The 66057-nt window shown below is 37.9% G+C and overlaps 1 protein-coding gene across 2 annotated transcripts; it reads right to left on the reverse strand.

Moving 5' to 3' along the window:
- Window positions 1-23917: 23917 nt before the first annotated feature.
- On the reverse strand, window positions 23918-60499 carry PURG (purine rich element binding protein G). 2 transcript variants are annotated; one of them, XM_040643284.1, is made up of 3 exons: window positions 59636-60499; window positions 47809-47810; window positions 23918-24825 (listed from the first exon to the last, which is right to left on the reverse strand). In XM_040643284.1, exons 1-3 carry the CDS (start codon window positions 60497-60499, stop codon window positions 24723-24725), a joined length of 969 nt encoding a protein of 322 aa, XP_040499218.1. In that variant the 3' UTR covers window positions 23918-24722. The 2 variants fall into 2 exon arrangements, with proteins under 2 accessions (XP_040499218.1, XP_008684802.2); XM_008686580.2 differs by lacking the exon at window positions 47809-47810.
- Between the last annotated feature and the right edge of the window lie 5558 nt (window positions 60500-66057).

The raw sequence follows: 66057 nt of genomic DNA on the forward strand, positions 1-66057 counted from the left end.
TAAATTATGGAAAGAGCCCAAATGCCCATCAACTGATGAAGATGTGTGGTGTGTGTATATGTGTGTGTGTTTGTGTATATATAGATATACAATATATATAATGGACTATTACTTGGTCATGAAAAAAGAAAAAAATCTTACCATTTGCAATGGCATGGATGGAGCTAGAGTGTATAATGCTAAATGAAATAAGTCAGAGAAAAGACAAATGCTGTATGATTTCACTTATATGTGGAATTTAAGAAAAAGACAGATGAACATGGGAAAAAAGAGAGAGGCAAACCATAGAATAGACTCCTAACTGTAGAGAACAGGTTGCTGAATGGGACGTGGGTGGGAGAATAGGTTAAATGAGTGATGGGTTAAGGAGCGCACTTGGAGTGATGAGCCTCTGAATTCTACACCGGAAACTAATAAGTTAGCTAACTGGAATTTCAATAAAACTTGGAAGGAAAAAAAAGTGAAAAAAAACAAAACAAAACAAAGTCGAGCATTTTTAAAAAATAAAAGTTAAAAACAAGAAATCATTCAGCATTATTATTTTCATGTAATGGTTACTTACGTGCTAGGTGCCAGGAATACAGTGGTGAGAAGTCAACCTTTAACCTGAAAACAAGTTGAAAATACTGTGAACGAGCAGTTTCCAAGTGAGAAGTTTGTTGACCTAAGATTTTGCCTTTGGGGAAAAGATACAGAGAAGTGAGGAATAAAGACCTAAGGTGATACTTCTTGAAGTATGTGAATGTTTTCTGGTCCAGAAGCTCATGTTTGGGATGAAATAATCATCATTCAGAATGGTCCTTTTTTCCTCTCCCCACCATGGAACATTATTTATAAGATGAGTGGCTTTCTTAAAACTTGAAATTAAGGGAGATGGAAGATATCACTTGGATTTTGTGTAAGAAATCCATGAACCTACAAGGCAAAGGGCAAAATGAATTTGCTTTATCTTGGTAGAGAAAGTGAATTTTGTCTGAATCATACTTTTAAGGTAAAAATGGGCAGAAATTCAAGCTTGAAGTTTTTTTTTTTGCAATGAATTTGCTTTTTTCCAACAACTTTCTACAGGTTAGTGATGAGAGCAAGAAAGAGAAAGCCTCAAATACAAACGCTAAGCACTTGCACTGACCTTTCAGCTGCTACCTAATCAGTGGGCTGATCAAGTCCAGAACAAGAAGGGATTGCCCTGAAAGGGAAGAGCCATCCCTTGTTGTTTAAGTGACTATTCCTATTGGCAGCAATTTTCCCAAAGGGAAAAAACACTGGCGAGATGGAAAGCAAAGTTTCTTTCCATTGTCTGTTCCTCTACAATGCCAAAAACAATCAGCTGAAAGGCAGTGGGGAAAAAATCTAAGGGACAACTGGTGTTTTGTCTGTACTAGGTTGCATGATCTGTTTAATGACTTGACTGCAACGAATGGTTGTTTTCGCACTGAGTGGAAACAAGTTAAGAGATTAAGACTTACCAACTAATAGACTCCGGTAGCCTGATGATCATGATGATGGCGGCGGTGGTGGTTGAAGATATTATTTTTTGAGTGCTTACAATGCGCCATACATTATTCTGCACTTCGTTTAATTCCCAATAACCTAATGAAGTAGACACTATTATTGTCTTCATTGTACAATGAGGAAATGCTCGAGATCGTACCGCTAATGTACATGAACCGGGTTGGTGAACTTTAAAGATGTGTAAAACACGCCAGAAGAGAGCTCAACCTTGTGAAAACTTAACTTGCAAGTGCCTACAAAATTATGTGACTTGATATTAAAAGCCTAATAATAATGGGCCAAAAATGCGTTAGATTTAAATAATCTTTTTCCAGAATAATTATCTTACGAAAACTTTAACACCACAGTCACCTCATTTTGAAGGGACTTCAGAAGACACTTCTTATGTCTGAAAGTTCTTGAAAATTGAAAGTGATAATCCATCCGTTCATGGGAGCTTTCATAGCACGCGTAACAGAATTTTGGAGGATAATGTTGATGTGGTTGGGCATGGTATGAAAAGAAAAAAAATGTTTAGAATGAGAGTAAGAAATAATGTGTCACGTAAATTTGAAGAAGCCAGCCCTTTGCTTCGGTGTTATACGTATGGACAGGCTGAGGTATTTTATGTATGTGTATGTATATGTATGTATTCATAATATAGTAACTGAGATTCTTGGGTTACCTGACGAAGATACATGAAGAAAGGGGAGATAAGTATGAGACACCTTTAGAACGTCAAATACAGAGTTACCATATTGCTGTAGTTCACACACATGACATGTAAAACTGCACTATCTTTTTAAAGATACATTATCTCTTTTTTGGACGGGATTCACCTTTTAGACAATTGGGTCCCCCTTTTCTCTCATATCTCACATACATTATCCATTGTTGGCTCTGTCGTCAAGACATACTTGTAGTCCTTCCACTTCTCACCGTCTCCACTGCTACTCTGGTTCAAGTCACTGTCATCTCTTGCCTGGGTCACTCCAAAAGCCTCTTACCAGTTTTCTCTGCTCCCACCTTGCCCCCTGTGGCTTATTTGGTTCTATTAAAATGTACGTCAGATGGCGACACTCACATGCTTAAAATGCTTTGGTAGCTTCTCATCTCAGAGTAAAAGTCCTTATGATGGCCTGCACACCACTGCCAGATCTGTCTCTTCTACCTCCTCCACACTCCGATCTTACCTGTTCTCTTGCCTGAACTCTCTTCCTGCTACACTGACTTCCCTCCTGTTCCTTCAACTTGCCAGGAACAGTCTTGCCTGGAGGTCTTTGCCTTGCCCCCCTGTCAGTTAATGCTCTTCCCTCTGATAGCCATATGACTCATTGCCTTCCTTCCTTCTGGTTTTTGCATAAATTCAACATATCAGAGAGGCCTTCCCTAAGCATGAGGACTTAGTCCTACCCCCTGCCCTCCCTATTCTTCACATTCTGCTTTATTTTTCCTCCATGCTTAGCACCTGTTATAACCCGACATATTCTTTTCTGTTTATTGTTTGTCTCTCTGCCCTAGAGTGTAAGCTCCTGAGGCAAGATTTCTGTTCAGTTCACTGCTATATCCCCAGAACATCATAAACACTCAGTAAATAATGATCTTTCGAAAATGAGTGAGTTAGTCCTCATGGTAGTTCAGGATTGCGAATAGGACAGGAAAGGAGCTACACTTTCAAAAATTGGCTTGAAACCAGATTTTCATAACACAAATTTTGTTTGCATATCACTTATGAAATTTAACATGATTTAAGAAGAGTGATTCTAAGTTTCCAACAGTTTTTTTTTTTTATGAATTGGTGATAAGCAAAGTGATACAAGAACAGGAGAGAGAGGCATTAACAGTTTGTTATAAATCTATGTAAACTCCATGAAAGCGAGAATTTCCCGTTTTATTTATCGCCACTTCCTAGCACTTTGAACATGTAGTAGGTACTCAGTAAATGTTTATTGAACAATTGAAGACATTTTGTATATGTCCCCACTAAAACTCATCTTACGGAAGCACATTCCATGCTCATGGATTGGAAGAACAAATATTGTTAAAATTGCTTTACTACCCAAAGCAAGCTACACATTTAATGCAGTCCCTATCAAAATACCAACAGCATTTTTCACAGAACTAGAAAAAATAATCCCAAAATTTGTATGGAATCACATAATACCCCAAATAGTGGGGCACCTGGCTGGCTCAGTCAGTAGAGCATATGACTCTTGATTTCAAGGTCATGAGTCCAAGCCCCACATTGGGCCTGCAGCTTACTTAACGACAAAAAAGATCCTGAATTGCCAAAGCAATCTTGAAAAAGCAAAGCAAAGCTGGAGGCATCACAATTCCAGACTTCAAATTATCTGATAAAGCTGTAGTGATCAAAACAGTATGGTACTGGCACAAAAATAGACACATAGATCAGTAGAATAGAAAACCCAGAAATGAACTCACAATTATACTGTCAACTAATCTTCAACAAAGAATATCCAATGTGAAAAATACTGTCTCTTCACCAAACGATGTTGGGAAAAACGGACAGTAACATACAAAAGAATGAAAACCGATGCAGCCACTGTGGAAAACAGGATGGAGTTTCCTCAAAGAGTTAAAAATAGAACTCGCCTATGATCAAGCCATTGCAGTACTAGGTATTTACCCAAAGGACACAAAAATACTAATTCGACGGGATACATGCATTCTGATGCTTGTGGCGGCATTACCTACAATAGCCGTATTATGGAAACAGCTCAAGTGTCCGTCGGCTGATGAATGGATAAAGAAGTGGTATCTACCTACAATGGAATAATACTCAGCCATAAAAAGAATGCAATCTTGCCATTTGCAACACCATGGATGGAGCTAGAGAGTATCATGCTCAGCGAAATAAGTTAGAGAAAGACAGGCATGCGGTGCTGCACGCGGGTGTGCATCCTTCGTGTTGAACAACAAATCGTGGCGTTTTGGCTTGTCTACACATGGGGGACCCCGGAGTTCGAGATATCCAAAAGGAAGAATCCAGCTGCCTGGGAAAATGACAAAAACAGCCTCTCATGTGGATAATGTTTCCCTGTGTCTGAAAGACCCTTCTCTGGGAGAGGAGTCTACACTGCAGTGTCTTGAAGACATGATAAACTTCTTTTGGACTACAAAAAAAAGAAAAAAGACAAACATGCAAAGGGAATAGAGAGAGATTGAGAGAGACAGAGAGAGAGAGACAAACCAAGAAACAGACTCTTAACTATAGGTAACAAACTGATGGTTACCAGCGGGGCAAGCGGTGGGGGATGGGTGAACTAGGTGATGGGGATTAAGGAGTGCACTTGTGATGAGCACTGGGTGATGTATGAAAGTGCTGAATCACTACCTTGTACACCTGAAACTAATATTATACTGTATGTTAACTAACCTGAATTTAAATAAAACTAAAAAAAAAATTAGTCTTATGGAAGCAAATAGCAACCTAAGTCTCTCCTTTTCCTAATGTCATTAGAGAGCTTTCCAAACAGTGTATTTTAATACATACACCTACATGGGTACACGTTTAATTTATCGTTTGAAATCTTTATTGCTTGTCTTAAATATATTGAAGGACGCAATGGTAACCAGTTATTCTAACTTTGTTATATATTTTCTGATTTTGATTCTGTTTTTTAACTCACTTGATTTATTCCCTGAAGTATGTGTTGAGTACCCGCTGTGGGCAAGTGTGGTTAAATACAGTTATTGAGCTTTGGCAGAGCCCCCGAGGGGCAATGGGCCTAAACTCGTTCACTGGCCGTGAGAGCGTAGGGAAGGAGCAGACATGAGCTTATCATGGCCAGGATTTGACAACTGATTGAATGCTGTAAGAAACAAGGGAGGTGTAAGAAAGCTCGCAAACAAGACTCAGATGGGGCTTGAAACAACAGGGACAGAAAAGCTTATGGTGCAATTCTCATGTTTGGATGTCTGGAATTCATTTTAAAACAATTCAGCATAGGGGCGCCTGGATGGCTCAGTTGGTGAAGCGTCTGCCTTCAGCTCAGGTCATGATCTCAGGATCTCGGGAGGGAGCCCGGCATTGGGCTCCCTGCTCAGTGAGGAGCCTGCTTCTCCCTCTCCCTGTGCCCCTCCCCACCCTGGGCTCTCTCGCTTGCTCTCAAATAAATAAAATCTTTAAAAAAATAAAACAATTCAGCGCAGATGGACTGTTACTATGTGTTTGTGGCCTAGATTTTTTTCTTTTAAGATTTTATTTATTTGACAGAGATAGAGACAGCCAGCGAGAGAGGGGACACAAGCAGGGGGAGTGGGAGAGGAAGAAGCAGGCTCCTAGCGGAGGAGGCAGATGTGGGGCTCGATCCCATAACGCCGGGATCACGCCCTGAGCCGAAGGCAGACGCCCAACCGCTGTGCCACCCAGGCGCCCCTGTTTGTGGCCTAGATTAAGCTACAACTAAGTGCAGCTAGCCTTCTAATCAGACGTTGCCAGAGACGGCTATCCTACACAACGGTATTTCTGGGATTACCGGTGCTGCGACCCACTCATAGGTACGCTACTTCTTACTAGACGAAATGTCAACAATGGCCATTTTACTGGTAAAATGAGTGACTTGTCAAACAGCATGAAGACAGAAACGGGAAATTCCGATGTCCTGATTTGTGGGATGTTTCAGAGCCCCTCCCCGCGCTGGCACACGCAGGATACAGATTGCTGTAGTGTGTATTTCTTCCGTGTGTAACCTTGGCCTCAGAGGAGTCTTGTGTGATGTCCTGGTGTGTCTGCCTAGAGGGGTTCAAGCATCTGGACAAAAGAAACAAGAGACAGAGAGGAAGGCAAGAAGGAAGGCAGGAAGGAAGGCAGGAAGGAAGGAAGGAAGGCAGGAAGGAAGGAAGGAAGGCAGGAAGGAAGGAAGGCAGGAAGGCAGGAAGGAAGGAAGGAAGGCAGGCAGGCAGGAAGGCAGGAAGGAAGGCAGGAAGGAAGGCAGGAAGGAAGGAAGGAAGGCAGGAAGGAAGGCAGGAAGGAAAGCAAAGCAAGCAAGCAGAGCTTTCTCTTGAGCTCGGAATAGGCGGGAAGAATGGCTTTTGTGCTTGCCTGGTTAGTCACTGGTTAGATGGCGAATGCGTGTGCGCTGGCGGAACGTCGTCTGCGGGCTCCTTTCTTCACAGCCAGGCGCCGAGGTTGTGGGGGAGTGCTGATCTTTACTCCAGGCAAACTTCTTAGGTGGCTACTGTCATCTTTCCAAAAGAACGTGCGTGTTGTGCATACGGAAGTGGCTGAGGTCAGTTGGCAACACCGCACCATTGTGTGGTACAAAATAGAAGCCACACTAACTTATACGATAAGTGTCAGTCAGTCCAATTATTTTAAACTTTATACCACGAGAGCGATCAGAGGAGTTTTGAAAGTATTCGACATAAGCTTATTTAATTTTTCCTTCCTGATTGGCTTCCCCGATTTGTTGAAGCCTCAGTCAAGGCTCGGTGTGCCTTGTAGAGCCGATGAGGCTGTCCCTTCAGGCTTCTGGAGAAGAAAAGGTCACTTGGGCGTTTTTGTGCCTGGTGACCTGTGTTATCTTTCTCCATGCAAGATGCATCTGATGATAGGAAAGCAGATCAAGAACAGGGAAAGAAGGGAACTGAAAGTCAAAGGAAGGTTAGAGCAAAGAACCGTGAAGGGATCCATGAAAAATTGAGAAGAATTATTGGTGAATTGCTGAAAGATATTATTGCTGCCTGGTGCCCTAAGGGCAGCTGACAATAGGCATGATATTTTTCATGTTCCCTTTACACAATGGAAAACCCATGACTTCGCTTTGCTTATGAGGCAACTGAATATTCTTACTCTAAAATGAGTTTTCAGACCTCTGTTTGGTATTTGATTAAAGAAAAGCAATCTCTTCGTCAGTTTTCAGGCACCTATGTTCTTCAGCCCTTCAGATTTTTTTTCTTTGTGAATGCATTAAATCATCATCTTTCCACAATGTCTATGATTTTTCAGAAATGGAGAAATCTATCACCAAATTTAACGTATAAAACATGTCTTATTTTCGTCTTTCTCTTTAATTATCATTTTCTGAACCTACACAGCTGTCTATCAAAATGTGCAAATTAAAAATCCTGACCTTGACACGATCAAAATAAGATATTTGCTACATAACTGAATTATGTGTTTATCTTCCATACACCTTATTCATTACCTCACAAAGAATTTTATTTGATTTTTGGATATTAAAAAAGCCTTCTTTATAAATGAAGTCCTGATTCATGCTACAACATGGATGAGCCTTGATTCCATTTATATGAAATGTCCAGAATAGGAAAATCAATAGAGACAGAAAGTAAGTTAGTGGTTGCCTACAGCTGGGAAATGATGAGGGTGGGGGATGGGGGGAGGATGGGGGTTGACGGCAAGTGGGTATGGGGTTTCTTTTATAAGGGACGAAAATATCCTAAAATTAGAGTGTAGGGATGTTGGTGAGCTGCCCTCTTTTATTTCCCTTTAAGGCTCAGTAAATTTCCATGTCGAAGTATACATCACTTCAAGCACTGACATAGCAGAATCACAGAGTTGCCTTCGGAGTTACTTGGGTGGTGAGACATACTTCTGTTTATACTGCATCTTTCACAAAGTTGGAACATGGCCAGTGATTTCAAATCCATACACAGGGTGCAATGTTTTCTCATATAATTAACAAGTGAGAGTTTAAATGACTGATGCTGCGTATCTAGTTTTAGCTCTACCACGAAACCGTCTTTTAAAACCAGGAACTACAACATAAAGAAAGAAATTATATTTAAATAACAATGCTCCCTCTGTAGAAAATCAAAGCTGATTACAGTAACGCTTCATTTTCTTTGTCCTCATTGCTGAGGACCCCAGCAAGTCAAGAGGGATAAATCCCTGTTAGAATTTTTTTCTCCTGCTACCAGTTGTGTAATGAATGAATAAATGCACACACACACACAAAGAGATACATTACAGGAAGTCACTTATGTGAAAGAAAATAACATAGTGTCTAGCATATGGCGGGTATGTGATAAATAAATGATATAGTAGTTTCTGAATAAGTAGGAGGGGGTGTTTTCTGCTAAACAGAAAGCAGGCTTCAGCTTGAAGCTCTTCGCTAATACATAATTGCTGCTGCTATACGAGGGATTCAGAATATAATTAGTGATTTTCAGTATTTAGACCTTTGCTTACTGGGCAGGAGCGAAAGGACACAATAGAGAAAGCAGATGATGCAATTTTTGGTAGTAAGTCTGCTTTGGTAGCATGGAGGAAAGAATATCCAATCTGTGTGATAGGTGTTGGTGTTTTCAATCTTTCACTCTCTGGCCTCCTTTGAGAACTGTGAGGAAATTTAAAAATTTTCACTCTTCTGCTTTGAGACCTACAAATCAAGCAGTTATAGAAGTAGTGTCCCGACAGACAAGGACATTTTCCAGTTTAGCAGCCCTAGCCTTCAAGCTGATTTGAGAGAGGCGTGGAGTGCACGGACACCAAGCCAAAACGCTTTTAACTGCAACAGGGACAGAAGACGAAGAGATTAGAGAACTTAGAGAAATCACGACGCACAGCAAGCCACCTGGGCAGTATCATTAAATATCACCACGGTGTTGGTCTTTGTCTGTCTCATTCCTGGCTCCTAAGAGCTCCTAAAACCCTTGAAATTTCCTAAGTGGAAAGAGCGTGATAATATGAGTGATAAAGGTGTCTTTGGTTATTCCTAACAAGTTCCTTTTAACTACACCTGAGTTTATGTTAATGACCTGACTTACCGAAAGCCCCTGTGGCTGGGGGCTGGTTGCCAGGGGAACCAGCCCTGCCAAGAGAGGCTAGAGACTGGGTTCAACCACTAACGGCCAATGCTTTAATCAATTGCGCCCTGTGATGAAGTTTCCATAAAAACCCAAAAGGACAGGGGTCGGAGAGCTTCTGGGTTGGTGGACATGTGGAGGTGCTGCGAGAATGGGGCGCCCAGAGAGGGCGTGAAAGTTCTCCATCGCCCTGCCTCCTGGCCCTGGCCCCCTCCCCGTACCTTGCCCTGTGTATCTGTCTCCTCCATCTAGCTGTTCCTAAGTTATGTACTTTTAGCATAAACTGATAATCTGGTAAAACAAAAATAGAACAAACGAAAATATCCCCACAGTGGGAAGCATCTAACAACATGTGTCTCCACCAGGGGTGGGGTATCTCCAGATCACCTTTAGGGGACTTCCAAGGACAGACACTGGGGCTACCGACTCCTAAAATCTGGAAGTGGCAACATTTATTTTAAGGTTGCATAGAAAAAATGAGCTGACCTCTGAACAGAGCGTAGTGTTTATTTACTAATTTCGTTCTTTCATTTAACTCAATAAATTATAAGCTTCGATCATGTGGCAGGCCCTGTCTTAGGTCCTGGAGATACTCTATTCAATCAAGACATTAAAATTAACAGTGATGCTAAGAAGGAGAGGTCATAATGAGAAAATAAAATATATTAGATTTTAGTTGTTTCTAATCTCTCCCCTCACCTCTTGGGAGGAAGACGCTTAGGTTATTACTAAGTTCATGAGGATAATGGCCAAAGTGGAAAAACAAATAACCTGGAGAGCATGGGGGAAATCAGTGAGACTGCATCAGAGAAAAGAAGGCTTTACTAGAAGGTGACAAAGAATAGATATGAAAAGGGGAAGTAGTCAGGGAGAGTGAAGACTTGCGTAAGTGGAGTTTGCCTGAAACTAATTTTGAAGATCCTGAAGATGGATAGATAAGGGCTTTTGTGGCAACTTCTGTGAGTATGGAGTTATAGATGAGGAAAGAGGACAAAGAAATTTTGTCTGAGAAAGTGACTCACTCTTTTAGAATTTTCTTTTTTGGTCAAATTTACTTTATCCAGTTTATGTTGAAGTTCATAGTGCATTGTTTCAGAAAAAATAAGGGCGTGTCCAGTATACGAAGGTCTCCTTAATCTATCACACGGTTCTTCTTCCCTAACTCACCAATTGTTCATTGTTTCTGGTATGTCCTTCCCAGAATATTTTCTGTATATGAAAGCAACTATGAGTATATAATATTTTCCCTGTCTTTGTACAAATGGTACCATACTATATACGGATGAAAAATACGGACATTCTTCCGATATCAAAATTATGATTTGGGGAGAGAATGCACTGTTTGGTACTGAATACAATCAGATAAAGAACCAAAGACTATGTATTTGCCATAGGTAAGTTCCTTTGGGGAAAAAGGCTCTGAGACTCTGAGATTTGTGTGTGGATTGTCTAGCGACTTGGTTTCTCAGGGCCTCTCCCTTGATTAACATTCTCTGGTGGAAATGAATAAGCAATGCAAAGACCCCCACACTTCTTGCCTATTCCCTTGGGTCCATCCACAAGGCTCTTCCCCAGACCTCCCCATCCTCAGCGTTCCAATCCTTCCCATTTTAAGCTCTTGACCAAACAGTCAAACCACATGTCCACGTCCACGAGTCTCTGCAGTCTTTCCTTGGGCCACTTTCCCTTCACACGAAGTGAATGAAGTGCTCAGCTGAAGCTCTGCCCATGGGGAGACTTCCCTCCACCCCTGATCTTCAGAGCCACCCCTGAATGGGTATGTGGTAGAGCTGCAGTCTGTTTCTGACTTGGACTCCCACACTGAGCTCAATCATTCAAGAACCCAGCCCTGTCTTTTTCCTTCTCCGTGAGCTCTTCACAGAGGTCCCCCTATGTAGCCCTAGGTATGAGCTGCGGGACAGACGATGGTGCGATGGTGGGGAATGACATGGAGCCTGGAGCAGCTGCTTGGGCAGCTTATTTTTGCCCTTTGCCCTTGTTTGTGCTCAATCCCGAATGTATCACTCCCATTTTAATGCTGCTGGACACACTTGACCTTATAACTTTGTGGGTCTGACAGAACACAGTTCATGATAGGCATTTCTGGATACATAGGCACTTGATGTCCAGTGGTCAAGCTTTCTGTCTTTTCCGTGGAAGCTAACAGCATATCGGGATCTGTTTTTCAAATGATTTGTTTATTTTGATTTTTTTAAAAGATTTTATTTATTTATTCGACAGAGATAGAGACAGCTAGCGAGAGAGAGAACACAAGCAGGGGGAGTGGGAGAGGAAGAAGCAGGCTCATAGCGGAGGAGCCTGATGTGGGGCTCGATCCCATAACGCCGGGATCACACCCTGAGCCGAAGGCAGACGCTTAACCACTGTGCCACCCAGGCGCCCCTATTTTGATTTTTTTAAAAGTAAACTCTATTCCCAACATGCGCTTGAACTCATGACCCCCAGATAAAGAGTTGCATGCTCTACCAGCTGACCCAGCCAGGCACCCCTCAGGTGGTTTATAATCCCTGCTGCAAATGGCATGATCATATTCCAGAATCCCAGGAATCTGCATTGTGGTTCTTTTAAAAAAGTTTTTTTTATAGATTTTATTTATTTCTTTGAGAGAGATAGTACGAGTGAGTGGGGTGTGGAAGAACAGAGGGAGAGGGAGAAGCAGACTCCCCGCTGAGCAGGGAGCCCAGTGTGGCCAATCCCAGGACCCTGGTCATGACCTGAGTTGAAGGCAGGTGCTTAGCTGACTGAGCCACCCAGGTGCCCCTGCATTGTGATTCTTATGTTGGGACTTGCCATAAAATCCATATGGCATCTTTTCCTACCACAGATGCCTCTAATACCATAGAGTCTGCTGGGTCAGACGGCAAAGTGACAGTGCTGCCTCCAGCCTGGACTTGCTGTAGAGCCCTTTGCTACTCTGGGCTTTACTCAAATGGGGAGACTTCCTTGTGATTTGGTAAAATGGGCCAAAGCATATTTCTAAGTGTAGAAAATGGTACTTCCAAGACCTGGAGATCCCTTCTAGGAGTTCCCTTCTAGGTTCCATGTTACTGGTGGGAAGTGTAAGACACATTAATTTGCTTTTCACTTTGGAGGGTATATCCTCTCATGCCTGAGGCCATTGACCCTGAATTCTTGCTGATGTGGTGGGGCCTTGAATCTCTGCTGGGTTTATTTCCCACTGTTTGGAATGTGTGTCTTAACAAGGCCTCCAACATACTTGCTACTTCCTGCTCATTTGATCCTATGAACATGATGTCATCCATATAAGGGACCAAGGTAGTATTTTGCAGAATGGTTGGAGATTCAATTCCCTCTGGGCCGTATTTTGACAGAGAGTGAAATAGTTAACATAGTCCTCTCATAAGACAGTTAAATGCATACTGTTTTCTGGCTTAAGTTAATGTGAACTTTCTAATAGAGAGGACAAAGAATGCATTTGACAGCTGAATGGTCACATGCTATGTACCAGAGGCAGTGTTCGTGTGCTCCAACAAAGATACCATATCTGACACTGCTGGTGCAATTTGGACCAGTATTTTGTTGGGTTTGAGGTAGTTCCCTGCCATCTTCCATGATGTAGTTTCAGTAGCAGCCAGATTGGAGAATTAAAGACATGTATGATGTGGACCACTAATCTCTGCATCATTTAGGTCTTTAAGAGTAGAATTCATTTCTGCCATTCCTCCCTTAAATATGATATTATTTTTGATTTACTATCTTTGCTTGGGGGGGGGTAGTTTCAGAGACTTCACTTGCCTTTTTCCATTAAAAATTTTTTTTTCTTAAGTAGGGTCCATGCCCAGTGTGAAGCCCCAACACAGGACTCAAACTCACGACCCTGAGATCAAGACCTGAACCTAGATCAAGAGTCAGAGGCCCAACCCACTGAGCCATCTGGGCGTCCCTTTAATAAATGTTATCCCACAAACCAAGGAATCAAAGTAGGGTATCCTGCTAACTATAAAATATATGTAGTCCAATAATATATATGCATATATAGATAGAGATGTTGGCAGTATATAGAATATAAAAAATCAATTATATACAAAATACACGAATATCAGTTGTATTTTTATAGACTAGGAATGAACAATAAGAAGCTTAAATTACAAAAACAGCATGATTTATAATAATATAAAAATTATGAAATACTTAATGAATTTTAAAAAAGATGTGCAAGCCTTGTACATTTAAAACTACAATTCATGAGAGATACTAAAGAAGAATTTAATAAATGGTAGGAAGACTTAATATTGTTAAAATGTCATTTCTCCCAAAACTGGTATATCGATTGAATGTAATCCCACAAAAATCCCAGTAGGCTTTATTGCAGAAATTGAGAAACTGATTCTCAAATTCATTTGGAAATGCAGAGAAACTAGAAGAGCAAAATTGCTTTATAAAGAATACGAAAGTTGAGAAACTAACACTTCCTGATATCAAGACTTATTAATCAAGAGAGTGTGGTATTGGCACCAAGATAGACACATGTAATAATGGGACAGAACAGAGTTCAGAAATAGACCCACACATAAGTGGACAACTGATTTTTCAACAAAGATGTGAGGGTAAATCAGTGGAAAAGAATAGTCTTAGCAAAAAATGATGACAGAGCAACTAAATATTCTATTTTAACACAATGAAATTAGACCCATATCTTAGAGCATGTACAAAAATGGACTCAAAATGGATCATAGACCTAAATATGATACATAAAATACACAACTTACGACAGAAAACATTGAAGAAAATCTTTGTGACCTTGAGTTAGGCACAGAGTTCTTTGAAATGGTACCAAAAGCACAATTTACAAGAAAAAAACCTGATACATTGAACTTTATCAAAATTAAAAGCTTCTGTTCTTTGAAAGACACTGCTAGGAGAATGAAAAGACTAGCACAGAATGGGAGAAAATGTTGGCAAGTGATACAGCTGATAAAGGACTTGTATAAAGAACCCTGAAAATTCAAACAAGGCAATACAAACATTGGAAAGATAAAAAATAGGCAAAGATTTGGGGCACCTGGGTGGCACAGCGGTTAAGCGTCTGCCTTCGGCTCAGGGCGTGATCCCGGCGATCTGGGATCGAGCCCCACATCAGGCTCCTCTGCTATGAGCCTGCTTCTTCCTCTCCCACTCCCCCCTGCTTGTGTTCCCTCTCTCGCTGGCTGTCTCTATCTCTGTCAAATAAATAAATAAAATCTTTAAAAAAAAAAAAAGGCAAAGATTTGCAACTTCCCTGAAGAAGAGATATAGATAGTAAATAAGCGCTTGAAAAGACATACAACATCACTAGGCATTGGGGAAATGCAGATTAAAACCACATGAATTACCCTTACGTAGCTATTCAAATGGCAAAAGTTAGAAAAACTGACCATACCAAGGATTGACAAGGATGGGAAGGAGGATAAAATGGAACGAGCACTTCAGAGAACAGTTTGGCAGTTTCTTAAAAAGTTAAATGTCTACTCACCATGATCTGGTCATTCCATTCCATTGTTAAAGAGAAATGAAAGCAAATGTGTATAACAATACCTGAACACAGCTTTTCATAGCAGCTTTATTTTAACAGCCAGACTGGAAACAACTCAAATGTCCATCAGGAGATTAATACAGCTAAAATTACACTATGTCCATACGATGGAATACTATTTTTAAAAAAAAGGAATTAACTATTGATACACACCATTTGGATTACTTAAAAAAAATAATTATGCTGAGTAAAAGAAGTCAGACAAAAAGGAGTATATACTGTATGACTCAATTATATAAAATTCTAGAAAATGCAAACTTAACTTTATAATGGAAAGTAGGTCAGTGTTTGCCTGGGAATAGGGGTAAAGATGAGGATGGATGTGGGAGAGGAAAGGAAAGTTTGCAGGTGATGCATATGTTTATTATTTTGAAGGTACGAGGGTTTCATGGTTGTATACATCATCAGAACGTATCAGGTTGTAAATTTGAAATGGATACAGTGCACTCTATGTCACTTACGCCTCAATAAAAGAATGAGAACAAGTATCTCTTTCGACCAAGTAACTTTCCTTGTTAAGATATGTGTAAAATGTCATATAGCATTAGTTGAAACTGTAAAAAACTGAGAACAATGCAATGTCCATTATTAGGAGATTAGTTAAATAAATGTTGATGCCCTCTTATAATGGACTACAAATAGCTATTAAAATAATTTTATTAATCTCTATGCACAGAAAGATGCCTAAGATATTTGAAGTATAAAAAGTAATTTGCTTGGGGCCCCTGGGTGTGCGGTTGGTTAAGCATCTGACTCTTGGTTTCAGCTCAGGTCGCGGTCTCAGGGTCATGAGATTGAGCCCCACGTGGGGCTCTGTGCTTAGTGTAGAGTCTGCCTGAGAGTCTCTCTCTTTCTCCCTCTGCCCTTCCTGCTCATGCTCACTCTCTCTCTCTCTCAAAATAACTAAATAATTTTTTTAAAAAGTTAATTGCTTGATGGTGAAAAGGTATAGCCAGTGTGGGCAGTAAATTACCCTATGACCCAAATATTCTACTCCTAAGTGTATATATTCAAGAGAATTGAAAACATATGTCCGCTTAAAAACTTGAACACTGATGGTCACAGCAGCATTATACATAATAGCCAAAAAGTGGGAATAACACAAATGTCCATCAACTGATAAATGGAGAAAAAAAAAGTTATCCACACAATGGAATATAATTCAGGCATACAAAGGAACGAGGCTCTGATACAGCCTGCAATATGGATGAACCTGGAAAACATTATGTGAAGAAAAAGAAGCCAGGCCTACAAGGCCACATAGCATATTTGTGTGAACTGTCTGGAATAGGCAAACCCATAGACACAGAAAGTAGAGTGGCTGACAGGGCCTGTGGGGATTAACTGCTGGGCCAACTGGGATTAACTGCCAGTAGGGACAGGGTTTCTTTTTGAGGGGATGAGAATATTCTGGAATTAGGTCATGGTGATGATTGTGCAACCTAGTGGATATCCTAAAACCGTGGAAGTGTATGTACATCTTAAAATAGCGAAGTCTATGTTGTGACCTATACCTCAATTTAGAAAACATTATTTAAAAAAACTTACAAGAAGTTAAAGATGAAATGTTAAAACACATAATTTGAATATTGAGTGAAATTGAGTATAGTAAAAGACCATTTTTGTTTAAAACATATGCATATAAATAAATTTGGAAGACTACTCACTGAATTGTTCATAGTTACCTCTGAGGAGTGAGGTTATGGAGGGCATTTGCTTTCTAAATATACATTTAGGTGCTATTTGATTAAATATTGTATTATATATAGGGGCACCTGGGTGGCTCAGTCGGTTAAAATATATGGTTGCACTCATATGTGGAACATGAGAAATAGCGAAGAGGACCACAGGGGAAGGGAGGGAAAACTAAATGGGAAGAAATCAGAGAAGGAGACAGACCATGAGAGACTCTGGACTCTGGGAAACAAACTAAGGGTTGCAGAAGGGAAGGGGATGGGGGGGATGGGGTAACTGGGTGATGGCTATTAAGGAGGGCACGTGTGGTGATGGGCACTGGGTGTTCTATGCAACTAATGAACCCTACGCAACTATTGAATACTACATCAAAAACTAATGATGCACTATATGTTGGCTAACTGAACATAATAAAACAATAATTGATTGAAAAAAGAAAATATTTATTCATTGGTTAAAAACAAACAAACATCCGACTCTTGGTTTCTGTTTAGGTCATGATCTCATGGGTCCTGAGACCAAGCCCTGCCTTGGGCTCAGGGCTCAGCAGGGAGTCTGCTTAAAGCTCCTCTCCCTCTGCCCCTCTCCCCACTCACTCGGCCGAGCTCTCTCTCTAATAAATAAATACATTCTTAAAAAATTATATACTATATATACATATATATATCATGATCGAGTAAAATCAAATACTTTTAAATGACTAAAGAAATACGCTGGCAGTTTGTTCATAAATACATCATATAGGAAATCTTTAAAAAATAATCCTTTGTTCCACAAAAATCACTCTACTATTTATTTTTTGTATAAATTTAGGTTTTTTTATTGAAAGAGTTTTCTTTCAAAATATAAGATGTGTATAAATATATATGAAGTATTTGTATGTTGCAATATTTTTTAAACTTTTCAAGTAGTTTCTTTTTTGTATAATTTTACTATTGAGCTTAAGAGTATTCATTAATATTGGGGCACCTGGTTGGCTCAGTTAGTTAAGTGTCAGACTCTTGATTTCTGCTCAGGTCACAATCTCAGGGTTGCGGGATCGAGCCATGCGTGGGGCTCTGCTCTCAGCACGGAATCTACTTTTTTCTCTCTCTCTGCTCCTTCCCCCCTGCTCATGCTCCCTCTCAGATAAACAAATAAAATCTTAAAAAAAACGAAAAAGAGTATTCATTAGTATTTTAATATTACTTTTGAGTTTATTACCCATGGTCAGTTCAGACTCCAATTAGGTTAATCTTTCTCCCACAGTTTTCAGTATAAGGATCAAACTCATCCCTCTCTCAAGCTGAGCCAAAGGAGCCTCAGCATTTCAACAATGGCGGAGATGGGCTCTTTGTGAACACAAATGCCTCTGTGTGCTGGCATGGTGTGGCAGCCATGTGCACATGCCTCCCAGAGCCCCCACTGCAGAGAAGGTAATTAATGGAAGGCATCAGCTGCTGTGCTCTGACCTTTATCATTGTGTCCATGCTAAGACCCCAGTCCCCTGAACGGTTCCCAGTGACTGCTTCTGGCAGGGATACAAAGGCAGGTCCATTTCGCAAAGACACAGGACTCCTCGGAAGGATACCTTTGGCTTGAGGACTCCTGTTGGCCTTGCCAAAACTTCCTTTGAACAGTGCTGCAGTCTGAATGTTCCTTCTCTCCTGCACAGGGGTGAGATCAGCATTGGTCTGATGGATCTCCCAGCTTCCTCCAGCTCCCCATTTTCCCTCACCAGAATTTGTCCCAGCAAATCTCCTAAAGTTCTCTAATTCTATTTTAGCTTCTGCTTTTCAGATGACCTGGATTAACACAATTGGTCCCAAGAATGATCTAAGAAAAGATTGCAATTTGGGGACCAACCCACTAATCACCCAGTGGGCAAAAAGGGTGTTAACCTGTTTGATAGATAGGGCAAGGACAGTCCCAAGCATAAAGTGGTGACTCAAGTGCTAAATATCTCATTGATAGTGACCTAGGGAAATGTCCCGGCTGAGGGGGGAATGCTGTTGCAGATGTAATGATTCAGGCATTTTAAAGCTATGGTACGAACAATATCCTCAAAGACCGCAGAGTTGGCTGATTCCTGCTAAGTTGTATTGATGCCAGCAGGGGGATAATGAAAGGCTCAGAGCCATTAATAAGCAGTTAATGGCTAAGTGTGAGAGCCAGAGGGTCTCTTCAGTAGCTTACAAAGAGGTCCTTACCTCCTACAGTGTGGGAGACAGACACAGTGGAACAGACTGAAAATCAGATAGAATTGCAGAGATCCCCAGGTGTTTGAATGTTCAGCCAAGACAGAGCTCTTCTACCAAGGTCAAGGTGCTGGTTGGGGGACCCTGGGACCCTGAGAGCCGGGATAAGGACATTAGATGGCTGTTCCTGAGTCTGTTTTCTCTGCAGGGTTCCCCTCCCCATCCCAACAGCACCATATCCTTTAGGCTGCAGAGGTGTCCCATCCTTCCCTGGTAAAAGCCAGCAGTTCTGTCACCTGAGAGGACGCTGCAGAGACCTCTCCCTCTTGAGGAACACAGGCTCCCCTCGGCCTTGCCGCCTCCCTGTCTGATAACTAGAGATCCGTCCCAGCATAGCCCGCATGGACACATGCTAGGAATGATGAAGAAGAAAAGAGACTGTACACCAGATAGGCTGCCAGAATTCTCTAGCACGTACCAGCAGGAGCCAGAGGCATATACTTTGGACTATATTTTGAGAGTGCTTGATAAGGGGCCTGGAATTTCACTTTCTCAGGATCTAAGATTTTCAAGAACCTCAGGGAATGGGGCAAACTCACTGTTAAGGTAGTTCTTAGAAGTCTGGAGAAAGCAATGGCAACACTCAGTGAAGTCGAAGTTTCTGAGCTGCCCTCCGTAGGAAAGGATTTTGCAAGGGGCTCAGGCCGCAGTGCAGACCACATTGCTCACTGGTCCTTGTGATCAGGGGCAGGCATTATGAGGCTGTGGAAAGTGGGAGCTCCGTTAAGGACCCTGTGAATATTCAGGCTCCTGCCACTTCGGCTTCACTTATCATCACTACTAATGACCCACTGGGGGTTTGTGCCTCCTGTCCTTGCAGCTCCGGGCTTTGCAGCTTGGAAATTCTAGTCCCCGAAGGGGGCATATTCTTGGCAAAGGACACAGCCGGTATCCGGTGAACTATAAGTTACAGCTGCTGCCGAGGCACTGGGGACTTTTTGTGCCTAGGAATCAGCAGGTTAGGAGAGGAGTCACCAGTTGGGCAGGGATAATTCACCCTGGCAGTTCGGAGGAGATAGTGTTGCTTTATGCAGTGGAGGCAGGGAGGAAGGAACATGCATGTGATCGCCTCAGGCTGCTTTCTGATACTTCTTGCCCCATTGTAACTGCTAATGGACTTGGACGGCAACACAGCCGGAGAAGAGAATGATTAATTATGAAGAGATCAGATCCCTCAAGAGTTAAGGTTTGAGCCCTGCCATCAGGCAAGCCCCTGAGTCATGCCAAGGGGAGGGGTCATTTAGAATGGATGGTGGAGAAGGAAGAGAAGTTCCACTTGCGACCCTGAGATCCAATGCAGCACCAGGGGCTGTGCTTTATTCCCTAACTTCTCTTTTCTGAGTTTTTCCCTGAGGAAGAAAGGCCTGTGAGGACCATGGAGAGGGTGCTCCGCCAGCTTAGAAGGACATGTAGATCTGTGCCGTGCAGACAGAAGCCTGTGGTGGCCCTGAAAATGCATCTCTCAGATGTCCTACTTTGGGGAGCATGACCGCCCCGCAGACCAGCCTCTATGCTCTGCTGTCCATCCTGCGCTGGCACCGAGGTGGTGTGACTGAGTGTGGCGAGGTACTAAGCCAGACCATACCTGTAAGATGCTGGCCTCCTCTGAAGGGTCACCTGGGCTCAGGGACTGCCCATCGTTTGGCTGAAACCTTCTCAAAACTGTGCTGAAGTCTAAGAAGTAACTTCTTTCTCCCTTCTTCCCTCCCTCCTTAGTTTCTTCTGTGTTCTCCTTCCTAGGGTACAGCCCTGCCTCGCCCTGTGATGGCTCCTCCATCAGCTTCTCCATCAGCTCCTCCATTTTCCCTCAGTGGCGTTTCCTCTAATAACTCTATTGTTCCATCCAATCCCGTCTTGGCATCTGCTTCTTGGAGGACCCAGGCGTCCTGAGACATCAGAGGCAGAGTGGCATATATGACAACCTTGTACACTAAGTCTAGTCAACTGGTAATGGCTGCCGGGAATGCTGAGTTGAAAAAGATTCTAGAGCTGCATCTGGTCCATTGGAAAGAATGCCATGATCTCTTGACATGTTCTGCCATGAGGGCAAGGGAAGAGGGTTTTAATTCTTCATTAGTCGCTACTGCTGAATTGGGATGTTCCCACAATCTCTGTCAAGAAGGGCTGCAGTCTGAGGGGTATCTGTTGTATATGAAACTTTTGTTAATGATGAATGATATTACAATAGTGAATGAATAATGCCCGGTGTGGTTAATTATTACTAATAATGATGACTGCATTAGTAGTAATGATATAATACATAATGAATACATAATATATGAATAATGTTAATGCTTAATGATGAATGATAATTATATTATACCTTAAGGAGCCTAAAGTGATACAAATATAGTATGTGGTTTAATTATATTGGTAAGCAATAAGATTTTCACACTGAAAGATGGAATCGAAAAAAAATACAAAACATAAGGATGTGTTAGTGATTTCCATCTTTGACTTGGGATGAGTGTTCTGATGAGCTAATGTGATTATTTCTGTTTCCTTATGGAGCCTGTCATAATATGATGCTGTTCATTAATATTACTCATTTCCTTTTACCTGATTTTATACTTGTCAAGCAAAGTACTGACATTAATTAGATTTTATAAGGAGACTTCACTACTAGACAGAGAATATGCAACCAGTGGATGTAGGTATTCTAATTTATTTAGCCTTTATTTCCTTCCTCCAAAAACTCAGTTTTGAAATGATAAAAGTAATACATGCTTATCATTAAATAATTTAAAGAGTTATATAAAGCAAAATTTGAAGTCTACTTCTTATACACAGTTTCCTTTCAGTCTTACTCAGTGGGAATAACACTATTTTTTGCTGTAAATTAATTTTCCTCCCTGGGTATCTGAGGCTCAAGGTGTTTTCTTTATGATCTTGTTTAAAAGGAATCTCTTGTGTATTTACTCAGAATGAACTAACAGAACTGCATTTCTACATACCACAAACTGAGGGCTAATCCTTTCATTCAGAGTACTTTATATTTTCATTAGCTAGTGTTTTGTTAAGTCTTTTACGATGGCAAACATTACGCTCTCCAGAAAGTGTAAGCTTTAGCTGCCACTCACAGACTATGAGACCGATTTGCGAGAATATGTATAATGCTGTGCTCATGCATTATATGGTTTATTCAATCTTATGAACTATTTCTCATTTGTTTTTGCATGAATATATTCCTTATTTTTTAGTTATTTTCTAGGAGTCTTTTTACTGCCCCGATGATAAGCTGGAGGGTAAGAAAAGTGACTTTAGTCTTAATGTGAACTCAGTATGCACCTACCTCAATGGTTTAAAAAAAAATGCATGAAGAAGACAAATCTGAAATGAGATAGGTTATAGACTGGGTTTTTTTTTTTTTTAATACGGGCAAGATTATTATTGTTGGCCATTTTCAAACTCAAAGCAATTCCTGATGAGAAAAATCAGTTTCCTAAGATTAATAAGGTTAGGTTTTTAATGTACATGAAATTTATTTCGAAAGATGTTCCTCAATGGAGAATATGTGGATCTTTACTGGAAGTGCTTTCACTCACAGATTTATAGATGACACTTTGAGCTTAAGATCTTCAAGGGAAATTATTATTTTAGGAACAGAAAACACAACTTGCCAAAATAATACTGATAAAAATAAAGACAAACATAATTTTATATAACTTTTAAAAAGCTTAAATAATAAACTTAAAGAGGGAGAGACTATATTATTTTCATAAATGAACCAAACTTACAAAGTGTACTCATTTTATTAAAGGCTGGGTTTTTAAAATAATTTCATACAAAAAAAACCTGATAAAATTTGTGAGAATGATTTTTTAGGTGGGACAAACATTATGGTGAACAATAACACATAAAACTGGTGGCTGGAAGGATAAAAATCAGAGATTTTTCACGTAGATTAAAAAGTAGATATTTTTCCAAAAGAAATTTATTTTTTTATCCTTTCATAAAATTAGAATTAATTTTTCTTTCAATTAACAGGCAAAATATCACCACAGAAGTGAAGATATGCTAAGACATTCATAGACCTACCTACTCTCTCTCTCTTTTTGATGAAAGAAGACCTGAAATTATTTTGTAGCACATTTACTAGTTGCCAGTTTTCATAAAATGGAATGCTGTAAAGGTAGTTACAAAAATACACAGTAGAAATATCTTTAGAAAGGTTGTGATTTAGTAAATACTGCATTTGTTCAAGACAGTCATGGAGCTGCAAGCCCAGTGTTCATATTGGCTCTGTTCTGTAAACTTTATTTTCTGATATTAGGAGTTTGACATGATTCAATAACTATTTGAGGCAAAATTACTACACCTACACTCTTTATAAAATAAAGAACCACAGCAGCATGGGAATGTCATTTCAGCCATGGGGCCCACTAGATTAGAGGGACAGGTTTGCTCATCCTCTGAGATCAATGATTGTTGCTTGAGAAGCTTTAATCGATTTATTTTGATCTTTTCTTTTTAGATTTAAGGTTACCCATAGGTTAGGCAAAATACCAAGATTAGAATGCAGATTTGCACACTGCCTTAATAACTGACTTTATCTCTGGCTTGGGAGAAACAGACCTCTGCCCTCATGAGGATAGCTGCTTCACTTGTCCAAATGCTGTGATTCTTAGTGTGGCTGAAATTAAAAATCCAATAAGACCATGCCATTCTGGCATTTGGTATCAGTTTGTCCTGGAAAGTTCCAATTTTATTTTATTTTTGTCCATGTTTTCATACATGTGAAGTGGAAACTTTACTTAAGTATCAGTATACACGAATGACCTTTTCAATGTCATTCGAGCAATAATAAAGGTTCCGAGGCGTATTTGTTTCCATGCAAATGTTACCTCATGGTTCAAGTAGATAATAAAACCTTATTAATAAAACACTAAAATAAACAAAGGCACTCGATCGGCACATTTTTGGTTTTCTCAATGTACTAATTTCCATGTCTGATAGGTGTAGTTTTTGCAGATCCAACATAAACTTGCTTATGGAAGCGAGGCCAACTGGATTTAAATTCCCAAAGACACCACAAATTTGGGGGCACAGATGAAATAACGACATAAACACGTGGTAAAATCAACTCCGGGTTGATCGAAGGGCCCAGGAGAACTAATCTGCTTTCTGAAAAATAATTAAGAATCCAAACTTATCACACATAGAAACCAGTTTATTAGATTGTCAGTGATACTTTGAGACAAATTCAAGTTATTTCATTTTACTTTATATAAACAGAGGAAGGGAGGAAAGTTTTAAACTTCAAGCTTTGTCCAGCATGTGTGCAGTTAGCATCCACAAAAGCACCATTGGATATGGAAGAATTAGCACCACAGAATTTTAGGACCTAACTGTTAACATGCATCACTGGAAAACTTGGAACATAAAAACTGAAGTAGTACGTGGGATGGTCTATTATAAACAATACAAGGCAGTTTATGATTTGTTTTCCTACAGTACAATACAATCACCAATCAATGAGAACCTTTAAGTACAACACAGGACAAAAACACTTTGTACCCTGTTAACACTAAAACAGTTACAGATTTAAAAACATGTTTCTTGTGAGAGGCGGTGGGTTGAGACTATCCCTCCTCCTCTTTTGAAATTGAGTTATATAGTTACATGATCTCTTAAGAAAGTATTTTCAAATCTCTGTCTCTCTCCCTCAGCTCTGACAAAAAATTTTTTTTTTTTTTTTTGAAAACGGAAAAGGCTCAATGAATTACACCCAAAACAAACCCAAACCAAAACCTGGCAAGAGTCAAGAAGTACTCCAGTGTGGTGGAAGATACTCCACTTAAGATCAGTTTGAGAATGACGCCAATGGTGTTGACACTTGTCTTCCCTTCGGTGCAGGAATGTCAAGTACAGAAGCCTTGCATTCACGATGAACTTTGGTTCATTTCGTTCACACAATGCCTTTATTCTGAAGTGTAACATAAGACACTTATGCCTTATTCCTCAACTGTTTTTGTAGTGTCATAGGGCTGTTCCTTATGCTGGATCTGACAACAGTGAAAAGGGTTGATATTCTCTCTGGATTTAGAGAAATTTGAGCTAAAGAAAAAATATTAATTTAAATTTAGCACATATGAAATTTTAAAGGGAGTTTCACTATTTTCACAGTACAAGCCCATAACGAATATCATTGAAAACCTTTCTGTTAGAAAGCATGTAACAAACCCTCAATTTTAAGTTGTGTGGAGGCCAGTTTTGGCATATTAGAAGATACTGTATAAGAAATGTGCAGTAGGAATAGATAGATACAGGTATATTCAGATCTCAATGCATTGATGCCAAGGAAAATATATTTTTTACTCACCAAGAGAAGAATATACCTTGAAGCATCTATGCAGACACATGAATCAATCATGTATCTGCCCAACTTCTAATTCTGGAATAGTGATAACAGGGTCATTTAAGAAAAAGTACTCAATTACAGTATGGAAGCAATTTTATGTTGTATATATTTAACAGCAAAACATTTTTGAAAATAGAATCATTATTATACGGTAAGTTTACAATTCACCATTTCTATACTTGTAATACATGCATTGATTTGTTTTCCCAGTTTTAAAAAAAAAATCCCACTAGGACCAACATCTTTCAGAACAACAGTCTAACATGAAACAAAACCTCCTAAGGAAAATATTTAGCATCACAGAGATTTGAGAAAAGTCTGTTACTCAGCATCACAAAATACTCATTAGATCTACATGTAAGATTGTTCATGCCATGACATTAACACACCTTTGGGTTAATATGTCTTATTTAAAAAGGATACCAAGATACAAACCAAAGAACTGACATGGAATTTATTTTTAGTTTCTCCTTGATAAGAGTAGACTGCTAATAAACTTGACTCCTGTCTCTACTAGGTGATGATAACGGCGTCTATCAAGCAGCATTTACATTTAGTAAAACATTTAAAACTACTGATAGAAAAATGGCCACCACAGAGAAAGAACGAAAGATAAGTGTAATTATAGACCAATGATTTTTTTATGAAGTGAACTGCCCCCAAACAAAAAAGAAAGCAAAGTTTGTTTGCTGTGAAATATTTTTCAGTTAAAAAATATTCTTGGATAAAAGTTAGCATATGATTTATAAATGTCAGAAAGATGTAAGGATGAACTTCAGAAAAAAGCTAACTTTTGAAAAAAAAAATGATCCTATGCCTTTTCTTCTGAACCAAATCCCTTGTATAAATCAACTTTTAATTTTCTGAAGAGGGTACAGCAGCTGCACGTCCACATTATTGATTTAAATTTGATAATTTGCCAGGCAGGCCTGACTTGAACAAAGAAGAAACAAAACTCATTTCTTAACGTTTTAGGGTTACATTAAAAAAACCCAAATAAAGAAAATTGAGTTATGATGGGCTGGCTTAATGCTTTTGATTGCCCTTATATTTGACCAACATTTCAACACAAGGTAGAACCAATTAAAGATAAGATTTAAAAAATAAAAGCTGTCTAAAAATTGTTCAATGAAAAAGCCTTCAAATTTTACATTTTAACCTCAACTGATTGTAGACTTACTTAGACTAACAGTTTTGCTGTTATCACACACACTTTTGTTACTCTAGAGTTTTATTTCTGAATTGTTCATTGGTTCTATCATGTAACACAATTTTCTAGTAAGTTAAAATAGTTTGAATTATTATATTATAAGAAGCTTTAGAAAAACACATAAGTAGGATAAATTTATAAAAGGATAAAGAATATTTTATGGGATTTTAGACAATTTCTATACAGACAAATAGCTATTTCAAGGTAATAAAGTGCCTTCATTTCTAGGTAATTAATTTTTCACTAAAATATTTTAAGGCTTTATAAGAAACTTAACATTATCAGAAGTGTGATAGTATATAGGGTTATGCTATTAATTAGCATTCTTTCATAGGTCTTATTTCATTTAATCTTTTAATTCATATTAGGTGCTTTTTAATAATCAGCAGCTTAAAATTCATAAATTTGAATTGTAAATTCTGAACATTTAGCGAGGAAAAAGAAAGATGTATAATTTCCAAATGCTGGGATTTGTACTTAAGACTCGCATGTGGCATGTGAACAATCTAGTTTACGTCATAATATACAACAGCCAATGCTCTCAAAAAATTCAACAGAATATTTATCCCATGGCAAACAGGGCCATCATTTCATTCATTCATATATTCTGTTGTCTCTACATTGAAATGATTGCACAGCCTTAGTGAAAAAGGCTGGAGAAAATCTAAGATAAATTCTTCAAATACAGGCACAATGAGTATTTTTTTTTATTGCAATAGCTTATGAATAATCTGTACTGATGCCGACATCCAATGTTAAAGCATTTATATTTGTTTTCAGTTTGCTTCTACTACCCATGGGTGTATCACAGTAAAATACTGGAAACCTAACAGAAGTGTATACAATAGCCATAATCATACAGAATTTTATTTCTTCTTGTCATTTCTCTTTGGAATATATGAGGGTATTTTAAGCAATGCTGTGTAGTTAGTTATGTTGGCAGCCCCAGATCTGAAGATAAATTATGACTATATGGACATCAGCTTACTCAATTGATTATAACCAATACAAACTAATTAAAATGTTCGAATATTCTTTTTCGGGAGATTTTTAATCTATTTTTATCGGAAGATTACTCAAGTCAGGCACCAGATTAAACATCCATGATACCTAAAATGCTTATCTAACTACCACTGGATTCATTTAAAATGTTCCTTAAATTAAAGGTTTTTGAGGTTAGGAGGGAAGAGGAAAGTTAAAACTCATTGCAAAGAATGGTTTAAAGAAATATTCCACATAATTAGAAAAACAGGAACCACCGGTAGGAAAAAGTGCCAGTCTTAAAATTGGGTTTGGTTTTCAATCTAAAGCCTAGTAAGAGTAATTCCTGGTGATTAAAAAAAAAAAATCAAAATGGCATAAAACTTTATAATTGCACATTCCTTTACCAAAGTGCCACAAGTTACCAAAAAATCTTTTTAAATGCATATGATGCTTTCAAAATCTAAGTACACATTAAGTTTTACCTTTTTCATAATAGTATAGTATAGATAGTTTCACAAACTTATCACAAATATAACCAGGAAGATGAGTTACAACTTTCTAAAAACAGGATAGTGTGTTTTTAAAAAATAACTATTAGAACCTTTATTATTTTGAAGATTCAAACCCAAGTATAGCCAAAGCATTCCCATAATATCCAAAAACATCATGAGAATTTATTTAGGCAAATTTTAGCAGTACTCTGCCATGCAATGCACAGACACCATAGCGTTTTTCTTTTTTTAACACTGGTTTAGTTATCCTGTTTTAATCTGACTACATATTATACTTACTCTCTTTAATCACTGAACTGACAATATATGGCATAACGGAGTTTTGAAAACAGCATTAAACACTGAGGTTTCTAGCCTTAATTGCTCATTCCTATTAAGCACGGCGAAAAGGTCTGATGCATGATTAATTTTCATGCTTCTATCTCTTTATTCTAAATGAAAATGTATTGAGATAATACGATAAGGACAAAAGGATGTTAGAGACCAAAGCACTGATATATGGAACAAAAAAATAATAAGCAACTGTATGGAAACCTTCCATATCATTAAATTTGTTAAATCAGGGAAAGATAGTAAAAAATAAGATCTCTTTACCAAGTAATAATTATATTAATATGCTTTTAAAAAAATCAATGGCATGCATATAAGGTTAAATTTTTAGTATTTTTATTTTTTGAGTGTTAGGAAGTTAAACTACAGAGGTATGTCATTATGAACTGAGACCGAAAAAATTATATTGTTCAGAGGAAAAAAAGAGAAGAGAAAATCACGATTCTCAATGACAGGTCATCTGCCTTGTGTTATGCCACGGGCTAAACATTGTGGTGTAGCGCCGCATTTAATTAGGGTGAAAATGTTGACAAAAATATAAAAATGCTAATAATAAAATTAAGATCAGTTCGCAGTCAAGGAACATTAAACAACTGTCAAAAAAGAACCCCTTCTTTCTCGTACAGTTTGAGAATCTCAATGTTCAGTGTAAGAATATAACCATATAAAAGCATATGAAAGAAATGCCCAATTCGAGAAATTCTTCATCTTCTGAGGATGGAGAATGGGACATAAATTGGTATCCTAGTCCTCTAAAAGAATTAACAAACTTTAAAAACACCGGTAAAATCAGAAAGAATTGTTCATGATAAATCACTGATAACGACACCCCCAAAACCCAATATACTGATGTTAATCACAGAACGGCAGATATTCATTCTATATAATTCAACGAACCTTCTTGTAGTTTCTGAATATGAAAATATAACCGCTTGTTCAGTCTTGGGTAGTGGCAAGCGTTTAAAAATTGTTGAAGAAATACTTCAAATAAACATCGAAATGCAGAAGATCCTTAATAGAAGCTGTAGGCATGTGGAAACCCCATACTCTATGTGAGATTCCAGCTGTATTTAGTTCCTGCATTGCCCAAAGTAATACAAATTGCATAAACCCTCTTGCCAATACACAGATATTTTCTTGTCTTCGCAAAACCTAGACAATTGCATTTACCTAACTTAGCTTTTCCCTGGTAGCGGTCCTACAGTGATGACATATATAGTGGACATACCTATAAGAACCATTCCTACCATATAATTTAATCTTGTTTTCTATTATTCAGCTCTTCTATAGCATTTTTCATTTCCAAAATGCCACACAACTAATTATAATAGTTATTTCTCATTTCACAAGGAGGGCAAAGTTAATAAATGGCTTGTGAGGTGGTGGAACCATACAGGGTTTTCAAGATCCTATGTATCTTCTCTTTTTCTGTAGGCAGTCTTATTTAGCATTGCCCTCTGCTATGTGTCTATACCGTATGTATACCTCTTGGGGTCAAAGACTCGCTCTTGTTGTCTGCTGTATACCCAGACCTATCAGAATGTTTAGCTTGTGCTGTATGCAAAATAAAATACCTGTTGATTTGACGAATGAGAAATAGGACTGAGAAAATAAAACAAAGAACCTCCACATATTGCCCCTCACCCTCGACTTCCAAGTGAAAAGCCGTGCTTACCCACTCTTGCTTCTCCACTACAATAACGTAAGTGGTGTTACTCTTCTTCCATAATAGGGTTGTATTACTCACTCTTAAATCTTGATGGCCAAGACCCTATGGTGTGTGTCCTCCAGAGTACTAGTGACTCAACTATTACTACAACTACTCCTAAAACTGCATTATTCACCTTTCCTTTGGCCAAGTATTTAAGTTAAAAGTTATGTTTCTGCACACAATAGACTATTCTTAGGCTAATTCAGGCTTAAAGAATCATGAAAATCCTCACAGCTGTAATCATTAGCATGAATATGGAGAATATCAGAAGGGACTGAAAAGACAGACAAATGCAACAAAAAGAACTGGGGACTAGAGGTCCTTTAATTTTCTGGAAAATAGTGCAGGAAAGCTAAGATCCTTGAGAAGACAGTGATTTTAGTGAACAAGGTTAATGTCAAGTTTAAACTAGATGATATTGAAAAGTCTTTTCCAGCTCTAAAATTCTATGTTGTGCTGACTGGTTCCTCTTCTGGTAAGATGAGAATCTGCACAGTATTCAAAGTATATTTTATTTTTTTAAAATACAGGATAAACTTGAAAAGTTTGATGTCTTAGAACTCTTGAGCAACTGAATATTAAAAGTTTTCTTTAAACCACCATTACTCCTTCTCTCGCAACAATACCATAGAAAGCCTTTTAAATCCTGAATAAAATAGATTTAGATGATGTCAATATAGTGTGGATATTACTTTGCTGACAATACTTCATATTGTCAGCAAAATTAGCAGTGAGGAGTTTGCTCCCACTCCTGCTACTTTGCATGAACCTGTCCCCTAAAGAAGTCTTACGTACAATTAGTACAATTCATGACCTCATTTCCGACTTCAAAGAGAGAAGGTGAAATTATTTCTTATAAAAATTAGAGTTATTGTTTTAAATCACAGCAGTGGGAAAAAAAGGCGATGATATTAAGTTTGAATCTCTAAATTACTCTATATGTTTTAAAAACAGGACTAAAATCTTTAAAAAAAACAACAACCAGGACTATGAAATTTGAACATTTTGACTGAGAGGCAACAAAAACAATACTAATTCCAAAACTAGGAAGCAGAATCTAATTTTTACTTGGGGCTTTTCTCTTTTTTTTCTTTTTGGTAAGTCTAGCTGGGGGTTTATTGATCTTACTAATTCTTTCAAAGAACCAGCTCCTAGTTTCGTTGATCTGTTCTACTGGCTTTTTTTTTTTTTTTCCCCTGTGTCATTGATTTCTGCTCTAATCTTTATTATTTCTCTTCTCCTGCTGGATTTCGGCTTTATTTGCTGTTCTTTTTCCAGCTCCTTTAGGTGTAAGGTTAGATTGTGTACTTGAGGCTTTTCTTGTTTCTTGAGAAAAATCTAATTTTTATTAGCCAGAACCCTAAATACGTGGGAGGAGGAAAGATGATTTACTATCAGCTTTAATTTTTGCTAAGCTAGGACTTCTCAAAACCCTTCAAGCAGACTGTACTCCCTGGGAAATCAGGTTTATAATTCTTTATTTCACGACCTAAGACCTCTTTACCCTTCTAACATTAAACTGATATCATCAGTTTTCAATATCATCTAGTTTAAACTTGACATTACTCATTGCTCAAATGGCAACAAGGGCCATATTCTCCTTTTTCCACATGGCAACAAACATTGTTGGCAGTTAATTAAAATTAATTACTCCAACTAAAATGAGGATGAACTGCTGAGAGAATTCACGCATACTGCTCGAAAGTAGTTAATCATCTTTATAGATGAGAGCATAGAAACTGGAGGCTTGGTATGATAGCACTGCAAGTCCTCCATGTAGGTTACATTATACTAATGAGGTTCTCTTGACGATGCAAATGAAACTGCTTTTTTACGTGACTTAAGCCAAATTCTACACTAAAGTAGAATGTTAAAGGGAAGTATCATTTCAACATTTTTAGAGTTATTAGACGGAAATATGAATGTGGTAAAATAATTTAGAAACCATAACAGAAAAATAAGTATGAGAGGGGAGAAGGAAGTTTCTTTAGTGGAAGGCAGGAAGAAATGAGGAAATCAGTAGATGAGAGGGATTCACAGAATGGGGATAATCTGAAACTTTATTAATGTTATCGCATTTAATCTGGCAAAACTTCTTATTCGTTCGAGTGCCTTTTTCCATAGCACCTTAGTACTTTATGGTTATTTTTTCCCCTTGCGGAATAGTTGTATAAACACTGAAAATGACACGCTAACATCCCATAAAGTGAAGAAAGTGCTTGTTGTGTGTGCTGTTGATATGTGTGACTTAATGTTTTGGGATCTCTTTGTGGTTTTGCAGCTTCTGATGAAAAGTCTTAAAGCTGGACATGGTACAGATTGGGATAGACTAGCCGAGGGCCAGCTCAATCCTTGCCTTTAGGTAGTTACGTCAAAATTCAGACTCCTTTTCGGTCAGAACACAATTCTCTTGAAAAAGACAACAGCAGACAGTAACAATTCACCCTTTAGATCTGCTGGTACACAATTTACTATGACTCCTGAGTCACAGTATAATCTTCACTTAAATTTATTACTGCTCCCAAATCCCAATGAATCTTTGCTTAAAATGGCAATTTTTAGGGAAATTCAATTAGAACTTTCAAAAAAACCAAAAAACAAAAAAACACAACCCAAAATGCAATCTGAATGTTGGTTTCATTGTATCTACTCTCTTTCCATTTGTATAAATTATGGATCAAAGTGAGCTTGTAATAATAATACCGAGCTCATAAGGTCTATGTTATACAATTTTAAGAGTGCATAAAAGCTACTGAGCCATCACCATATTGATAAACAATGAAAGCATTCCTTCCAGCATGCTTTGAATATGGAGATATCTTAAGAAGTATCTCCTCGCCTGGAATTATTTTTCACATTTGCTTTCTAAGGTCAAAGCAGACATACAAAGGGAAGGAAACAATACAGTAGCATGGCCATTGCAACTGGTGAGGTGCGGTTGCCCAGTATCTTTGTTGTTAATAGAATCTTCCAGAACAGTACCTCTTGATGCATCCAACAGTAATTAAGGTGGGAGGGTCATCTGAATGTTAGGAATACTGTCATTTAATATTAATATGAGAGGGTATTTTGTCCCCTCCATTCTTACTGCAGTTTTGCTGCCCTGAATTTAACAATAGTCGTGTGTCATTTAAGATGCTCATTGAAGAGCTAATTATTTCTTGCCTGTTTTTTAAAAAAGTATTATCCACGGTAGAAACTATTCACTGATGAACTCAACAACATAGATGATCTCACAAATATTAGGCTGAGTGAAAGAAGCCAAAAACCAAAAATACATGGTCATTTATTTACAATTCTGGAATAGACAAAAGTAACCTGTAGTCATAGAAATCAGATCAGTGATTGCTTCGGAAGTCTGGATTGGGGAAAGAGTGGGGCTGTTGACAGGAAAGGGATACACAGAAATTTTCTGGAGTGAGAAAAATGTTCTGTGTCTTGATATCCGTCAAAACTGATTGAATCATATATTAAGATTTGAGCATTTTACTGTATGTAAATTATACCTTAATATAAAATGTGAAAAAGCATTGCCACTAAATATAATGTTCTCGCTGAAGCATTAGAGTTGGGTGGCATTTTTCTTCTCATTTAAAAACTTCTGCCTTCACACTGTCCCAGAAAGAGCAACATATCCTAGAATGGGATCCACGACCAATACCTTACAGAGAATGTGGATTTTATATCGGGGCACTGAACTAAAGCAGGTTTTTTATTGCTGGACAAACAGATGACAAATTCTTTTATGGACCGTACTAAAAGTAACAACTCTAAGAAAGCATAGAAAACACCTTACATTTAAAAAATACCCTAGAACAGAAAAGGGTTTTTAAGTTCAATTTATCATTGTGAAAATACTAATTTATAAAGGCATGAAAAAATCAATAAAAAGCTTGGCTCAAACACTACTTAAAAGTGATCATAGCAGCAAATGGCTAACAGACACATGAAAAAATATTCAACATCATTAGCCATCAGGGAAATTCAAATCAAAACCACCTTGAGATACCACCTTACACCAGTTAGAATGGCAAAAATAGACAAGGCAGGAAACAACAAATGTTGGAGAGGATGTGGAGAAAGGGGATCCCTCTTACACTGTTGGTGGGAATGCAAGTTGGTACAGACACTTTGGAAAACAGTGTGCAGGTCCTTAAAAAGTTAAAAATAGAGCTACCCTATGACCCAGCAATTGCACTACTGGGTATTTGCCCCAAAGATACAGATGTAGTGAAGAGAAGGGCCCTATGCACCCCAATGTTCATAGCAGCATTGTCCACAATAGCTAAATTGTGGAAGGAACCAAGATGCTCTTCAACAGATGACTAGATTAAGAAGATGTGGTCCATATATACAATGGAATATTACTCAGCCATCAAAAAGAACGATTTCTCAACATTTGCTACAACATGGACGGGACTGGAGGAGATAATGCCAAGTGAAGTAAGTCAAACAGAGAAAGACAATTATCATATGGTTTCACTCATTTATGGAACATAAGAAATAGGAAGATCAGTAGGAGAAGGAAGGGAAGAATGAAGGGGGGGTAAACAGAAGGGGGAATGAACCATGAGAGACTGTGGAACATTGCATCAAAAACTGGGGATGTACTGTATGGTGACTAATATAACAAAATAAAAATTATTAAATAAAAAAAAGTGATCATAGGGGGACACCTGGGTGGCTCAGTTGGTTGGGCATCTGCCTTTGGCTCGAGTCATGATCCCAGGGGCCTGGGATCGAGTCCCGCATCTGGCTCCCTGCTCAGTGAGGAGCCTGCTTCTCCCTCTGCCTGCCACTCTCCCTGCTTGTTCTCTCTCTCTCTGACAAATAAATACAATCTTAAAAAAAAACAAAAGTGATCATGGCAATATGACCTTCACTCTTTTTTTGCTTCCCCAAGGCTGAGTGAACACAGGTGGAGCAGTCGTAAACCAATGGTGTCTAAAGGAGACTGAGGAACTTAAAACATTTAGGTGGAAAAGAAGCAAGATTTTACTCATGCTACTTTGGTGCATATTCAAGTGCATATATTGAATATCGCATTTTAAAACCATTTTGAACGCCAATGTTTAGGGCCTAATTTATGATTACCTCGCCACTTCAAATCTAAGGGGCCATGTATTCATCAACTTTAAAGAGGTTATAATCAGAATCAAAATAACCACTGAATTCCCAATTTCCTGCAGAAATAACCTTATTACACTATCTGACAGTTCTAAAAATAAATAAGTGAAAAAATTCTATTAGTTATGAGAAGAAAGTAGTAATACCCTGAATAGAATTTATCTATAAGTAATGCCAAGTATTCATGGGCAAAGTTAAAACTATAATCAAAAGCCAGATAATTATTTATCCAATTTATTTCTTTTTTAATTCCAATTCAAGCCCGCCAAGGGTTTATGTTGTTTTAAATCCACATGTCATACAGTGACATCTAAAATACATAATTTTACTACTCATCATGATCTCCACCTGAAATTAGACATAAAAAAATGAAAAAAAGTAACCAATTTCCCTAGCATAATGGCTGGCCTCTGAGCGGAACTCAGTAAGTATTTGTTGAATGAATGAATGAATGCTTTCCTTTCCCTTGATTACCATTTCTTACCTCACGTAGTGGCTTCTTACTGCACATTAAAAATTCAGTATGATTGAAAAGGAAAAGCATAGACATTTACTTAGTAAAAGAAAGCAATGCTCTGAAACCCCTAAACCACGTGTCATTATTGCTGCTTCTGCTTTTGTTGACATAAAAATCACATAAATATAAATCAACACAATTGTGAAAGCACAACAAATTGATAGAAGATAATCTAGACTTTTAGCTATAAAATTTTCCTTTAAAAACTCAGTTAAAGGGGCACCTGGGCATCTGCCTTCAGCTCAGGTTATGATCCCCGGGGTCCTGGGATTGAGCCCCCAGTGGGGCTCCCTGCTCAGCGGGGAGTCTGCTTCTCCCTCTCCCTCTGCCCCTCCCCCTGCTCATGCTCTCTCTCTCTCTCTCTCACTCTCAAATAAATAAATAAAATCTTAAAAAAATAAAAAAATTAAAACTCAATTAAGGGTGCCTGGGTGGCTCAGTCGTTTGAGCGTCGGACTCTTGATTTTTGCTTATGTCATGATCTCAGGGTTGTGAGATTGACCCTCTGATTGACTGGGCTCCATGCTCAGCATGGAGTCTGCTTGTCCTTCTCCCTCTGTTTCTTCCTCCCCACCCCCAAATAAATAAATAAATAAATAAATAAATAAAATCTTTTAAAAAAACCCCAACTCAATTAATGACACTAAAGGACATTGTCTGCTTTGCTAGAGTGAACAATAAAAACCTCTGTCATTAATAGAATGGGTAGTTGTGAAAGGTTTCATGTAAACATCTCTGATGTAGAGATCTGAAAGTTCGTAAGTACCAAAGATAAACAGAATATCAAGTGCTAGAAGATAGAAAAAAAAATACAGCTCGAGATTATATGAAATGAGAAAAAGCTCAGAATCAAGATGATGGTCTGCAGGGACTGCTTTATGACACTCACTGGGACCAGTAACTAAATTCACCATCCTGAAGCCAGGGGTGAAATATGTATTTACTACCACAAAGCTATTTTTCAGTCAAAAATGACCTACCACCATAATCTTACAATGCTTTCAACTTTAAACGAGTGTGAAAAATGTTCCAGCTGACAGAAGAAAACAAATACCCTGAATAAAGCCCACATACTACCTCCCACTGATTTTCAAGCAAAGCAACAGAGAAGTAGAAATTGAGTAGCAGAAGGACCACTTCCTGAAACCTAGTTCAAGTTCTGAAATGACTGGTTAGATGATTATGGACAAGTCACATGCTATCTTTAATATTTTTCCTATCTGTTAAAAAATGAGGGTGTTCACTGACTCCAAAGACCCCTTTGGGCAAAAAAAATTAAAGTTGATGGCAGATTTAGACAAGAGAATTTTATGTTGTCAAGGCACGAAGTAAAACAGGTGAATATAATCCTTTTAGTAGTGGGGTCATTGATTCCCCACATTATGCAAACTGTCTAACGATCATCTTTTTAAAAAAGGAAACGAAGAGGTTCGGATTCCCTCCAGCAAACAGCTATGCTTTGATATTTCCCAGTCTGTGCGGTTTATTCATTTTCTTTCTTTTTTTTTTTTTTTAAGATTTTATTTATTTATTTGACAGAGATAGAGACAGCCAGCGAGAGAGGGAACACAAGCAGGGGGAGTGGGAGAGGAAGAAGCAGGCTCATAGCGGAAGAGCCTAATGTGGGGCTCGATCCTGTAACGCCGGGATCATGCCCTGAGCCGAAGGCAGTCGCTTAACCGCTGTGCCACCCAGGCGCCCCTATTCATTTTCTTAATCGTGTCTTTTGATAAACAGAACACTTTAATTTTGATGAAGTGTCTAATTTTTATTTTTTTTCTTTTTTAAAGTTAGTGCCTTTTGTTTCCTGTCCAAGAAATTTCTGCCACAGAGTTGTGTACTTTTATATTTGACTGACGATAGCTTCAAGAGGTTATAACTAGCCCAACTCCCTGGCTACTGCTACCTGAAAGTTCTTGTGGCAAAAGGAGGCTCCCTTCCAATTTTGCATAATTTTGTTATACTTTCTGGGGAACTGTTCATGTTATGGGTCAGGAAGAATTAATAAGGATGTTATTAGTATTTATTAAATGCTTATTATGTGATAGAAACTTTGCTAACAGCTTCATGTATCTTAATACATTTAATTTTTTTTTTTTTAAGAGAATCCTGGTTGAGTATAGCTTCTGTGAGGGCAAGAAATCTTACCTGTTTTGTCTTCTGGATGAAGATAATTGTCCCAGAAAGAGTAATTAATAGGTATAAACTGAATGCTGATTGAATAAATTCTCACAATAACTCTATAAAGTTATATAATTTGCCCACTATTCACAACAGTGACAGAATTTGGACTTGAACCCAGGACTGGCTGACACCAAAGTCTGTGTTCTTTATAATTCTGTACTAAGGCCACTAAGATTATCTGATAATTCTGGGGGAACCCAGAACCTAAAGATACAGTTGAAATTACTGCTCTTACTTAAGGGGGTGGAGGGAATGTTTTAAAGTTATTGTGGTTTTATTCCTCTCATAGCAAAAAGCAAATGTGGAACTTCTACTAAGCTCCCCCACTTTTTTCAACGACTTATTTTTTTGAGAGAGAGAGCACAAGTGGGGGTAGGGGTAGAGGGAATCTCGAGCAGACTCTGTGGTGAGCTTGGAGCCCAACACAGAGCTCCATCCCATGACCCATGAGATCATGACCCGAGCTGAAGCCAAGAGTCTGTCCTAGGTTCAACATACTGAGCCACCCAGATGCCCCTCCTTTTTTTTTTTTTTTTAAGTAGGCTCCACACCCAGCATGGAGCCCCAGGCAGGGCTTGAATTCATGGTCCTGAGATGAAGCCCTGAGCTGAGATCAAGAGTCAGAGGCTTAACCGACTGAGACACCCAGGTGTCCCTAAGCTCCTTCTTGATAATCCTAGCCATATTGATCTTTTTATATTTATAACTCTGCGATGATTTGTGCAGATTGAGCTAATATGAAACTTTTATGGCCTTGGATATACAGGGCCAGAAAAATTCAATCTGCACATAAAATTTAAATTTCAGCCTGCTAACTCCTCAGTGATGCTGCAAAACCACTGTTACCTGGGAATGCCAGGAGCAAGTTGTGTATTTAATGAAATTTCTAGTCAACAGATCTTTAACTACAATACTTTTAATCCTATTGAAATTGAATCCTATTGAATATTGAATGCATACAACATAGCACAATTAAATTTCGTATGAATGAGAATACTTCAGTGCTCTAGAAATTCACTGTTAACAACTATAATCACTGCAGGGACATCAAACAACAACAACAAAACAAAACAATAAGCGTAATACAATGATGTAAATGAAGAATAGATAAGTTCTTGAGTTAATTTCATATAAACTTAGAACATCCCTTTCAAATAGGTTTTGAAAAAACCTGCTTCCAATTTATCTCTTGCTCATAAGAGTTTAGGAAAAAAAATTCTCTAGTTGGTTTTTAATTATTAACTGAACTGACTGTGAAAATGAAGTATTTTTATCTCTTAAATTCTCTATATAACACTTTTTGAAGGCTATACTGCAATGCAAGTGCTGTGACAAGACTTGTGATGACAAGACAGCAAGGGATCTGTATTCTAGTCATTAGGATCAAGTTCTGGAAGGTTCACTAAGATGGGAGCTCAGGAAATAGACTAAAGAACAGAGCTGGCCAAAGACTCAATAAGTAGAGGAAAAAGGGCTGAATCTAGGCAAATGATTTGTGTATATTGATTACCAAAATAATGATTTGATATGCCTTCTGCCAGGGCCAAAACCCACAGTATATTGAGGGCAGAACTGAGCCCAAAGATGTGATGAAAACAGCAAAATGCCTGGAATGCATTAAAAAACACACACACACACAAACTGTTTAAATTGGCTCTAAAAACATGTGCTTAATTCATGGGACTAGAACAAGTAATTCTGAAATTTGTATGGAACCAAAAAAGACTGAATAGCCAAAGCAATCTTGAGAAAGAAGAACAAAGCTGGAGGTATCACAATCCCAGATTTCAAGATATACTATAAACCTGTAGTAATCAAAACAGTACAGTACTGGCACAAAAACAGACGCATAGGTCAATAGAACAGAATAGAGAGCCCAGAAATAAACCCATGCTTTTATGATCAATTAATCTACAGCAAAGGAGACAGAAATATACAATGAGGAAAAGACAGTCTCTTCAATAAATGGTGTTGGGAAAACTGGACAGATACACACAAAAGAATGAAACTGGACCACTTTCTTACACCTTGTACAAAATGAACTCAAAATGGATTACAGACTTAAATGTAAGACCTGAACCATGAAATTCCTAGAGGAAAATACATGCAATACGCTTTGATGTTGGTCTAAGCAATATTTTTTTGGATATGTTCTCCTCACGCAAGGGTTAAAAAGCAACAATAAATAATTTGAACTACATCAAACTAAAAAACTTTTGCACGATGAAGGAAGCCACCACCAAAATGAAAAGACACACTACTGAATGGGAGAAGATACTGGCAAATGATCTTTCTGTGAAGGGGTTGATATCCAAAATACATGAATAACTCATACAACTCAACAACAACAACAAAAAGAAACAACCTGATTAAAAAATGGGCAGAGGACCTGAACATTTTTCCAAACAGGACAAATAAATGACAGGGACAAAACAGATGGATCTGGAGGGTATTATGGTAAGTGAAATAAGTCACAGAAAGATGAACACCATATGATTTCACTTATATGTGGCAACTAAAAAACAAATGAACGAAAAATACAAAACAGAAACAGACTCATAGATACACACAGACTGGTGGTTGCCAGAGGGTAAAAGGGGGGCAGGCTGATGGATGAAAAACATGAAGGGAATTAAGAGGTACAAACTTCCAGATATAAAATAAATACATTATGGGGTAAGAACTTTATATAGTGAGAGATGGTAACCAGACCTATTGTAGTGATCATTTTTTAATGTATAAAAATACTGAATCACTGTCTTGTACACCTGAAACTAAAATAATATTGTATGTTAATTATAACTTAAAAAGAAACTATTTAAATTATCTGTAAAAACATATACTTAATTTTACCAAATTTTGATTTCAAAGCTACAATGGAGCAGTGGGCTTCTTATAAACCTTGGTATTTTATTAGATTGCTACGTGACCTATGGTAAATCGTTTAACCTCCCTGGGCCTGTTTTCTTCCTCCGTTAAGTGAGGATAGAGATAATGAACAAAATCTATTTTTATCAGAATGAAATGAGATACTATATGTGAAGGAACTTTGAAAAATATGTGAAATTATATGTAAATTATTAAAATTGAAATTTCATATTCTTTTACATTTAATTTGATTAGAAATTTCAGTTATGGAAAAACTTTCAGGACAAATGAATCTTTCGTATCAGCAACTAACTGAATTTGTCCATTAATGGCCCTTCTTTGCAATGTATCTACAGAAAATGGTTACGGCTTCTGATTTACTAATACGGTACCAGTGGAATCAGGCTCATTTCATTTGGCTAAGATATCGGTGAGATTCGTATTTGAGAACACTGATGGATTTCTGTAAATCCAGGCATATGGAAAGAAAAGGAATTTGTGAAGATATTGTTATATGCGAAGAGAGTGAAATAAAATTAAAGTGAGGGCGAATACAGAAGCCTAGAGCAGGGAGGGCAAATACACAATATGATGTCACTACTCCTTGCCTTCCTCGACCTCTCCCCAAATCAATCCCCCATGCACACAGAGAACCACAGACGTCTTCTATGATGAGCCTACATGGGGCTTCACAATCATCTCCAACTTAGAGTTTAGGAAATCATGACCACTTGAATACAGCAGTCACATGAAGATGTTCCATGAGATGAAACAGAATCATTATTTTCATCCTAGGACATCAAGAGAGATTTGGAATGGAGAAGACAGAACCAGTATTTGAAACAGTATTGTTGCAGCTCTCTAAATTTGCATCAATGAGATATATTTTGAGAATTATAACACATGTCGATAATTATATCATATTTAAATTAAACAATGTAGATAATGTAGATAATTAAATCGTATTTAAAGGATAAATTGTTAAGGGAAAATAACATTCGGCATTTTATAATCAATAGCTTCAAACACACTTCTCATATATACCAACACATGGCCTGGGGCATGGCAGATAATCAGATGAATGTCTGTTGAATGAAAAAATGACAGTTTGCTTAGGTTCCAAAAGCTGCTTTGAATCAAGTTAACTTTGGACATGGCATACTTAGAGGCAGTGGAATATTTTTCTTTTGTAAATTATTTTACCTCTAGTCCCTAGCATAAGGCCTGGCACGGGGTAGCCACTCAGCGTTCACTGAGTGAATACAACAGGATCACTGATTGATCAAGCAAGGGAAAGAAGATTTCTGAAGTAAAATGTAGGATGTGCAGGAAACAAAAGATTCCACATTCTACTGCATCTTAATTTGTGAGTCAATCCCTGAAATAAAATGATCGCTTTCATTTCCACTTGGAGTCATTTTGATTTGTCTACGAAGTTCTGTAATCCTGAAGCAACAAGATTTCAAAGCAAAACAGGAATGGGAACCGTGGTGATTACGTGAAGAGAGATGACGTAAGTCATCAGCACAGTGCTAGGTGTGGAGGGGAATAGAAAAGAGGAAGAAACAGTCTCTGGTTTTAAACATAATAAAAAAAGGGACTGTGAGAATGAGACAGAGGAAACAGTACACTGAAACACTTTTCTAAAGCAACCGTCGCTAAGTATGAAGGATGCCGAGGAGGATAGGATGGTCAACAAATGTCAGAAGAAACCAAGAGCATCCAGAGAAAAATCAGGAAAGACCACAGAAGGAAGCCAAAGGTAACTGGAAGAGAAGTTTCACTGGCTCCAGGGATATAGATATTGAAAGGTTCCTATCATCTACTGTGATCCAATCTCCACAACTGATGAATAAGCAAGAGGTTAAATGACTTGCCCCAGGGCTAGCTACAAGGCACAGGGTTGAAGCTTCCGCCGCGGCCGCCATTACCCCTGTACCACACCTGCTACACACCGGGAGGGAAAAGGCAAGACCTTAGAATTCTTAGAATTCCATAAATGCTTGAAACAATAGTCCGAATACTACATAATACATTTGGGGGGGCTTATTAATTATAGCACAAATATAGTGAGTAATTTGGCATTCGCATTCACTTCGTAGTTATTTTGGAACAAAATTAAGATGAATCGCTTAGAATTAAATTATTGAAAATCTAATGTAAAAATCAAATTCTGTGTCTACCTAAGATTGATTTTTTTCCCCCACATAAACTGTAAAAAATTTCCATCAAATAAAACATAGATCTTTGGTAATATTTCTGATGTCAGAAGCAAATCACTTTAATGGAAGGTATGCATGCATCCCAGCTTGGTATGTCATTAAGTGTAATATTTGGGTTTTAAAAAAAAAATCATTTGAACAGCAAATGGTGATTAACAAACCAAATCGCACGTAGTAATCTGATGACTCAAAGGATTTCTTAAATAGGAGTACAGTTTAATAATACACAAAGAACAATAATGCAAACTAGCTTTAGTTATCATAAACCAAGTGGGCATACTTTATTCTAAGTAAATTTAATGTTATAATTGATAAAGTACGTAATTGTCAAAAAAGGCTCAGAACTTGGGGAATTTTCAGCCTGAGGTTTTTACTATATTAGATGAAGAGTCTTACGGGCAAAATACTAGCGCCAAGCTTATGTTAGCGACTCTGGAGGAGAGGTTAAGGGCTGGGTGGCTGGCAGTGTGTGCCCTGAGGATTGCATGGCACTCAATGAATTTCTGTGGTTTAGGGGTGATAATGGTGAGCAATGAGGAAAGATCTTAAATAGTGCCAGGGCACTGGAAAGGAAAAAGAGTAATTGCTTAGTATGTTACTGAACCGGACGCACCGCAACTCTATCACTAAATATTTTCAACTCAAAAATTGTTTCTCTTCTTGAGAAAACATCTCTAATTTTATAATGGAGATCAAAGGAATAATGAGATTCAATTTTAAAGAATTTTCTTTGAAGTATATATTATCAGTATTGTTGCAGGAGATCATTAAAGAAATAGCTGGGTGCTACAAAAATTATGAAATTATTTAAAATTGTTCTAAATAAATAGCATTTGTCTGAAAAAGTAATATACATTCATATTATGAATTGTTAAATTCATAAAATGAAGAAAGATTCAGTTACCATTATCCAAGAATCACTGTCAACTAATTTTTGTGTTAGTTCCGAGATAATTTAGGCCAAGAAAAGGTACATTTTTCTATGTCAAAATCATAAACATAATACTCATAATTATAGCATTTCTGTTTATTTAGATGGATATTGCTTGTAGGATTTAATGTTTTATTAACTCCTTAAAAAATAAGGCTTTATTAACTTCTTGACAAAATTTTAATAACAGAGGCAGAGAAATTTTAAAAAATTTTTGAAAAATAAGAGTATTAAGAATGTTTCTTGGGTTTGGGTTTTTCTTACTGCCAAAGATTTTGAAAAGAGCGTTTGAAACACTCCATTTGCAGAAAATGTATTTTTATTTATGCCTATTTCCTCCCCAATTATATTTCTTTCTTTTTTTTAAGGGGGGAAGGGGCAGAGGGAGAGAGAGAACCTTAAGCAGGCTCCAAGCCCAGGGCAGAGCCTGACATGGGGATTGATCTCATGACCCAGAGATCATGACCTGAGCTGAATCAAGAGTTAGACACTTAACCGACTGAGCCACCTAGGCGTCCCCAAATTATATTTATAATAAAGCTGCTTAAAGGTAAAGTTTCATAGTGGACTTAGCAAAGATTCTGAAAGCATTTAGTGAACATTAACTCTGCCAAATTCCAGACAAATTTCCAATTTCCGATCTACTACATAAGTAATGAAAAAACGATTCTGGAATGCACATAGGAAAACTCTACAGAAATTCCATGATTTAAGTTTAACTGCCCTGGTAATTCCAACCTCAAACCTTAAACAAACAAACAAACAAACAAACATACAAAAAGTATCCCTCTGGAATCCCCTAGGTCTCATGAGGAATAAAGGTTACCTTTCCTCGAGGAAAGCTTCCGGGACCAGATATAGTTCATTTGTAGCTCCCCAAAGATTATAAGGATCGCTTAATAAAAGCACAATTGCTTTGCAATTGTAAATCTGTTTTTGTTTTTGTTTTTTTGAGTAGGCACCACACCCAGCGTGGAGCTCAATGTGGGGGTAGGGCTTGAAGTCATGACTCTGAGATCAAGAGTTGGAGGCTTAATCGACTGAGCCACGCAGGTGCCCTGCAAATGTAAATCTTTGTACAGGTGAAAATTATAACAACACCGGACGTAAGGATTATACTTGGAGAGCTGAGTAGCAATAACTATAAACCCATTATTGATAGGAGAAAGCAGATATCTTGTTTATTAAAAAAAAAAAGGTTGAGAAGAAAGTAGACTAGTGGTTTCCAAAGGATGGGGCAGAGGAATAGCTGATTGTTCAATGGGCTTACAGTTTCAGTTTTGCAAGATTAAACAAGTTTTGGACGTTGGTTGTACAACAAGGTGAATATACTTCACACTAATGAACTGCCTATTTAGAAATGGTTAAGATAGTAAATTTTATGTTTTTTTTAACCACAATTTAAAAAAAATAAAAAGAGAGAGTTGAATTAGACCACAAGAGTGAAGTATTCAGCTTGACTAAGGATATTTTTTGTACTCACAATAAATTGTGAGTTTATATCTTAAAAAAAAAAGAAAGAAAAGAAAAAATCAAATTGAGAAAACTCATTTGAGACTTAGAGGGTCAACTTGTGAGAAAGTGGAAGACAAGTCACCTATGCATTTGACTCAGACTGGAAAGACAGAATATTTTCGTTTTGAAATCCTGAATTTTGAAATGTAACCAATGGTTACATGTCAAGTAGTTTAATTTGAGCATAGAAGGTGGGGGAGAAACTACCATTCCCGGTGATCATTGCCCAGAAAGCTAGACAATATGATAGTACAAAGTCCTAGATTAAATACTTGGATTTATATATTTAGCCTCTCTCTGTTTCAAGTGAACCCTAGATATTACTTGTTGATAGGATAACCAAAAAAACTCATTTTGGCTGACAGTATTAAAATCTAAACAATTCCAGCTGGAAAGATGATATGGAAGAAAGAATGCAAGTCTAAGGCCACGACAAAGAATGGCTTCCATATCACGCAGAAAGAGCAAGACAAAAATGCCAATTTCTGAACCCCCACTCCGGACCAACCAAGTCAGAATCTCTGGGGGTGGGGACCAGAACCTATATGTTTAATACGGTATGTACACGAATGTTTGAGAATGACCGGACTAAATTGTAAAAGGAGAAACCTCTGTCATTTTAATGGAGGTGAGAACTCCTTAGAGGCAAATACACGGTTTAATGTTTAAGGGTATTCTTGATGACACCATCATGGTCATGACTCTTTGAGTTCCTTAGAGGCACATCAGAGAGTCTCTACTGTTTTAAAGGAGGGATTATTGGATTAAAATAATCTCTTTGAAATATTAGAAGAGATATTCTTAAGTGAGTCAAATGGTAGTCTGTGTTGCAAGAACCAGCTGTCTGGCAAAGCTTGAAATTTTTAGAGCTATAATGAGAACTTTTAAAGCTCTAAAGCAGGGATGACAAATAGCAAATATTTGGCATGATTGTTGTTCTTCTCTCTTTCCCTCTAGATGCAGATTTCAAATTCTCAACATAGCACTTTAGGACAGCCAATCAATTGTACTAACAAACAAGATGAAACCAATTTGTCAGTACTTCTCTAGGGGCATGGAGGGGGTGTGTGGAGGGGGAAGATTGGGTTCTTTAAAATTTTACACACGCACGCACGTGCACACACACGTGTAATGTCCGTGCAGAGTAAAATTCACTTAGTTAAATATTTAGAAATGTGTAATGCAGATATAGTTTATAGACTTTGGTGTAATACATTTTGACTTACTCAGCTCTCTAAAAGGTCTTATTATTTGTCCACCGAAATTTGGAAATGTTCCAGTATTATGAGAAAGCACAAGATGCCTGAAAGAAGGACAAGAAAAAGTGGACCCTGCAAGTGAGAACTGAGTTTCTTGGTTCATACTAGATCCCTGAATTTAGATATATTGCCACAGCTACCCTTTTGCCCTATATAAACCCTTGAAACTCTACAGGAGAGAATCACATATATTATTTGCAGCAATAATCAACCTACTTGGAATCTTGTTCTCTAATACAGAAACCTTAAGACGAAATAGTGAACTATGTTGTTTCTTCCCATCTTAAATTAGTAGTGCAAGAAAAAACAGAGAAGGAAAATATTATTTTATTGCTTCAATCTTTAACCAAATTTAATGTAGATTTTTACAAAGAAAAACTTTGGTAATATCCAATGATTTGGTTTTCTAATTTACTCTACTATCACTTATGTCTTTCCAAATAAACCTGTAGCAGGTACTTTTGAAAGAGCAACATAAGTACTATGTTCATTCTTTAATATGGTTGTTTCTGAAAATATGATTAAAAGTGAAACACTTTTTATGAAAATCATAAAAGGTAGACCTAATTTTGCAGGGCGAATCTCATGAAACCTATCTTAACTAATTCATTTAATTAGTACAACTCATAAATATTTGAAAATATCTCTTGTGTTGCAATAACAAGGGGTGGGAAGAAATGATTTTTTTCCCTAACGTGTTTTCAGAATAATACTAGAAAAATTGAAATCATACTTCTTTATCCAACTTGATACATTAACAGAAGACCTGAACTCAAAAGTTCCAAGTATTCCCAAGAAATCCTCTCAGAGTTGAAAACAATCTTCAAGGTAATAACAATCCATTTTTTAAAATTTATTAATTCCCTTTCACATCCTAAATTAAATGCCTGTCTATTCTCTGCCTTAAATGATTTCAGCAACAGGGAAGTGACACTACTTCTTAAAGTCTGCCCTCATGTTGAGCTGAAATTTCCTATAAATCTCCTATAACTCTCTATTCTGCCTGAAGTTTCCTCAGATTATAATTCTAAGACTTAAATTTTTTAAATCTAAAATTTAAATTGTATGTATAGTACAAACAGGCAGAGAATTAAAAAAAAAGTTTACTGCCTGTAATGATCTTTTTGACTTGGTGACTATCTCTGTTACATTCATCATTTTCACAACTTGGAATTCATTCATTGTTTTGGAGGACTAATCATCGAACGTGTAATAGTTGGAAAGAGAAGTTAATGAACTTGCAGAACTGCCAAATGTGTATATATGAATGATATAGTATTTCTGATAAAATGCGATCCACTAGAATGACAGCTATTAAGGTTATGTCATATATATAAATTATATAGATTTATATACAAAATATTGTTTTATTAATTTTGATCAACTTATTAATTATAGAATGTCCACAGGTTAGTAAACATAATATCAATTATTTTCAGGTATGTTAGTTATGTTTTCAAATATGCTCAATGAGCATCCAGGAGAAGTATCTCTAAATTTAAATCAATGGGTCCCACTGTTATTTGAAAAAAGTACCATAAATACATTACAGTACATATATAGTTCCTCTATCCTACACATATAGATAAGACACAGGAAAATGGTGAAAACATATGCTTTTAAAAGAAAATTAGTGTATTTCTTATCATTTATATATCTTAAGAGACAATCAGCATTTTGAACTTTAGCTTTAATTTTCTGTTTACTTGGCTTACTTTAGTAATTATGAACCATGTGAGCTACGTGACATATGTCACAAAATGTAAAATTGAGGGACTGAACTAATTCTGAGGTCCCTTCAAGTCTTAATATTTAATATTCACTAGCACTTGTATTAGTAACTGTTGAGTATAGAAATTATTTACTTTCCTTTACTAAGATTTATATACCAGAGTTATTTAATAAAGTAAAAATGTTTCAGTTCCATAAATTTGAATGGTAAGCTTTTCAAATAAGAATTCGTAATTGTTAATCCCTACCAGAATTATATCAAGAGTGCTGTCAAAAAATCAGAGAGAAGTTACTAAATGTCATGAAAGGATAAAAAGAGAAGAAAATGATTTTTACCTAAAGTCTAGTCAATTTATGAAAAATATTGTTTTAGATTTGTAAATTTCTCAAGGCAGAATGAATAGCTGAGTCTTCTTTCTACCAAGATGCTACAGTTATTTCGACCACATTTCTCTTTCACTGTCTTTTGTAGCTAAAGTAAAATCACAGCAACATACAGCAGTGGTTCTTAAAGTCTGATCCCCATTCTAGCAGCATCAGCTCACCTTGGAATGTGTCAGAAATGCAAATTTTTGGTCCTCTCCTCACCACCCCAGACCGACAGACTATAAACTCAGGAAGTGGGACCAGCAATCTGTGTGTTAACAAATCCTCTGGGCGATTCTTAATCACACCAAAATTTGAAAACCACTGGCCTGGAGTCACAGAGAAAAATGTGTATCTGTAAATAGGGTAGTCATATCCGTTTATTCTGTTGGGGATAAGGAAACGAGGAGGAAACTTGGTAATGAAATATGAAAATAAATGGAGTGATATAGGAAGAGTAAGATGGTAAAACGAGTTGCAAGAAACAATAAACTTTTTACTAATATTGACAAGACTTATTTTCAAATCAATTCAACATGACCAGTTGATTTTGGTTCATGAAAATGAAGTTGTAGATCCATGGTAAATAGTAATTTGTCTCCTGTCTGCCCTTAAGGGTTAAATTGGGGATCTATCTATATTCTCATCAGCTGATCTCTTTTCATAATTATTAGCATTTATTTAAAATAGTTGGTTGAGATTAGAGGTTCAATCTGTAAATTATACTAAAGATCAAATAAGTTGTATTTACTACTGAATTTCAATGAACTATATGAACCCTTACATAAGGAGTGTCTCCTGGTGGTACTAGCCCCATATATAGGGATTAGTTTTAGATAAAATAATTCCTACTAATCTGAGTCAGATTTACCAGTGGTGTTCGAGGCTAGATTGTGCTTTATTGGTCAGGGGGGTTAAATTTTGGAGTAAGTCTTAAAGATAGTTTGGCCTAATTGAATGTGCACGATCTTTGGCTTGGTGTCAATTTGGGTTCACATATATTAGTCCTGAAATACTGAACCAGTTTTGAAAATCTCTGGAAAATCATATTAAAATGGGGATGGTAATAGGGTTGCTGTAAGGATTAGAATAGTTACAAGGGGTTCAGCAATGCCTAATACATGGTAAGTATTTGATAGTTGTTAGTACTAATAAATCTTGATCGACTCTTCCTTTTATTACCACCTTCTTTTTAAAAATGATCATGGTGCAATTTTCCTAGAGGCTAAACTCATTTCTGAAATTACCCGTCAATCACGCTAGTCAAATTATTTCCTGAAGATCTATTGTGTACCGAAACGTTGGATTAAGTGACCTTTCAGTCCGTATCTTCCCAAGTGAAATGTTTCTATTCATCCTAAATTGCTGTATAGGCATATGGTAAAAGTGTTGAGAACAACTGAGTGAAATAGTAGCCATTCTTTCTTAGTCTATAGATCTAGTTCATAGCGCGATTTCTTTAGCCTTCTCTATTGTGTTTCAACTGTCACCTAAACAAATAAATAGGATGGAGTGGGGCCATGGGGGTAGTGGGAGAAATTAGTGTTCTTACCTGCTTCCAACAGGGTACAGCACATGAGAGGGGGAAAAAGAAGGGAGGAAGATTACGAGTGATGGCATTTTAGAACTCTATTTTTATATATGATTATAGCATGGTTTACCCTTTCTGGAGAACAGCAATAGATAAAATTCCATAATAAATTCAACTGAACTTTCAAACTATTTTATCCTATTGACATTCTAGACTAGTCAATCATTGGTATAAATCACATTGGTAGTCTGAAAAACCTAGAAATAAAATACAGCAGCTTCTGAAGCAAATTAGCAAATGATAAGGATTTTTTTTTTTTTTTTGTATCTAGGGGTCTTGTACATATTCTTATCCTTATTTCTAAATTATTATCTTATGGTTCTATTGTTTTATTTGCTGGGTAGTTTTGGCACTTACATGTGTTCTTTTGGTAAAGTTGCTCAGAACTGTTTGAAATGGGAAGCTAAGGACAATTTCTACAAAATGGAAAGGGCAAATAACTGCCAAACTCTACTATTCTCTCCTATCCCACTTAGATTTCAAACAACACTGAGGAAGAAACAACTAAGAACCTGAAGTGTATCTGTTGTTTTGAGAAGAGGGAGGAGAAAACTAAATTTCTGCAACAGCCAATTCACTCTACAGGATTTGTTGAGAACTGACCAACCAGACTGCTATTGTGAATCACCACCATTAGGCTAAAGGCTGAGTATGTCTGCAATGGAATTTTATGTGCACAGTTTTGAAATTAACAAAATATACATGTGTGTACACACTTCAAAATACACTTTGGTTCCTCTTAAACAAATGGACACCAAAAAGAGAGGCTAGGGGGAGAGGTCTCTCTTTTCCATTTGCTCTATTGAGAGTGGTGGTAACACACTGTCCATTGGAGGACTGGGGCACCTAAATAAATGTGTCTGGGACAAAAAACCTTGTGTTCTTCTCATCCCCCTCAATCATCAACCTTGGTAGTCTCTCAAGGCTAAAAACAAAACAAACTCACGATGATGTTTTATCTTTGCACACCCTAGTAGTTACAGGTCCTCTAAAGTAGAACCGTACCGTTCACAGTTCAGTGCCCTTTCTGATTTCCTTTGTTAAACATCATTACTTGTAACATACTATGTTCAATAGACCAAGGAAATAGGGGTCAAGGGTAGTACTTCATTCTCAGGGGCCCCTGCAGTGGTAGTAGCAGTGTATTATTTAGCAATGTAATTTAAGGTTATTTCAGGCACAATGACATTTCAGGAAATGATGTTATTTTTAAAATTCTTTTGCCATGCACAATATAAGAAACAATCACAGAATGTGTAGAAACAAGTGATGCTTCCAAAGGATAAGATCACATATGGATAGTAAAAATATTTCTATAAAAAATTAAAGCATAGCATAGTTATGTAGTTAGTGTATAGCAATTTGATCTTAAAAAGGACTAGGAACAAAGTTTGATTTTGTGTGGCTGAAGAGATACATACATGTGATAAAAAACTGCCACTTCTGCGTGTTCTTTGGGTATCATCACAGACTGCTGCATCATTACAGTTGTTTTTAATATAAAGAGAGATTGCCTTATACTTTCCAATTCTGATATTCTCTATTTTTTCTTTTGCACTCCATTGATACAGAATTTTAAAGTTTAGAGTATGAGGGAACCTTAGCTTCTAGCATGATCTTGTTCATTTTTTTAAAAAAAGATTTTATTTATTTTATTTTTAGAGAGAGTGAGCAGGAGCTGGGAGAGGGATGGGGGGTGGGGGCGAGAAAGGGAGAGAATCTCAAGCAGACTCCGAGCTGAGTGCACAGCCCTACACGGGGCTCGATCTCACGACCCTGTCATGATCTGAGCTGAAACCAAGAGTAGGATGCTTAACGGATTGAGCCACCCAGGAGCCCCTTGTTCATTTTTCATAAAAGGAAGCCATCCTACTGAAGTTAAATGGTTTGCTGAGAGGCCATCCACTGGCAGAATTAGGTCTTATTATTCTTTCTCAAATGATCTTCTAAAGGTTAAATAAATAGGGATTTAGTTTTGAGAATGTCTTATTTCTCCCATTTCAGTTATGCTGATTTCCTGTTATAGGCAAACAAAATAATAAGCCACTACCTTTCTCTTCTCTCTTACTTATACATTTGCTACCTCTAGGCAACCTTATCAAAGTCACAACAAGTAATAAATAAAATCCTGAAGAGTATGTATTATACTACAGAACCATTTTCTCTACAAAAAGTAAGATAATAAATATTTCTGAATATAGGCATCTCAAAAGAAAGTCTGTCTTTAATAGATCAAATAAAGCAAACAGGTTTATATCCTCATTTTGATAAAGACAAAAACCCACAAAAGGATTTTTTTCCCCAATCTTACACTTTGAGCAACTCTAACTTTTAATTACTATGAACATTTTTCTTAGGGATTACTTTCCCTTTTCTTTACCCCTGTTATTTCTGGGAGCAATGAAAACTTTGAATAACATAGAAACTATACAAGGGGAAAAATGAGAGGACAAGCAACTCCTATGCAGTCTTAGGTAAGTCAACAGCAGAAAAGAATAAACTGCATATTCTATTTAAATGAGTATTTTCTTTATATTCACATCACAAACTAACTTCACTGTAGCAGCACTAATTTCATTATGAGTCAGTTTTTATTCACTGGTAGATGTCACTGGCCTTGATAAGAATAAGCAATTTCTCAAAGGATGTTCGAAAGAAGATAAAGTTTGGAAAACATAATTTACCAGAAAGTACTAACATGGGAAACTCCTCGATTAAGGATGGAAAATTCCTAATTTTTTTAGCCTAAATTTAAGCAAAACTCATTCCTGCAGGAGAATTTACCTACCTTTTGACCCCTTTCTTTAAATAAGAAGCAAAACATATAAACCATTTTAAGCTTGAACAAGTAAGTGTCTGGAGATTTTTACCAATGTTACAAATTCTGCAAAGGATAATGAGTTATTAAAAGAAACAAAGTCTTTTATGCTTTAAAAGTATATGTTTAAGAAGATTCTGTCTTCTAACAACAACTCTCTCATTTTGCGAACAGAAAATCATGTCACCAATTATGGAGATATTATTCTAAAGTTTAAGCCAATGCTTGAATTTTTTAAACCTTTTAACATTTTTGTAAAATTTACAGATACAAATCCATTAAAAAAATTCCTCCTCAATCCTCATATATTTTACGGTATTTCTAATAGGACTGGACTTTTTACTCTGGTTGATTTGATTTATAACTAGATAGTATCCTTCAGGGTTTCAGTATAGGACTTTCAGTTTGTCAGATAATTTTTTCTTGGTGGTTATTAGAAAGGTGACTTTAAAATACATGCTTGATATGAGTGAAAAGAGAATAATGATTTTTTTTGGGCAGGGGGTTTTAAAAACTTAAAGCATTATGCTAACTTCATTTTAAAAAACAATTTATTGTTTTATACTCTTTTAGCAGAGAATGGAGATGGTTTAGTTGTATTTGAAACCTCAGAAGTTTTCATCTCTCTCCAAATCATCGTTAGTACCCCTTCTGGTCCCAAGGACATCTGCCAGACTCTGAGTCCTTCAGTGGGGGAATCAATGCTTTAAACAATCAGGACTAGTGTCATGCCTTTGTGTAGTGTTGGATTTGACTAAGTTGCTAAATGCATTATTCATTAATAACCTTATAATCATAAAGATAAAGCTCATGTTAACAAATCAAAAGATTTCAACAGTCATAGCATAACCTTTCACTATAGTTCTAGTACTGATTTGCTCTCAAAATGGCAGTCTTTGGATAAAAATAAGATAATATTAGCAAAACTAGTAAAACTTGGCTGAAAGCGATAATTTGTTAAAGCTTTTAAATACGGGTGTTTTTCATTGGAGAACATAGTTAAGCTAAAATAACACTTGGTAAAATAGCTTAATATCCTGCCAGTCCTGAACCGTATTACTTCAGGAAAAAGACCAATACTCTTTCGCGGGAAGGAAGATAGGAAGACAGGAAGGGTAAGGTGGTTAGGGATAGGGAAGGGAAATTAAACATTTATACATTTTAAATTAATATATACATATCTTTGCATTTTAAGTAAATATCAATGGGATTCATTCAAAATTTCCTTGAGGTTCCCTTGGTGTAAGGATATAGTTCAAATTAAGTGCTATGTTAACTAGATCAAGTATGGTATCTGAGTAAAAGGGAAAAAAATTCATTTAAAATGACAGATCTAAAATTGATACTACTAGGTACAGGACAGTGTATATATTTTCATTTGCATGTTCAAAAAGAATATATGTATATACACATATGCTTGCATATTCAGAGTAACTCTAGAAGGATACACAAGAAATTGGTAACACTGGTTACTTTTCACTAACTGTAGCATTTAAATTTTGTACCATATATATGTTTTCCCTATTCAAAAATACTGATTAAAAATCCAGTACTAAAATAAATTTAATTTTAACAATCAGGTCAAATTAAGGAAAAAAAAGACTAATTTTTTTACATTATACAAGAAAATATACTAATGCATATATTGTTTTTCCAAGATCCACCTACATAAATTTTGGTATATTTACTTTCCGACAGTAACTGTGATCTAAAAACTCAAATTTCACATGACCTTAACTTGGGAAAAACATATTTTCCCTGGAACTCATTGCTACAGCACTGTAGACTATGGGTTGTCTCACCAGTATGCTAACATCCTTATTCTCTTCCTCTGATGGGCTAGCCATTAGCCACCATTTCTCTACGAAATTCAAGGAATCTTTAAGGAAACTTCAGAAGAACTTTAAGAATCTTATTTGGCAGTGATAATTATGATACCTGTATTATTCTGTTGGCATGGAATCAATTTTAACTTCTCTTTGTGGTTTACTTTAGATTTTATCCTGCCAAAGATGTTTGGTGTTTTGGTAAAGACAGACTTCAAATGATGTGGTGACTAAGCCAATCCCTTACATAAAGCTTGGAATAGGATTTTATAAATAGTTCCAATGAAAGACATTTTGAAATAAGCAGGGGAAAAAATCTCACACTTAACAAAAATTATTTTCAGAACACCACTTAAAAATTAAGTCCTGATCACTTAAATATTAAAATAAACCATAAACCAAAATCTAAAGGAGTGATAGTACATACATCAACTTTCAATGGTAGCTGCTTATTAAAAATGAGTGTCTGAGGGTGTATTCCAATTTCATCCTCTTCAAATTGTGCAGCTCAGATAAATGTTTATTTTACTGAAAATATTTGCAAAATTACAATATAAATACATGAATATATTAAGATAGAATGACTATATATAATGTATTCTTATCCATATATATAAAATGAATGCAGTAAATATAGCATATTCTCAATGAATTATTAGTACACAGTGTTTCTTAGTATAGTACATACAACCTATTATTAAGCAACAATTATCTAGTTTTCAAATGTACATCTCAGGAAGTTTTTAGGATGAAAAGATACACTAAATCTCCCAATACCCTTTTTGGTTGGTGAAAGTTGGTTCTGCAAATTCTGAAGTAATATTATGTTTATTTTAGCAATGGTTCTTAGGCTCTTTGCATTTTCTTAATTTGAAACTTTATTTCTTTAGTCTGGGTGTTTTCTTAATAATGCTGTATCAGCCAACCATACTTTTAATTCTAACACAGTATCATGTACTGTCTTTTCATTAGTCATTTTAACACACATCAACAACGAAACAGAATTATTAAAATTTTTTTTTGTCTGCAAAAATTTCCAAAATTAACTTCCAGGGTATTATGGGTATTATGGGGAGTCTCAACTAGATATAGTCTCAACTGTAATACTAATCTGGGCTAGAAATAGTTTTTTATTGATTTTAGGTCTTAAGAATACAAATATGAACTCTACTTTAAAAGTGTTTGTTAAATGTATTGGGATTTGTTTCAAAAGCATCTTCTACCCTCCTCCATTATACTGATTTAATGGAAACTTGTTATTATAGCAGTTCCAACACAAACATCTGCATGCAAGAGATCACCCTACAGATTCTAACTACATAGTTATTGAAACACATCCCACCTGTCAAGTGGCATAAATGTACATCTCCTATATACAAAAGGTAAAGTGCATTATTAAATTAGTGAACTGACAGATTGTCTGCCTGGACCATATAGCTTTCAAATAGACAAATGTGAAATTCTCCCATTAGAACCAATTATTTCAAGAGGTTCCAACTAGCTTTTCCACCCTGTCGTTTATTTTTTGGCCATGCTCTTTAGTGCAAATAAGCTTGTGTTTGACTCAAGTTTAAGGGACATGGCAGTTTGGGGCTTTAACAAGGAAAATTATAAAATGTGGCAGAACTTTTAATACTTTTATAATACATTGCATCTTTTGCATATAAGCAACAGATCAGTGCTGCTTTCAGTTGCTAGGAGCACACTGCCAACTATTATGAGGAACCCGTTTCCAAATTTCATACTATTAGCTTATATTATTACAGTTTTGAGTCTATACCACATTATACTTGGGTTATTATGTGCAAACATTATCAGTGTTTTAGAATTATACAGTGAACTAGTAATTTTGGTTACTAACTTGAATGCTCATTTTTTGACTTCTAACACCCAGTTGCCTTGAGTTTAATGTCTTCAAGGCTGGGATCCTATTATTTTGAAGAATACCATGTACACTTGCAGCTTCACTTATGTTACAAATGACAATAAATAAAATGTATATTGCACGGATAAAAATAGTAGCTTATTTTATAAGATACATGGCAATACATGTCCTAATACCAGAGTTTTGAACTGGATCTTATTTGATTATGGCTAATGAATAACTGGGAATTTTAAGTATCAAAAAATCATAACATCATTTCATTTTTCAATGAATACATATAAAAAAGTGAAACAAAAGGACTGGCAGAAGGCTTAGTGATTCTGAAGTATATTCAATTGCCGGTATATATGCATCTACCCATCTATAGCTTTGAGATGGTAGTAACTTTGAAGTATACATACAATGTAGAAGATTTGGCTACTTAACTAATTCTTGATGTAAATAATTAATGCAAAATTAATATTTATATACAATTAAAGATATTTATCTTTAAGTCTGACGTAGTATCGTGTATATGTATATATACATACACACACGTATGTATATAGACATAAACACTCAAATCTTATCAGACTAAAAACCAAAAAAGAAATCATTTAGATTTAATGGATATAAATATTTTAGGAGGGTTTTAAGAGAGACTATATAGTCATAGCAATAGTGATAGGAACACTCGAATACTGGAACATTCATCGTTCCAGTTTGCCAAAATCTGACAGGTTGATAATTATTAATAGGCACTATGATGGGCAGCAATAACAATCAGTAGTACAGTAATTCAAGTGCACATCACTCCTTCATATACCAAAAACTACTTTTTATCAAGTCTACAACAGTTATTTTACAGTTAGGACTGTTTAAAGATCCTTGCTACTTTTAGAGTCTCAACACCCACCATGTGCTATTAACTCTAGTACTAACATTATCTTCTAACCTTCAGTTGTTCCATAGTAATCCAGATGGTCCACAATTATAATGAACTAATGAGATTCCTTCATACTACTCGAGGAAACGTGAAATACAATCTGAAAACCAATACCAGCATATATGTCTGGGTTACTGATTGCTCGTTTTTAAATAAGATAAGCCAGTAATATTCTTTTCTTAACTCACAAAGCTCTCTTAGTGACCTTACTTAAATGTATTTGGGGACAAACTGCTGAAGGAAAAAATTATTAAAATAATTTTGAACTACTTATCGCATATAAAAGGAGAGCTACATTCTGATCTCAATCCATGCAGCCAGCTCTCATCAATGAGAGCTATATTTGGGGGTTGAAATCAGTGTCTGGCTCTTAAACATGATTATATGGACTTATTGTGTGGGAGGTGAATAAAGCCAAGATAAAAGACAATAATTTCAATCAGAATAAAATGCAGCTCAACAGAGAAAATTCCAGTCAGTTAATACAGGGTGGGTTGGTACACATATACACTATATCCACCTGTTTAAAAATTGCTTAGGTGTTGAAAAATTGCTGTGGCACTTCCTGGAAAGTAATTTTTAATACAGGTAAATGGGTGAGTCTTGTGTAAAGTAAACCTTTTTTAAGTATCATAAAGAGCACCTTAGAAAATGCCTGAATTTTCCTTTCAAATATGTTTTTAACCAATCCTTGAATAATTTTCCCAGGCTGAAAATTTATATTCTAAATGTTTTTTAGAAAAAGAGTTTTTTTTTTTTTTTCTTCTGGAATTAAAACACCTGTAAAAGCCAGGTTTATATTGGAAGTGTTGACACGGTTTTAAGGGTAGCAATTGCAAAAGTGCTACTAAAATGTATTATTACAGATGTATTTTTGTATCAGTTAACTGGTGCACCAACCCCTCTGAAATAGTGCTAAAGAAGAAGCATAAAATATAACACCTTGAGTCCATGATATATTTTGGGAAAAAACCTCTCACAACCTTCAAAGTAGCATGAAAGGCTAAAACAACAAGATTTCCATAGCAAAGCCATAGGATGAAGCCTCCCACTCAACAGTGACATAAAAGTAATTCCTCAAACTTTGGAAAGTCAATAAAAATATATGGTATAGTGAAAAGAGATAAAGATGGGATTACAACTAGTTTTGAATAACCAATTAAAACTCTCCCACGGCTTTGATATGGCAACTAAACTGCAGGGTTACCACAAAATTTGAAATTATAGAATACTATCATTAACTGTAAGATTTGATTCTTTCATAGTACTTTTTGATATTCAGTTATCCAATGAACAACTAATATATTTCTACATGTACTTTTATAAAGAAATATATTTATACTATACTTGAGGTCAATTTCTGTTTCCGTGGTAACTGCCCTACAGGTAAGCTTAGCAGCTTTTAATGAAGTAGGGATGGAATACTTTTTTGGGGAACTTGTTAAATAGAAATTCACACTTCCGTATTAAGTATTCGTATATTTTCTCAGGATCATGTCATAGTGCAATGTAAATCTTAGTTATGGTTTTTAGAAGGTCAGAATGTCACATTTTGTGCTGATTTGCATACTTCAATAGTCTGGAGCAGTTGAAGCAGCTAAACTATTTAGCTCTGGGAAGGTTGGAATTCCCCTAAGAATTATAATGTTCTATGTATAACATGAGAATCAGACTCCTTGAAGTATAAACTACCAGAGGTATTACTAATAACAAAGGGCCAAAAAAAGGAGGAAAAACTTCTTCAAATGATTATGGATCAGTACTTTTAGCCAATTTATGATTTTAAATTTTGCCTGATGGAGTTCAATTTCACTCTAGTCGAGGCATTCTTGTTCTTCACCACTGGCCCTTCTGCCATCCATTCTCTTTTCTTTATGGCTGTTGCAAATTTTCCTCATCTCTTCTTCATACTTGATAAAATTCTCCCCAAACCTTGTCCAAGCTTTGAATGGAACAGTAATAGTATTACGGTAAGGTGGCCTCACCTCACTTACCTTCAGGAAAATTCCATATTTATTAGAGCCCACATCAAAGTAGAACCTTTTATTGTCCACTCTGAAAGAAGTCCCCTCTGGGAGTTCAAGTGGGTCATCATCTCCACCTCTTCGTTCTTCTATGTCCCCTTCGCCATAATCTTCAATGAGCTGAACCAAGGCATCACGAAACTCTATCATTCCTTGTGCTGGGAGCACAATAGTCTGTTCTTGGCCCAAACTGTGACCAAAATAACCTATCATGCCAGTCCCTCGCATCATGGTTTGTCTAATTCTTAGGAAGCGACCCCGTTGATTTTCCTTTAGGTCTAGATAATATTTCCTATTGTCCCTCTCTATGTAGTCTGTTTTGAGGACACTATGAGGGTGTTCTTCAGACCCTACAGAGACAGGTGGGGAGGGTGCCGAGTGCTTCTGTCTCCTCCTGGAGGCTTGATCTTTGCCGTGGCCATGCTCTTGCCGGTGGCCTTTCAGGCCCAGGTGGGCGTAATGCTCGATGAAGTCCCCTAGACAGTCCTTCAGCTCCGCTGCCACAGACAGGGACAGAGTCAGTTTACTCTTTCTGATATTGTCCTGCCGGCCTCTCCCTATCCAGACTTCGGCTATCTTTAGGAACCGGCCCCGGGAGCTTTGCTTTACGTCTAGGTAAAACCTCTTTTTCTGGATGTCCACTCGTTTGGAGGCCAGCTCCTGGATTTCGGCTGCGCCCCCAGCCTGATTAGGGGTGGCTGAAGCCGCGTAGTGGGGGTAGTGGGAGTGCTGGGCCTGGGGATAGAGTCTACTCTTGCTTAGGCCAGAGCCCCCTACATTCTTGCCGCCGCGGCCGCGGCCGCCGCCGCCTCCCCTTCGCCTGGCTCTTTCCATCTTCAGCTGCAAGTGACAAACAGACACACGGGGTGGGGTGGGGGAGGGGTGTTGAGAACAATCGCAGACGCCCCTCGGCCTGCGCTGCCCCCGCCTCCGCCCGGGACCCCCACACCGGGCCGCGGTGCACGGCGCCCGCCGCCGCAGAGCCCGGCTCCCGCCTCTGCCCGACCGTCGGCGGCGACAGGCGGCGTCTCCCGGCTCTGCGCCGCGCACATAGCATCCCTCCACCTCCCCGGCCTCCCGCTCGCCGCGGGGCCGCCAGCCTCGGGCTCCGCAGCCCCGGGGTCCCCAGCCAGCAAACACTCACATCGACACTGCCATCACCGCCGCTACCGATGCCCTTCACGACCGCCGCCGCCGCCAGCTCTCGGCCCCTCTGCTGCAGCCGCCGCAGCCGCTGCCCCCCGCCAGCTCCCCCGCCGCCGCTCGCACCGTCCCCCGCCGGAGCAGCCGGGCAGGGGCATTGCCTGCGGCGCCCGCCGCCGCCGCCCCTCCTGCGGCCGCTGCGGGGGCCGCCGCCTCTCTTCGGGCACCGGCCCGATACCCGCCGGGAGGGGAGGGGGGTGGCGGCAGGGGGCGGGCCGTGGACCCCGCCTCCTCCGGCACAGCCAGCTGAAGGGAAGAGAAGGTCTCGCGCTCTTCCTGGGGGCGCGCCGAGACCGAAGCCCAGCACCCGGGGACGGAGAGTGAGCGCGAGGTGACTGGACAGGTGTGAAGATGGGAATGAGGACGGGGGTGGCGAGAGTGTTCAGACTTCTCCAGGTTCCGCCGGGATGCGGGACTCCGGCGGCCCACCGGCGTCCGCACAAAGACTACACCTCCCGGAGTACTCAGCGGCAGCGAGAGTCCTTGCGCATGCGCGCCGCATAGCCAGCTGGGCTTGGTGGCAGGGCTGCGGAGCCACACAAGCGGAGGACCGGGACGGGGGCGGGGCGTCCGCCTGCCAGAGCTGATGTGTGCTGGGGGCGCCGTGACGCTGCGGCGTACGTTCCGCAGCGCGGGAATAAAGTCTGTCGAATAGCTATCTAGCCTGGATACCTGGGTTCCAGGCCCTGTTGTTGTGACGCTTCTCAAGTCATCCAGCTGAAGGAGGAGGCCGGTTGAACTGACTCTTCTCACGGTAATGTGTCCTCTCCACCCCTGTTTCAGCTAGCTGCAGACCCTGGGCTATCATTCGAGCCTTCTCCGACATTGGAGGTGCTCAGTCCGGCAAAACAGGCCGCGGGGCAGTGTGTGGGAGGTGCGTTAGAAACGGGTGTCCTCTGCCCCTTTCACCTCCAGAACATACAGGAAATGGGCCCCCCACCTGCCGCTGGCCTGCCCAGAGCTTCCCTCCCTCAGCTTGTGCCACCGGTTGCCTGTCGTGGGTCCTTAGGATTCTGTCCTTTACTGCTGCAGAAATGGAGTCCCTCCATATTTACAAAACAGAGTTCGGGGAAATAACCTGTTAGGTGTAATTTAGCAAATTAAGTTGGATTTCTTGCGTTTAAAATCCTTTAATTCATATTTTTTTTTTTTTCCTGGCTGAATGTGAGTTGTTTTATGGGTAGATTTGAGTATGTGAAAATACCAGTCCCTGTGGTAATGAAATCCCTTGGATACTTATTTAGCAGTCTTTAAGTCACGGTACTTTAGGTTTTGTATAATTTGGTATGCTAATTTTAGGGATATTGGGATATATAGGACAGTTTAGATTTTGATGTCATTGAATAGTGGTCTCCTTTTATTAATTCAGCAAATACTTATTGAGCACTCTCCTAGGGATACCAACATATCTGGGGATACCAACAAGGAACAAAACGGGCAAAAAATCTTTCTGCTTTTGGACCTTACGTTTTGGAGAGAGAGAAAGTCAAATGCCCAATATATTAGAAGGTGAAAATCCTTTGGAGAATAATAAAGAAAGAGGGATGATGACTGTGGGTTGGAGTAGGGAGCTGCAGTTTTACAATGGCTTGTCAGGGAAGGCCTCATTGGAAAGGTAATTTTTGAGTAAAGAGTTGAAGGAAATGGGAGAGCTGTGGCTGTCTGGGGGGAAAGAAAGTGCAAAGGCCCTGAGGAAGCCCGTTGGTATGTTCAAAGAGCAGCGGAGGAGGCCAGTAAGTTAGAGCGGAATGAAATAGTAAGGGAAGAATTGTAGGAGATAAAATCAGACAGGAAAGGAGCAGGGAACAGATAGTGTAGAACCTGGTAGGGTATTTTGAAAATTTAGGTTTTCATTCTGAGGGAGATGGGAAGCTATTGGAGAGTTTTGTAAGGGAAACACCACCATCTGAATTATCTTTTAAAGAAAATAGTAAAATATATATAACAAAATGTGCTAATGTAACAATTTTTAAATGTACAATTCAGTAACATTAATTACACTCCCTCTCTTGCACAGCCATCACCACTATTTTTTTTTTTTTAAGATTTTATTTATTTATTTGACAGAGAGAGCAAGAGAGCACAGGCAGGGGGAGGGCAGAGGGAGAGGGAGAAGCAGGCTCGCCCTGAGCAGGGAGCCCAATTTGGGCGATCCCAGCTGGGATCATGACCTGAGCCAAAGGCAGACGCTTAACCGACGGAGCCACCCGGGCGCCTCCATCACCACTATTTTTAAAACTTTTTCACCCCAAACAGATTCTAACTAACAGGTTAATTAAACAAAACTCCCCACTGCCCCCTTTGCCTAGGCCCTGGTAACCTCTAATATAATCTCTCTTTATGAATTTGCTCATGCTGGAAGCACAATATTTGGGCTCTTAAAATCTTTTTATTTTTATTTTTAATTTATTTTTATTTTTTTAAATACTTGTGTTTTTTACATCTGGCTTATTTCACTCAGCATAATGCTTTCAGAGTTCATCCATGTTGTGCCATGTATCAATTTAATTTCTTTTTATGGCTGAGTAATATTCCATTGTGTGATTATACTATGTTTTATCTGTTCATCTTTTGATGGACACTTGGGTTTTTTCGCAATTTTGGCTATTGTGAATGATGCTGCATTGGACATTACAAATATCTGCTTGAGTTCCTGTTTTTAATTCTTTTGGGTATATACCTAGGAGTGGACTTGCTGTGTCATATGATAATTCTGTTTAGCTTGCTGAGGAACTAACTGCCCAACCACACTGGTGGCCCTGTTTTACATTCAGCCAGTGATGTTGCAAGGATTCCGTATTTTCCATATCTTCTCCAAATAATTTTCTTCCTCTTTCTTTTTTTTTTTTTTAAGATTTTATTTATTTGACAGAGAGAGTGAGAGAGCACAAGCTCGGGGGTGGGGCAGAGGGAGAGGGAGAAGCAGACTCCCTGCCGAGCAGGGAGCCTGATGCAGCGTTTCATCCCAGGAGGATCATGACTGAGCTGAAGGCAGACACCCAACTGACTGAGCCACCCAGGGGCCCCCAAAATAACTCTTTTTTAAATCGAAGGATAGTTGACATATAATATTAAATTAGTTTCCGTGGTATAGCATAGTGATTCAACAATCATACGCATTACGAAATGCTCACTATTCTTGTCTTGCTTTTGATCTTAGAGTGAAAACTTTAGTCTTTTACCGTTAAATATATTACCTGTGGGTTTTTTATAAATGCCCTTTATCGTTTTGTGGCAATTCCTTCCACTCCTAGTTTTCTGAGTCTTTTTTTAATATGAAAGCATGTTGGATTTTTAAATGCCTTTTTGTGTCAATTGAGATGATTATGTGGTATTTTTCTTTCATTCTATTGAAATGATTCATTACATTGATTGATTTTCTTATGTCGAACTGCTCTTGCGTTCCTGGGATAAATCTCACGTGGTTATGGTGTATAATCCTTTAAATTAAATTAACAGAATCGTTTTGGCTACTATTTTGGGAGTAGACTGTAGAAGCAAGGAGATAAGTAATGTGGCTTGAAACAAGATTTTAGCTGTGAAGGTGGTAAGAGAAAGGTAGGATTTCAGCTTTATTTTGAAGGTAAAATTTTTGCTGATAGATTGGTTGTGAAGTGTGAAGGAGTCAAGGATGAGTAAGGTTTTTGGCCTGAGTAATCAGAAGGATGAAGGTGCACTTACCGAGAGCTCCAATTTATAGAGGAGCAATTTGGGGAAATTTTTGTACATATTGACCATGATATGCCCATTAGAAATCAAGTATTTAGTAAGTAATTGGATATACAAGTTTGAAGTTCAGAGGAGTGGTCTAGGCTGTTTGTATAAGTTTGGAAGTCATCAGTGTGCTATAGATTATTTTAAAGCCATCAGGCTGTCATTTTCAAGGAATGAATGTAAAGAGAAGAGAATGAAAAGGTCTGTGACCTGAATCTAGAATGCTGTGATGTTTAGAGATTGGGGAAGTAAGGAAGGACCAGCAAAAGGTACTGAGAAGGGGGCACCTGAGTAGCTCAGGCAATTGGGTGTCTGCCTTCGGCTCAGGTCATGATGCCCGGGTCCTGGGATTGAGCCCCGCGTTGGGCTCCCTGCTCCGTGGGAAGTCTGCTTCTCCCTCTCCCTCTGCCTGCCACTCTCCCTGCTTGTACTCTCTCTCTGTCAAGTAAATGGATAGACTCAAAAAAAAAAAAAAAAGTTACTGAGAAGGAATTCTTACTGATGTAGGTGGAGAATCAAGAATTGTCACAGAAGCTTAATAAAGTGTTTCATGAAGGTGGGTGTGACTGATTGTGTCATATGTTGCTGGTGTATTGAGCCAGATGAGGACTGAGAATTGACTGTAGGATTTGGCAGCATGAAAGTCATTGGTATCTTGGTATGAGCCCTTTTGGTGGGGTGGAGTGGTTACAGTGAACTTAAGAGACAGTGAAAGGAATGGAAATTGAGATGCTAGTATAGATGACTCTTCTGAGAAGTTTTTCTATAAAGAGGGGNAAGAGTGGAGTAGTTAGTTAAGAGTGTGTTTTTAAAATGGAAGAAATTGCAGTATGTATATACTGATGGGACTTTGGGACTTTTCTGGAAGACTAGTAGAGAGGGAAAAATTGGTGATGCAGGAGAGAGGTGAAAAATGGAATCTAGTGCACACATGGAGGGGCTGGATTGAGGAGCACATATAGCACACAGGGGATATATATGTGTGTGTGTGTGTCTGTGTGTGTGTGTGTACAATACTGATACCTGTATCGATACTGATATCAATGTGTATATATATTTCTCAGCCTCCTTAATAGCATGGGACAGTTCCCAATTCCTTATTGTGAGAGATATATACTATAATATGTATATGATTGTATATATTGTATATTTTACACATTATATACTATTATATATACTATTTATATTATACACACACACACACACATGTAATCTGCAGTCGGCAAACTGGGGACATAGGAGAGCTGAGAGCGTAGTTCCAGTCCAAATCTGAAGGCCTGAGAACCAGGAGAGCTAATGGTATATGTTTCATTCCAAGTCTGAGTCTGAAGACAGACGACTAATGACCTAGATTGAATATGGCCAAGTGGGGAGAGTGAATTTTTTCTTACTCAGCCTTTCTGTTCTATTTAGGCCTTCAACAGATTGGGCGAGGCTCACCCATATCGGGGGGGGGGGGGGGGGGGGGGGGGGGG

This window comes from Ursus maritimus, unplaced genomic scaffold (assembly GCF_017311325.1).
Source record: "Ursus maritimus isolate PB19 unplaced genomic scaffold, ASM1731132v1 scaffold_28, whole genome shotgun sequence".
In the NCBI taxonomy this organism is placed as follows: domain Eukaryota; kingdom Metazoa; phylum Chordata; class Mammalia; order Carnivora; family Ursidae; genus Ursus; species Ursus maritimus.

Coding starts and splice junctions, on each gene's coding strand:
- PURG (XM_040643284.1), bottom strand. CDS start 60,499: ATGGAAAGAGCCAGGCGAAGGGGAGGCGGCGGCGGCCGCGGCCGCGGC.